This window comes from Dendronephthya gigantea, unplaced genomic scaffold (assembly GCF_004324835.1).
Source record: "Dendronephthya gigantea isolate DGI-Jeju-01 unplaced genomic scaffold, DenGig_1.0 000171F, whole genome shotgun sequence".
NCBI lineage: Eukaryota > Metazoa > Cnidaria > Anthozoa > Malacalcyonacea > Nephtheidae > Dendronephthya > Dendronephthya gigantea.
In genome coordinates this window covers 193,797-265,885 of record NW_021163181.1, presented here as the reverse complement: position 1 = coordinate 265,885, position 72,089 = coordinate 193,797, and the positions used below count along the sequence as shown (strand labels likewise).

Below are 72,089 nucleotides of genomic sequence, written 5' to 3'. Positions count from 1 at the left end.
ACATACTTAGCATATTATTCATGATAAATGATGGTTGCAATTGCAACCATGATTATCATTATGATGATCTTGATCATATTTAGCATATTATTCACGATAAATGATGGTTACCATGGCAACCATAATTTTCATTAAGATGATCTTGATCATATTTAGCATATTATTCATGATAAATGATAGTTTCCATGGCAACCATAATTTTCATCATGATGATCTTGATCATATTTAGCATATTATTCATGTTAAATGAAGGTTGCAATTGCAACCATGATGATCATTATGATGATCTTGATCATATTTAGCATATTATTCATGATAAATGATGGTTACGATGGCAACCATAATTTTCAATACGATGATCTTGATCATATTTTGCATATTATTCATGATAAACGATGATTGCCATCGCAACCATTATTATCATTTTGATGATAATGATCAAAATTTACATATCAATCATAATAAATTATGGTTGCAATTGCAACAATGATGATCATTATGATGATCCTGAACATACTTAGCATATTATTCATGATAAATGATGGTTGCAATTGCAACCATGATTATCATTATGATGATCTTGATCATATTTAGCATATTATTCACGATAAATGATGGTTACCATGGCAACCATAATTTTCATTAAGATGATCTTGATCATATTTAGCATATTATTCATGATAAATGATAGTTTCCATGGCAACCATAATTTTCATCATGATGATCTTGATCATATTTAGCATATTATTCATGTTAAATGAAGGTTGCAATTGCAACCATGATGATCATTATGATGATCTTGATCATATTTAGCATATTATTCATGATAAATGATGGTTACGATGGCAACCATAATTTCAATACGATGATCTTGATCATATTTGCATATTATTCATGATAAACGATGATTGCCATCGCAACCATTATTATCATTTTGATGATAATGATCAAAATTTACATATCAATCATAATAAATTATGGTTAAAATTGCAACAATGATGATCATTATGATGATCCTGAACATACTTAGCATATTATTCATGATAAATGATGGTTGCAATTGCAACCATGATTATCATTATGATGATCTTGATCATATTTAGCATATTATTCACGATAAATGATGGTTACCATGGCAACCATAATTTTCATTAAGATGATCTTGATCATATTTAGCATATTATTCATGATAAATGATAGTTGCCATGGCCACCATAAATTTCATCATGATGATCTTGATCATATTTAGCATATTATTCATGTTAAATGAAGGTTGCAATTGCAACCATGATGATCATTATGATGATCTTGATCATATTTAGCATATTATTCATGATAAATGATGGTTACGATGGCAACCATAATTTTCATTAAGATGATCTTGATCATATTTTGCATATTATTCATGATAAACGATGATTGCCATCGCAACCATTATTATCATTTTGATGATAATGATCAAAATTTACATATCAATCTTAATAAATTATGGTTGCACGTGCAACAATGATGATCATTATGATGATCCTGAACATACTTAGCATATTATTCAGGATAAATGATGGTTGCAATTGCAACCATGATTATCATTATGATGATCTTGATCATATTTAGCATATTATTCACGATAAATGATGGTTACCATGGCAACCATAATTTTCATTAAGATGATCTTGATCATATTTAGCATATTATTCATGATAAATGATGGTTACCATGGCAACCATTATTTTCATTATGATGATTTTGATCATATTTTGCATATTATTCATGATAAATTATGGTTACCATAGCAACCATAATTTTCATTATGATGATCTTGATCATAATTTGCAAATTATTCTTGATAAATGATGGTTGCTATGGCAACCATGATGATCATTATGGTCATAATGATCAAAATTAACATATCAATCATAATAAATAATGGTTGCAATTGCCACCATGATGATCGTTATGATGATCTTGATCATATTTAGCATATTATTCATGATAAATGATGGTTACCATGGCAACTATAATTTTCATTAAGATGATCTTGATCATAATTGGCATATTATTCATGATAAATTATGGTTACCATAGCAACCATAATTTTCATTATGATGATCTTGATCATAATTTGCAAATTATTCTTGATAAATGATGGTTGCTATGGCAACCATAATTTTAATTATGATGATCTTGATCATATTTAGCATATTATTCAGGATAAGTGATGGTTGCAATTGCAACTTTGATGATCATTATGATGATAATGATCAAAATTAACCTATCAATCATAACAAATTATGGTTAAAATTGCTACCATGATGATCATTATGATTATCTTGATCATATTTAGCATATTATTCATGATAAATGATGGTTGCTATGGCAACCATGATGATTATAATGATCATAATGATCAAAATTAACATATCAATCATAATAAATAATGGTTGCAATTGCCACCATGATGATCATTATGATGATATTGATCATATTTAGCATATTATTCATGAAAAATGATAGTTGCCTTGGCAACCATAATTTTCATCATGATGATCTTGATCATATTTAGCATATTATTCATGATAAATGAAGGTTGCAATTGCAACCATGATGATCATTATGATGATCTTGATCTTACTTAGCATATTATTACTGATAAATGATGGTTACGATTGCAACCGTAAATTTTATTATGATGATCTTGATCATATTTAGCATATTATTCATGATAAAATGGTTGCCATGGCAACCATGATGATCATAATGATCATAATGATCAAAATTAACATGTCAATCATAATAAATAATGGTTGCAATTGCAACTATGATGATCATTATGATGATCTTGATCATATGTAGCATATTATTCATGATAAATGAAGGTTGCAATTGCAACCATGATGATCATTATGATGATCTTGATCATATTTAGCATATTATTCATGATAAATGATGGTTACAATGGCAACCATAATTTTCGTTATGATGATCTTGATCATATTTAGCATACTATTCATGATAAATGATGGTTGCCTTTGCAACCATTATTATCATTTTGAGGATAATGATCAAAATTTACATATCAATAGTAATAAATTATGGTTGCAGTTGCAACAATGATGATCATTATGATGTTCTTGATCATATTTAGCATATTATTAATGACAAAATAATGGTTGCCATGGCAACCATGATGATCATAATGATCATAATGATCAAAATTAACATATCAATCATAATAAATATTGGTTGCAATTGCAACTATGATGATTGTTATGATGATCTTGATCATATTTAGCATTTTATTCATGATAAATGATGGTTACCCTGGCAACCATAATTTTAATTAAGATGATCTTGATCATATTTAGCATACTATTCATGATAAATTATGGTTGCAATTGCAACCATGATGATCATTATGATGAACTTGATCATATTTTTTTCATATTATTCATGATAAATGATGGTTCCCATGCAACAATAATTTTCATTATGATGATCTTGATCATATTTAGCATACTATTCATGATAAATTATGGTTGCAATTGCAACCATGATGATCATTATGATGAACTTGATCATATTTAGCATATTATTCATCATAAATGATGGTTGCCATAACAACCATAATTTTTATTATGATGATCTTGATCATATTTAACATATTATTTATGATAAATGATGGTTGCAATGGCAACTATGATGATCATTATGATGATAATGATCAAAATTAACATATCAATCATAATAAATTATGGTTGCAATTGCAACCATGATGATCATTATGATGATCTTGATCATATTTAGCATATTATTCATGAGAAATGATGGTTGCAATGGCAACCATGATGATCATAATGATCATAATGATCAAAATTAACATATCAATCATAATAAATAATGGTTGCAATTGCAACCATGATGATCATTATGATGATCTTGATCATATTTAGCATACTATTCATGATAAATGATAGTTGCCATGGCAACAATAATTTTCATCATGATGATCTTGATCATATTTAGCATATATTCAAGATAAATGAAGGTTGCAATTGCAACCATGATGATCATTATGATGTTCTTGATCATATTTAGCATATTATTCATGATAAATGATGGTTACGATTGCAACCATAATTTTCATTATGAGGTTCTTGATCATATTTAGCATATTATTTATGATAAATGATGGTTGCCATTGCAACTATTTTTATCATTTTCATGATAATGATCAAAATTTACATATCAATCATAATAAATTATGGTTGCAATTGCAACAATGATGATCATTATGATGATCTTGATCATATTTAGCATATTATTAATGATAAACGATGGTTACCATGGCAACCATGATGATCATAATGATCATAATGATCAAAATTAACAGATCAATCATAATAAATAATGGTTGCAATTGCAACTATGATGATCCTTATGATGATCTTGATCATATTTAGCATATTATTCATGATAAATGATGGTTACGATGGCAACCATAATTTTCATTATGATGATCTTGATCATATTTAGCATATTATTCATGATAAATGAAGGTTGCAATTGCAACCATGATGATCATTATGATGATCTTGATCATATTTAGCATATTATTCATGATAAATGATGGTTACGATGGCAACTATAATTTTCATTATGATGATCTTGATCATATTTAGCATGTTATTCATGATAAATGATGGTTGCAATGGCAACTATGATGATCATAATGATCTTAATGATCAAAATTAACATATCAATCATAAAAAATAATGGTTGCAATTGCAACTATGATGATCGTTATGATGATCTTGATCATATTTAGCATATTATTGATGATAAATTATGGTTACCATGGCAACCATAATTTTCATTAAGATGACCTTGATCATATTTAGCATATTATTCATGATAAATGATGGTTACCATGGAAACCATAATTTTCATTATGATGATCTTGATCATAATTTTCATATTATTCATGATAAATGATGGTTGCCATGACAACCATAATTTTCATTATGATGATCTTGATCATATTTAGGATACTATTCATGATAAGTTATGGTTGCAATTGAAACCATGATGATCATAATGATGAACTTGATCATATTTAGCACATTATTCATCATAAATGATAATTGCCATAACAACCATAATTTTTATTGTGATGATCTTGATCATATTTAGCATATTATTCATGATAAATTATGGTTGCAATGGCAACCATGATGATCATTATGATGATAATGATCAAAATTAACATATCAATCATAATAAATTATGGTTGCAATTGCAACCATGATGATCATTATGATGATCTTGATCATATTTAGCATAATATTCATGAGAAATGATGGTTGCAATAGCAACCATGATGATCATAATGATCATAATGATCAAAATTACCATATCAATCATAATAAATAATGGTTGCAATTGCAACCATGATGATCATTATGATGATCTTGATCTTATTTAGCATACTATTTATGATAAATGATAGTTGCCATTGCAACAATAATTTTCATCATGATGATCTTGATCATATTTAGCATATATTCATGATAAATGAAGGTTGCAATTGCAACCATGATGATCATTATGATGATCTTGATCATATTTAGAATATTATTCATGATAAATGATGGTTACGATGGCAACCATAATTTTCATTATGATGATCTTGATCATATTTAGCATATTTTTTATGATAAATGATGGTTGCCATTGCAACTATTTTTATCATTTTGATGATAAATATCAAAATTTACATATCAATCATAATAAATTATGGTTGCAATTGCAACAATGATGATCATTATGATGATCTTGATCATATTTAGCATATTATTCATGATAAATTATGGTTGCCATGGCAACCATGATGATCATAATGATCATAATGATCAATATTAACATATCAATCATAATAAATAATGGTTGCAATTGCAACTATGGTGATCGTTATGATGATCTTGATCATATTTAGCATATTATTCATGATAAATGATGGTGAAGATGGCAACCATAATTTTCATTATGATGATCTTGATCATATTTAGCATATTATTCATGATAAATGAAGGTTGCAATTGCAACTAGATGATCATAATGATCATAATGATCAAAATTAACATATCAATCATAAAAAATAATGGTTGCAATTGCAACTATGATGATCGTTATGATGATCTTGATCATATTTAGCATATTATTCATGATAAATTATGGTTACCATGGCAACCATAATTTTCATTAAGATGATCTTGATCATATTTAGCATATTATTCATGATAAATGATGGTTACCATGGAAACCATAATTTTCATTATGATGATCTTGATCATAATTTTCATATTATTCATGATAAATGATGGTTGCCATAACAACCATAATTTTTATTGTGATGATCTTGATCATATTTAGCATATTATTCATGATAAATTATAGTTGCCATGGCAACCATGATGATCATTATGATGATAATGATCAAAATTAACAAATCAATCATAATAAATTATGGTTGCAATTGCAACCATGATGATCATTATGATGATCTTGATCATTTTTATCATAATATTCATAAGAAATGATGGTTGCAATAGCAACCATGATGATCATAATGATCATAATGATCAAAATTACCATATCAATCATAATAAAAAATGGTTGCAATTGCAACCATGATGATCATTATGATGATCTTGATCTTATTTAGCATACTATTTATGATAAATGATAGTTGCCATTGCAACAATAATTTTCATCATGATCATCTTGATCATATTTAGCATATATTCATGATAAATGAAGGTTGCAATTGCAACCATGATGATCATTATGATGATCTTGATCATATTTAGAATATTATTCATGATAAATGATGGTTACGATGGCAACCATAATTTTCATTGTGATGATCTTGATCATATTTAGCATATTTTTTATGATAAATGATGGTTGCCATTGCAACTATTTTTATCATTTTGATGATAAATATCAAAATTTACATATCAATCATAATAAATTATGGTTGCAATTGCAACAATGATGATCATTATGATGATCTTGATCATATTTAGCATATTTTTCATGATAAATTATGGTTGCCATGGCAACCATGATGATCATAATGATCATAATGATCAATATTAACATATCAATCATAATAAATAATGGTTGCAATTGCAACTATGGTGATCGTTATGATGATCTTGATCATATTTAGCATATTATTCATGATAAATGATGGTGAAGATGGCAACCATAATTTTCATTATGATGATCTTGATCATATTTAGCATATTATTCATGATAAATGAAGGTTGCAATTGCAACTAGATGATCATAATGATCATAATGATCAAAATTAACATATCAATCTTAAAAAATAATGGTTGCAATTGCAACTATGATGATCGTTATGATGATCTTGATCATATTTAGCATAATATTCATGATAAATTATGGTTACCATGGCAACCATAATTTTCATTAAGATGATCTTGATCATATTTAGCATATTATTCATGATAAATGATGGTTACCATGGAAACCATAATTTTCATTATGATGATCTTGATCATAATTTTCATATTATTCATGATAAATGATGGTTGCCATGACAACCATAATTTTCATTATGATGATCTTGATCATATTTAGCATACTATTCATGATAAATTATGGTTGCAATTGCAACCATGATGATCATAATGATGAACTTGATCATATTTAACACATTATTTATCATAAATGATAATTGCCATAACAACCATAATTTTTATTGTGATGATCTTGATCATATTTACCATATTATTCATGATAAATGATGGTTGCCATGGCAACCATGATGATCATTATGATGATAATGATCAAAATTTACATATCAATCATAATAATTTATGGTTCCAATTGCAAACAATGATGATCATTATGATGATCTTGTTCATATTTAGCATATTATTCATGATAAATGATGGTTGCCATGGCAACCATAATTTTCATTATGCAGATCTTGATCATATTTAGCATATTAATCATGATAAATGATGGTTGCCATGGCAACCATAATTTTCATTATGATGATCTTGATCATATTTGGCATATTATTGATGATAAATAATAGTTACCATGTCACCCATAATTTTCATTATTATGATTTTGATCATATTAAACTTATTATTCATAATAAATGATTGTTACAATGGCAACCATAATTTTCATTATGATCATCTTGATTATATTTAGCATTTTATTCATGATAAATGATGGTTGTCATGGCAACCATAATTTTAATTGTGATGATATTGATCATATTTAGCATATTATTCATGATAAATAATTGTTGCCATGGCAACCATAATTTTCATTATGATGATCTTGATTGTATTTAGCATATCATTCATGATAAATGATGGTTGCCATAGCAACCATAATTTTTATTATGATAATCTTGATCATATTTAGCATATTATTCATGATAAATGATGGTTGCTATATCCACCATAATTATTATTATGATGATCTTGTTCATATTTAGCATATTATTCATGATAAATCATGGTTGCAATGGCAACCATGATGATCATTATGATGATCTTCATCATATTTAGCATATTATTTATAATAAATGATTGTAACAATGGCAACCATAATTTTCATTAGGATTATCTTGATCATATTTGGCATATTATTCATGATAAATGATGGTTACCATGTCAACCATAATTTTCATTATTTTGATTTAATCATATTTAGCATATTATTCATGATAAATGATTGTTACAATGGCAACTATAATTTTCATTATGATGATCTTGATCATATTTAGCAAATTTATTCATGATAAATGATAGTTGTCATGGCAACCATAATTTTCATTGTGATGATCTTGATCATATTTAGCGTATTATTCATGAGAAATGATGGTTACCATGGTAACCATAATTTTTATTATGAAGATCTTGATCAGATTTAGCATATTATTTATGATAAATGATGGTTACCATGGCAACCACAATTTTCATTATGATGATCTTGCTCATTTTTAGCATATTATTCATGATAAATGATGGATGCAATTGCAATTATGATGATCATTATGATGATCTTGATCATATTTAGCTTATTATTCCAGATAAATGATTGTTACAATGGCAACCATAATTTTCATTATCATGATCTTGATCATATTTAGCATTTTATTCATGATAAATGATGGTTGTTATGGCAACCATAATTTTAATTGTGATGATCTTGATCACATTTAGCATATTATTAATGATAAATGATGGTTGCCATTGCAACCATAATTTTCATTACGATGATCTTGATCGTAATTAGCATATTATTCATGATAAATAATGTTTGCCATTGCAACCATAATTTTTATTAGGATGATCTTGATCATATTTAAAATATTCTTCAAGATAAATGATGGTTGCCATGGCAACTATTATCATCATTTTAATGATAATGATCAAAATTAACATATCAATCATAATAAATTATGGTTGCAATTGCAACCATGATGATCATTATGATGATCTTGATCATATGTAGCATATTAGTCATGATAAATGATGGTTGTCAATATGTTGCAATTGCAACCATGATTATCTTTATGATGATCTTGATCATATTTAACATATTATTCCTTATAAATGATTGTTACAATAGCAACCATAATTTTCATTATGATGATCTTGGTCATATTTAGCATATTATTCATAATAAATGATGGTTGCCATGGCAACCATAATTTTAATTATGATGATCTTGATCATAATTAGCATATTATTCATGATAAATTATGGTTGCTATGGCAACCATGATTTTTATTATGATGATCTTGATCTTATTTAGCATATTATTCATGATAAATGATGGTTGCTATGGCAACCATAATTTTCATTATGATGATCTTGATCATATTTAGCATATTATTCATGATAAATGATAGTTGCTATCGCAACCATAATTTTCATTATTACGATCTTGATCATATTTAGCATATTATTCATGATAAATGATGGTTGTTATGGCAACCATAATTTTTATTATGATGATCTTGCTCATATTTAGCATATTCTTCAAAATAAATGATAATTGCCATGACAACTATTATCATCATTTTGTTGATAATGATCAAAATTAACAAATCAATCATAATAAATTATGGTTGCAATTGCAACTATGATTATCATTATGATGATCTTGATCATATTTAGCATATTATTCAGGATAAATGATGGTTGTCAATATGTTGCAATTGCAACTATGATGAGCATTATGATGATCTTGATCATATTTAGCATATTATTCATGATAAATGATGGTTTTTATAGAAACCATCATCAACATTTTGATGATAATGATCAAAATGATGATCATTATGATGATCTTGATTATAATTAACAAAATATTTATAATAAATGATGGTTACCATGGCAACTATGATGATCATTATGATGATCTTGATCATAATTATCCTAAAAATCATAATAAATAATGGCTGCTATAGCAACCATGATGATCATTATGATAATTTTGATTATAATTAGCATAATACTCATAATAAATAATGGTTATTATAGCAACTATGATGATCATTATGATGATCTTGATCATAATTAGCATATTAATCTTAATAAAGCATGGTTGTTATGGCAACCATTTTAAACATTATGATGATCATGATCATAATTAGCATAAAAATCATAATAAATGATGGTTGCTATAGCAACCATGATAATCATTATGATGATCACGATCATCATAAGCATAATGATTACATTAAATCATGGTTACCATGGCAACCATGATGATCATTATAATTATCTTGATCATAATTAGCATAATAATCATGTTAAATGATGGTTTCCATGGCAACCATGAAGATCATTAGTATGATCTTGATCATACTTAGTATATTATTCGTAATGATGATAGTTACCATGGCAAGTATGATGATCAATATGATGATTATGATCATAATTTGCATATTTATCATAATAAATGATAGTAACTATGGCAAATATGAAGATCGTTATTACGTTCATGATCATCATTAGCATCTTAATCATAATAAATGATGGTTACCATGGCAACCATGATCATCATTATGATGATATCGATCATAATTAGCATAATATTCATAATAAATGATCGTTATAATGGCAACCATGATTATCATTATGATGATCTTGATCATAATTAGCATAATAATCATTATTAATGATGGTTACCATAGAAACCATTATCAACATCATAATGATCATGATCAAAATTAGCATATTTATCATAATAATTAAAGTTGCCATTGGAAGCATGATGATCATTATGATGATCTTGATCATAATTAGCAAATTAATCTAAAAAATGATAGTTGCCATAGCAACCATGATGATCATTATTTTTATAAATTTGCCATGTTAAAAAGTTAGAATGAACTACACATAAACTACAAATGAACTACACACATGCAATGGCTGGATCACCACACAGAGATATGTCTCCAATAACGGGGTTCCATAACTGACTTACAAATAGACAGACACAAACATACACATATAAGCAAGTTAACAAATTTATTAGAATTTCTCGATACATGAAGAAACGATAACAACAAATATCAAGTGAAATGATTTAATCGTAACTGAAGTCAAGATTCGTAAATGTTAATTCAATTAAATTTGGTTAGAGAAGATCTAGAAAACCACGGATCAGTCATGTATTGAGAAAGTGCCATAAACTGCAATGTTAGCAGCATGGTCTTGTTGAAATGATCCGTAATGGCCGAGTTGTGTGACATTTCACACAAACAGACTTGAAAGTTTTAGGATCATCTTGATTGTAAACTCTTTCCGTCAGATCTGCATAGTATTTCAATAAAAGTGCTTTGAATGACCCAAGGGATATAGAGATATCTCTTACAGAACATGGAAGAGTGTTCCAAACGTTGGCAGCTCTGATGTAGAAGCCGTTTTTAAAACTGACAGTTCGACTCTTGGCTACATTTAACAAAATGCCATTTGACGTACTTGACATCCTTGTTTCTCGTAAAGATGACTTTTTACAAACATTTTTGTCCGAGATGTTTTTGACGCTTTTCAATACGTAAACCATGTCTAAATACTCATGCCAGTAGCAGAGAGGGATGATTCCAATAGTCATCATTCTCTTCCTGTACAAGACATTGGTTTTATATGGAAATGATAGAATGAATTTAGTGGCTCGTCGTTGCACTCGTTCAATTCTTATGATAATTAGCTTAATTAATAATCAAAATAAATTATGGTTGCTATAACAGCTGTGATGATCATTATGAGTATCTTGATGATAATTAGCATATTAATCATAATAAATTATGGTTACCATAGCAACCATGATGATCATTCTGATGGTCCTTATCATCATTAGCATAATATTCACAAAAAATAATGGTTACCATGGAAACCATGATTATCATTATGATGATCTTGATCATAATTAGCATATTATTCTAATAAATGGTGGTTACCATGGCAACCTTGGTGAAAAATATGATGACTTTGATCATGATTATTATATTAATCGTAATAAATTATAGTTGCTATGGCAACCATTATCATCATTATGATGACCATGATCAAAATTAGCATATTAATCATAATAAATTATGGTTGCCACTAGAACCATTTTGATCATTATGATGATCTTGATCATAATTAATATATTAATCATAATAAGTGATGATTTCAATAGAAACCAAGATGATCATTACGATGATCTTGATCATAATTAGCAAATTGTTAAATAAATGTTGTCTGCCATTACAGATATGATGATCATTATGATTATCAAGATCATAATTAGCAAAATAATAATAATAAATGATTATTACCATGGCAGCAATGATGATTATTATGATGTTCTTGATCAAAATTAGCATAATCTTCATAAAAAGTGATGGTTACTATGGCAACCATGATGATCATTATTATGATCTTGATGATACTTAGCATATTAATCATAATAAATTATGGTTGCCATTGCATCCATTATCATCATTATGATGATCATTGTCAAAATTAGCATATTAATCACAATAAATGATGGTTCCTGTGGAAACCATTATGCTCATTATGATGATCTTGATCTCAATTAGCATGTTAATCCTAATAAATTAAGGTTGCAATTGCAACCATGATGATCCTTATGATTATATTGATCATCATTAAATAATAATAATAATAAATGATGGTTACCATGGCAACCATGATGATAATTATCATGATCATCATCATAATTAGCTTAAAATTCATACTAAATTATAGTTGCTATAACAACCGTCATGATCATTATACTAATCATAATCATCAATAGAATAATAATATTAATAAATGATGGTTACCATGGCAAAAATACCGATCATTATGATGATCATGATCATAATTAGCATTATATTTATAATAAATGATGGTTGGCATGGCAACTATGATGATCATTATGAAGATCTTGACCATAAATAACATACTAATCATAATAAACGATGGTTACCATGGCAACAATGATGATCATTATGATGATCTTGATCTTAATTAGCATAATAATCATAAAAACTTATAGTTACCAGGGCAACTATTATGATCATTTTGATGATCTTGATCATAATTAGCATATTAATCATAAAAATAATGGTTGTTATTACAGCAATGATGATCATTATGATCATCGTGATCACAATTCGCATATTAATCATAATAAATGATGGTTACCATTGAAACCATGATGATCATTATGATGATCATTGTCATAATTAGCTTAATAATCATAATAAATGATGGTTGCCATGGCAACTGTGATGATCATTTTAATGATCTTGATCATAATTAGCATATTCATCATAATACATGATGGTTCGCATAAGAACCATGATGATCATTATTTTGAACTTGATGATAATTAGCATAATAAATTATAGTTGCTATTAAAACCATGATGATCATTATGATGATCTTGATTATATTTCGCATACTAATCATGATAAGTTATGGATGCTTTGGCAACCATGATGATCATTATGATTATCTTGATCATAGTTAGCATAATATTCATAATAATTCATAGTGGCTATTGCAACCATCATGATCAATATGATGATTATAATCATAATTAGCATATTAATCATAATACATGATGGTTGGCATAGCAACCATGATGATCATTATGATGATCTTGATCATACTTAGCATAGGAATTGATGGTTGCCATAGCAACCATGATGATCATTATGATATTCTTGGTAATAAAGAGCATATTTTTCATAATTAATATTGGTTGCTATGGCAATTATGATGATCATTATGATGATCACAATCATAATTAGCAAAATAATCATAATTAATTATGGTTGCTATAGCAGCCGTGATGATCCTTTTAAAGATCTTGATCATAAATAGCATATTAATAATAATAAATGATGGTTGCTATAACAAGCATGATGATCATTATGACGATCTTGATCATAGTTAGCATAATATTCATAATAAATCATGGTTGCTATAGAAACCATGATGATCATTATGATGATCATGATCATAATTAGCATATTAATCTTAATAAATTATGGATCACATGGCAACCGTGATGATCATTATGTTGATCTTGATAATAATTAGCCTAGTAATAATAATACATTATGGTTGCCATGGATACCATGATGATCATTATGATGATCTTGATCGTATTTAGCATATTAATAACATAAACGATTGTTGCCACGGAAACCATGATGATAATGAGGATAATCTTGGTCATAATTAGCATAATAATCTTAGTAAATGATGGTTGCCATAGCAACCATAATAATCATCATGATGATCTTGATCATAATTAGCACAATAAATTATGGTTGCGATCTTAACAATGTTGATCATCTTGATGATCTTGATCATAATTACCATGATAATCATAAAAAATCATAGTTTTTAGGTAACCATGCAGATCATTATAATGATCTTGATCATATTTAGCATATTAATAACATAAATGATGGTTGCCATGGAAACCATTATGATAATGAGGATGATCTTTGTCATAATTAGCATAAAAATCATAGTAAATGATGGTTGCCATAGCAACCCTAATAATCATCAGGATGATCTTGATCATAATTAACATAATAAATGATAGTTCCATCATAACCATGTGGATCATTATGATGATCTTGATCATAATTAGCATATTCATCATAATAAATTATGGTTACTATGGCAACGATGATGATCATTATGATGATCATGATCATAATTAGCATAAAAATTGTAATAAATGATGACATAGCAACCATGATGATCATTATGATGATCTTGATTATAAATGGCATATTATTCGTTATAAATGATAATTTTGATAGCAACCATAATGAGCATTATGACGATCTTGATCATAGTTAGCATAATAATCATAATAGGTCATGGTTGCTTTGGCAACCATGATGATCATTGTTATGATCATTATCATAATTAGCATATTAATCATAATAAATTATAGTTACCATATCAACCATGATGATCGTTATGATGTTCTTGATCATCATTGGCATAATATGTCATACTAAATGATAGTTGCTATGGCAAATGATGATCATTATGATGATCTTAATCATAATTAGCATAATGATCATAATAAATGATGGTTACCATGGCAACTATGATGATCATTATGATGATCTTGATTATAAACGGCATATTAATCACAATAAATGATGGTTAAAATGGCAGTAATGATGATCATTATGATGATCTTGTTCATAATTAGCATATTAATCTTAATAAATGATCGTTGCTATGGCAACCATGATGATCAATATTAGGAACCTGATTATAATTAGCATATTAATCCTAAAAAATTATCGTTTTTATGGCAACCATGATGATCATTATGATGAACTTGATCATAATTATCATATTATTCATAATAAATTATGGTTGCTATGGCAACCATGATGATCATTGTTATGATCATTATCATAATTAGCATATTAATCATAATAAATTATAGTTACCATATCAACCATGATGATCGTTATGATGTTCTTGATCATCATTGGCATAATATGTCATACTAAATGATAGTTGCTATGGCAATTGATGATCATTATGATGATCTTAATCATAATTAGCATAATGATCATAATAAATGATGGTTACCATGGCAACCATGATGATCATTATTATGATCTTGATCATAAATAGCATATTAATCACAAAAAAAATTGATTGCGTAGCAACCATTTATCATCATTATGATGATCATTATCAAAATTAGCGTATTAATCATAATAAATTATGGTTCAAATTGGAACTATGATGTCCATTATGATGATCTTGATCATAATTAGCATATTATCATAATAAATTATGATTGCTATGGAAACCATGATGATCATTATGATGATTTTGATCATAATTAGCATATTAATCCTAATAAATTAGGGTTGCAATTGCAACCATGATGATCGTTATAATGATATTGATCATAATTATTATAATAATCATAATAAATGATGGTTACCATGGCAACTATGATGATCATTATGATGATCATTATGATAATTAGTTTATTATTCCTAATGAATGATAATTTTAATGATCTTGATAATAATTATAATATTATTCATAATAAATTATGGTTTCCATAACAACTATGATGATCATTATGATGATCATTTTCATCATTGGCATAAAAAAAAATAAAAAATGGTTCCTATGGTAACTAATGTGATCAATATGATAATCTTGATCCTATTTAGCTTATTATTTATAATAAATGATAGTTGCTTTGGCAAACATTATCATTATACTGACGATAATGATCAAAATTAGCATATTAATCATAATAAATTATAGTTGCTATTAGAACCTTGATGATCATTATGATGATCTTGATCATAATTAGCATATCATAATAAATGATAGTTGCCATGGAAACCATGATGATTATGATGATGATCATGATCAGAATTAGGAAATTATTAATAATAAATTATGGTTACCTTGAAAACCAGAATGATCATTATGATGATCATGATCTTATTTAGCATAATATTCGTAATATATAATGGTTGCTATGGTAACTTTGATGATCATTATGATGATCTTGGTCATAATTAGCATATTAATCATAATAAATGATAGTTACCATAGCAATTATGCTGATCATTATGATGAACATGATCATAATTAGTTTAAAATTCCTAATAAATTATGCTTGATATGACAACCGTAATGATCATAATTTGATCTTTATCATAATTCGCATAATTATCCTAAAAAATTATCGTTGCCGTAATAAGCAAGATAATTATCATGATGATCTAGATCACAATTAGCATATTAATCATGCTAAATGACGGTTACCAAGGCAACCGTGATAATCATTATGATCATCTTGATCATAATTAGCATAATAGTCTCAATAAATTATGGTTGTAATGGCAACCTTGATGATGACTATGATGATCTTGATCATAATTAGGATATTCATCATAATAAATGATGGCTGCCATTACCATCATGATGATCATTATGATGACCATGATCATAATTAGCATAATAATATTAGTAAATTATGGTTACCATGGCAACCATGATTATCATTATGATTACATGGCAACATGGCAACCATGATGATCATTATGATGATGATGATCATAATTAGCATGATAATTATAACAAATTATATTTGCAAGGAAAACCATGATGATCATTATCATGATCTTTATTATAATTAGCATATTCATCCTAATAAATTAAGGTTACCATAGAAACTATGTTGATCAATATGATGATCATGATCATAAATGACATAATAATCATAATAAATTATGATTCCAATGGCACCCATGATGATCATTATGATGGTCTTGATCATAATTAGCATAATAAACATAATAAATCTCAGTTGCCAATGCAACCATGATGATCATTATGATGATCTTGATCTTAATAAGTGTATTAAACAAAATAAATTATGGTTGTCATTACAGATATGATGATCATTGTGATGATTTTGATCATAAATAATAGAATAAATTATGGTTGCCATAGCAACCATGATGACCATTTTGATCATATTGATCATAATCAGCTTATTAATCATAATAAATGATGGTTGTCATAGCAACCTTGGTGATCATTATGATGATCTTTATCATATAGAGCATAATAATGATGATAGTTATGGTTGCTATAGATACCATGATGATCATTATGATGATCTTGATCATGATTAGCTTATTAATCATAATATATGATGGTTACCGTGGCAACGACGATGATCGCTACAATGATCATGATCATATTTAGCATAATAATAATAATAAATGATGATTGCAATAGCTACCATGATCATCATTATGATGATCATGATCATAATTAGCATATTAATCATAATAAATGATCGTTAACATAGCAACTATGATGATCATTATGATGATCTTCATTATAATGGGCATATTAATAAAAAAAAATTATGGGTTCCAATAGCAAATATGAAGATAATTATGATGATCTTTATCATAAATAGCATATAAATCATATTACATGATGGTTAGCATAGCAACCATGATGTTCATTATGATGAATTTATCATAATTAGCATAATAAATGATAATTGATATAGCAACCATGATGATCATTATGATGATATTGATTAAAACTGGCATATTAATAATAAAAAATAATGGTATCTATGGCAACCATGATGATTATTATGATGATCTTTATTATAATTAGCAAAATATTCATAATAAATCATATTTGTTATGGCAACCACTGTGATCATTATGATGATCATGATCATAATTACCATGAAAATCATAATAAATGATGGTTGCTATATCAACCATGATGATTATTAGGATGATCATAATCATAATTGGCAAAATATTCATAAAAAATTATGGTTGCTATGGCAACTATCAAGATCATTATGATGATGACGATCATCATTAGCATAATAATTATAATAAATCATGGTTACCTCGGCAACCATGATGATCATTATAATGATCTTGATCATAATTAGCATAATAATCATGTTAAATGATGGTTTCCATGGCAACGATGATGATCATTATTATGACCTTGATCATAATTAGGAAATTAATCATAATAAATGATAGTTACCATGGCAACCATGATGATCATTATGATGATCATGATCATAATTAGCATAATAATCATATTAAATGAAGGTTGTTATAGAAACTATGATCGTCATTATGGTGTAACGGGCCGAGCTGTCTGAGACACACACACGTTCGATCCAGTTTCTAAGTGTCTTTTATTTCATCCTCGTGCTCCCTATATACATGTGCTCAAGACTCTCATATTTCTAATTACAATAGTGCACTGTTACTTTATCTAATTACAATAGTGCACTGTCACATTATCTAATCACAATAGGTGCACTGTTACATTTTCCCCTCACTTAAGTTTTCGTCCCCGAAAAGAACATATTTTTACATAGTCGACGATTTAGCTAATCGTAAGCATAACGTTCGGGAGGACGTATGTTTTGCCGAAGTTGATAACGTTGGGGGTCACCTCTAGGCCTACGGGGAGGTGGTTGTAACACGGGGTGCTCGGGCAATGCGTGAACCACTGCGAAATCGCCCGACTCACGACCAGGAGCAACGATTCGGCCGCTTTCCAGTGGTATATAGCCTGTCTTAAGGTTGTCGTGGTGAACTACCATAACTTTTCCATCATTAGAACTAACTCGATAGGTCGTCCCCATTCTCTTCACTACCTTATACGGCCCTATCCACTTCCTACCGAACTTACCTTTCTTTGGGCGTTTCACCCAAACGGTCTGACCTACTGCATGCGGCTTCCAGTTCTTATTGTCGTGATTTGAACACCTGGTTGACCTTACCTTATCTAAGTGCTCCCTAGCTAGCTGCCTAACATTCTTAAGGTTATTGCGGACTTTCTGTGCGTACTCTGGTTGAGTGCTTGGATTCCCAGTCGTTACACCGAATTCTAATTCCAGAGGCATGCGAGGTGTTTTTCCGAATACGAGTTCGTACGGGGAGAGCCCAGTAGATTCATGTTTGCTCGTGTTATAAGCAAAGAGAACGGGATCTAGCCAAACATCCCAATCGTCAGCATTGTTAGACACATAATGCGCAAGCATATCTTGTAGCGTGCGATTCTGTCGCTCCACTTGGCCATCCCCGGAAGGGTGGTATGCTGTGGTTCGTGTTTTCGTTATCCCCATAATGTTACAAATTTCGTGCATTAAAATACTTTCAAAGTTTGACCCTTGGTCTGAGTGCAGCACGAGCGGCGGTCCAAAACGCGAGAATACTTTGGATATTAAACAGTCGGCCACGGTTGAGGCCTTTTGATCTTTCGTAGGGAACGCCTCGCACCATTTGGTAAAATGGTCCATGATAACGAGTATATATTTATTCCCCCTCGCGGTCTCCGATATGGGGCCCATGTAATCTAATGCCCAAAATGTAAAAGGCTCACTAACACTGATCGTTTTCATAGGCGCTTTATCTGGATTCGAAGGTGATTTGCGGCGCTGGCAAGATACGCAATGTTAGATATGGGCTTGCACAGAGGCACGCAGATTTGCCCAATAAAATCTTTCGCGAATACGCTGTTCGGTTCGTGCTGAGCCGAGATGACCGCACGACGGACTATCATGCATACCGTCGAGTATCTTAGGCACTATGGATTGTGGAATCACAATGGCGTGATCAGGATATGTGTACTGGTTGTGGCGAGATCGTACTAGTAAACCATTATGTATAAATAAGCGATCGTAATTATGCCAAAAATTTTTCAGAACTGGGTCAATGCTCCACTCCTTGAAATCTGGGCGTGGTTTCTTGTGCATCTTAAATTCCAAAACTTTCGAGATATTGCTGTCCTGCCGTTGTGCTTCATGTAGGTTTATAGTTGGGCTTACAGTAATTGAGTTAATTTTTTCATGCCTAAAGACAGGTGTATTCTCAGTTGCTTGTGTTTGCGGTTGGAAAGCGCGCGCGTGTGGGTTGAGTAATTTGTTTGTAGTGCATTTTTGCGGCAATGTGATAAAATCGATAGCGCGTGCACAACTAGCCCAAAGCATGAAAAGGAGCCCAAGCACATAGATAACAGGCGCTGTTATGAGACGCTTTGCCGTCGCTTTCCATTCAGTTAGCATTGAAGGAATCGTGTGGATAGCGGAAGTTTGACATGTTTCCTCGCATTTCTTAGCTACTAGGCGTGATAAGACATCTGCATTCAAATGCGATTTACCCGGTCGATGTTGAACCACAAATTCGAACTCTTGCAAATCCATTAGCCATCTGGCTAAACGCCCTTTCGGCTCGATGGAATTTAGCCAACGAAGTTGCATTATGATCAGTAATTATTCTGAATTTGCGCCCTAAGAGGTATAGACGAAAGTGTTGGGTGCCGTAATGAATTGCCAACGCTTCTTTTTCAGTGGTCGCATAATTGCGTTCCCGTTGCGTCAGACTGCGAGAGCCGTATGCGATGACTCTTTCTATACCATTGTCATCGTGCTGGGCAAGTACAATACCTAAACCAACATCTGATGCGTCCGTGTAAAGAGTAAACTCGCGATCGAATTTTGGGTAAGCTAATAAGGGTGCGGAACAGAGCTGACGTTTAATTTCCTTAAAAGATATTTCGCACTCGTTCGACCAATCAAAAGGTGTTCTGGCGGCTTCTTTTGTTGTAAGTTTAGTTAGAGGCGCGGCGACTGTTGCAAAATTCGCAATAAAGCGGCGATAGTAACTGGCGAGTCCTAAAAAACTACGCAACTCTGTTATACATGTTGGCGCACTGATGTTCTGTACTGCCTCGACTTTCTGTGGGTCAGGGCTGATGCCGTCTTTAGAAATGACATGACCTAAGAATGCAACCCTAGTTTCCGCAAACCGACATTTTTCCAACTTAACGCGCAAGTTGTGCTGCCGAAACCTGTCAAGGACTGCTCTCAATCTGTCATTGTGTTCGCCAAGGTTGCGCCCAAAGCAAATAACATCATCAAGATAACATAAACATATTTCGAACGTGAGACCTGCTAAGACTATTTCCATAGCACGCTGAAAAGTTGCCGGAGCCGTTTTTAAGCCAAAACTCATGCGGTTAAACTCAAACAGACCGAAGCTTGTCACGAAAGCCGTTTTTGGCCGATCACGGGGGTCAACGTTAATTTGCCAGTACCCGCTGCGTAGATCTAATGTTGAAAAATATGTTGCGTCGCCCAAAGAATCTAGTATGTCCGCAATGTTTGGAATTGGATGCGAGTCGTTGAGTGTTACTTCGTTTAATTTCCGATAATCTACACAAAAACGTAGTTCCCCTGACCGCTTTTTAACTAACACAATAGGGCTTGCCCATGGGCTGGTACTAGGACTTATAATACCTTGTGCTAACATATCTTTGATTTGTCTGTCAGCCTCTTCTCGATACGCGTACGGCAAACGGCGAGGGCGATGTTTAATGGGGTTAGAGTTACCTGTATCGATGTTATGTGTCACTACATTTGTGTGCCCTAATGTAGCCTCAAACACATCTTCGAACTCGGATAGGACTTCAAGAACACAGCTTTTATCGGCCTGATTTAAATTAGAATTTACAACACCTTCAAATTTGTTTGTTTCGCCCTTTCCGTTATTTGCCTTAATACCACAGCTTGCGCTACTTATTTTGCTGTGAGATTGGACTAGAGGGCTAAATGCTGCGATTTTGGTACCGAATTTTAGCTCGCTAGGTTCGCTATGTGCGTTCATGACTCGTAAAACAATGTTTCTACCTTGCGGGCAGACTACTGTATGTGCCACATGAATGTCGTTACCTGACTCGCTCTTTAGAGGCGCTATCATGCCTATTTCTGTCTGTGCTGATTTTACTAATCTACCCTCTACAATCATCTCAGATCTCGCGGGCACGACAACATTTTGGTCTAAAACTACGGCAATTTCGGCTTTCATACGAGACTGGATAAGGAAAGTTGAATCGTTCTCCACGCATGTTTTGGGCGTTTCGCCAGAAGGGTCACCACTTGCCTCAGTCACTCCAGATATCAGTCCACCATTGGAAAGGGGTGATAAAAGAACTTCAGTCCGCCCGTGAGACCCCGTTAAGTAATAGGGGCTAGACCCACTGCGAATATCCCCCTGTAGACTCAACCTATTTGCTTCGAGGAAGTCCCACCCCAACACACAGTCGTAACTGATGTTGTCGCTAACAAGAAGACGTCCTTTGTACGCTCGCTTACTTTTGGGGAACGTTATGTTTGTGTCGAGGCACCCAAGGATATTTAAACTACCGCCGGTGATGGATACGCAACGTTCTGCGACAGTAGTGTTAATTAATTTACTATCAAAGTCAATAATCCTGTGTAAAGTATGGCTTATAAATGTTCTCATGGAACCAGTGTCAATAAGTGCATGAACTTCAACATTATTTACAAAACATTTAACATATGGTTGTGTGGATAATGAAACATTGAAGGTATTAAAACTTACCCCAGGGCGATCTTTGATCCCACTTATCGTATCGCCCGCTGGGAGTTTAAACGATTCGCACAGTCTTTGGCAAAATGTCCGTATCCCTGGCATTCATAACATCTGTTTTTGGAATCAAACGTCTGGCTTTGCTGTTGTGGATTGTGCCAACAGTCCCTGGCGATGTGGCCCATTTTCTTGCAGACAAAACATTTTCTGTTGCTTCGATCTTTCGTTTGCGCCGATAGATCATCTCGTTTATTCCGCGATAACTTCTCCTCCAGATTCTTTTGTCGTACGGCGATGTCGGACACCAGCGCCACCAATTTGGTCATTTCTTCACCACTCTTTTCGCTTGCCACACCAGCACTCTGCGTCACATTCCCTTGGTCGTTAAATTCCTGAATTGCCCTGTACCGTTGAACAAATGACACCATTTTTTTCAGATCTGGCGTAGGGTCACTCTCTAGCAACTTCATTCGAATGTTTTTGGGTAAACCTTTCATGAACTGCCTCGTTAATAACGCGGTTTTCGCTCCGGCATCAATATCTGGTTGAGCTTTCGATAAAATTTGCTCCAACTCCCACTTGTACACCGTCGGGTCCTCGCCTGGCTTTAAAAGTCTCGCTTCGAACTCGGCGAAGTACACTTCTTTACACGCCGAAGGACACATGGTCTCTTTTAGGGCTTTCGTAACAGCGTCATATGTTTCACGAGCTCCCTCGTCCAGTGCGTAAAAATGGCTCGCTGCTTCGCCCCGGAGAAAAGCTGGGAATTTCTTGATTTTCGCATCTGCGTTCCACCCATTTGCCTCAGCGCAAGCATCAAATTCGCGCAGCCAAATTGTTAAATCTCCCCGCTCAAACTTCGAGGGAAGAATTGCTGTAGACATATCTATAAACCGTTCTTTAAATGCCACTGCTGCTCACCAAATTGTAACGGGCCGAGCTGTCTGAGACACACACACGTTCGATCCAGTTTCTAAGTGTCTTTTATTTCATCCTCGTGCTCCCTATATACATGTGCTCAAGACTCTCATATTTCTAATTACAATAGTGCACTGTTACTTTATCTAATTACAATAGTGCACTGTCACATTATCTAATCACAATAGGTGCACTGTTACAATGGTGATCTTGATCATAATTAGCATATTATTTAGTAAAAAAAATGGTTGCTATGGCAACGATTATCATCATCATGGTGATCATTATCAAAATTAGCATATTAATCATAATAAATGTTGGTTGCTATGGAAACCATGTTGATCATTATGATGATCTTGATCATAATTAGCATATTATTCCTAATAAATTATTGTTGCAATTTGAACCATGATGATGGTTATGATAATATTGATCATAATTTGCATAATAATCATAATAAATTTTGGTTGCAATGGCAAACGTGATGTTCATTATGATAATCTTGATCACAATTAGCATATTAATCCTAATAAATGATGGTTACCATGGCAACCATGATGTTCATTATGATCATCATTATCATAATTAGTTTAAAAATAATAAATGATTGTTGCCATGGCAAACTGTGATGATCATTTTAATGATCTTGATCATAAATAGCATATTCATGATAGTAGATGATGGTTGCCATTACATCTATGATAACCATTATAATGATCATGATTATAATTAGCATAATAATAATAATAAAGGATAGTAACTATGGCAACCATGATGATAATCAATTGCATAATAATCATATTAAATGATGGTTACCATGGCAACCATGATGATAATTATGATGCGCATCATCATAATTAGCCTAAAATTCATAATAAGTTATAGTTGCCATGGAAACCATGTTGATCATTATGATGATCATTATCATAATTATCTTAATATTCATAATAAAAAATGGTTGCTATGCCAACCATTATCATCAGCATCATGATCATTATCAAAATTACCATTTTAATCATCAAAAATTAAGGTTGCAATCGCAACAATGATGATCATTATGATGATCTTGATCATAAATAGCATATCATAATAAATTATGGTTGCCATGAAAACCGTGATGATCATTATGATGATCTTGATCATATTTAGCGTATTAATCATAATAAATGTTGGTTGCCATTACAGATATGATGATCATTGTAATGATCATGATCATAATTAGCCTAAAATTCATAATAAATTATAGTTGCCATGGAAACCATGATGATCATTATGATGATCATGATTATCATTAGCACAAAAGTCATAATAAATGATGGTTGACATGGCAACCGTAATGATCATTATGATGTTCATTAAAAAAATAAGCAGAATAATAATAATAAAAGATTGTTGGCATGTAACCCATGATGATAATTATGATGATCATGATCATAATTAGCATAATTATCGTAATAAAATATGGTTTCCATAACAACTGTGATGATAATTATGATGATCATGATCTTAATTAGCATAATAATCATAAAAATATTGATTGCTATTGCAACCATGAAGATCATTATGATGCTTTTAATCATATATAGCATATTAATCATAATACATGACGGTTGGTATAGCAACCATGATGATCATTATGATTATCTTGATCATAATTAGCATAATAATCCTAATAAATCATGGTTGCAATGGCAACCATGATGATCATTATGATGATCATGATCATCATTAGCATAATAATCATATTAAATGATAGTTACCATTGCAACAATGATTATCGTTATGATGATCTTGATCATAATTAGCATGATAAGAATAATAAAATTATGCTAGCTATGGATACCATGATGATCATTATGATGATCTTGATCATAAGGTCTATTATGGGCTCTCCTCGAGTGGTCGGAAAACCTTTGGGCAAACTTCGTTTTTACTTCGGAACTGCTTCGGGATGATTTCGGGTTGACGTCGGAACCTTTTTGAATTGACTTCGGGATAACTTCAAAACGATTTAGGAATGCCTTCGAGTTCACTTCGGAATGTCGTTGCACAGTCATTACATTCTCCTCGTTCACTGACATTAGTTTGAATTTCTCGATGGTTTGAAACCCCAACAACGGTTTATAATTTACCACCAAGAATTCAGCCATATGCTTCATCTTGTTCTTGGGGTTGACGGTAGTCATCTTTATCTTTCCCAGGACTCTTATTTTTTATTTATTTAACATCACCAATGTCGTTTCTGTCTTCTTCAAGTGCTCAAGCTCAGGATCCTTAAAGATTTCTCGATACAACTGCAACGGTAGAACATTCGCCGTCGCCCCACTGTCTAATTGGAACTTCACAATCGTTTCATTTAGCAACATATGAGCAAATATTCTCTTGGGAAACTTGGTTTCGCCGACAGACATGACTGATTCTTCTTTAACTGTCAGGACGTAATCTTCGTCCTCACTTTCAGACTGCTTTTCAACTCCATGAATATTCTTTTCCTCAGTTCTGGGTTTAGTACAACATTGCGACGCAAAATGATTTGCCTTATTACATTTCAAACACTTCTTTCCCAATGCCGGGCACTCTTCTTTAATTCGGCGATGAGTTTTGTCGCAAAATTTACATTTTACTATGCCTCGCTTGTTCTTTATGAGTTGTTTACGCTCTTGGACTAATCCCTTTGTTTCACTTCGTTGGCTCTCTATTTATCTCTCCACCTAATTTTGTGCGAAGGGCGTGAACCTCATCGGTTTGAGACATACTTTTTAACTGCTGGTCTGTAGTTTCACTCGCTCGGCAGATATCTATGCACTTCCTCAACGTCAAATGCCTCGTTTGAAGTAATTTCTTTCGTAAACTATTCTCTCGAACTCCTACGACTATTCTATCGCGTATAAAATCGTCAGCTAAATGTCCGTAATTACATGACTTAGCAAGGGCTCTTAACGCTACGACATACGCTTCAAAGGACTCACTTGGCTCTTGTACTCGTCGGTTAAAATTGTATCGCTCGTAGATAACATTTGTAGCTCCAACATAAAAAGTTTTAAGCTTTTCCAGGACTATATCTATGTCTGTTTTCTCATCGTCGTTTGCCCACTCTAGCCCTTCATATGTTTCAAACCCTTCGATTCCAATGCAAGAGAGCAACGCTGCTGTTCTTAATTCCTTCGATTCGTTTCGCAATCGGGAAGCTATCTCGTAGTTATCCCATATTCTCTTGAACCTCTTCCAATTCGAAGCCAAATTCCCTCGTAAATCCAATTTCGCCGGCAATGGAATATTGACATGAAACCGTTGAGCAACTCTTGCCTGCTGTGGTGCTCCGGACGACATCACTTCTTCACCAGACATGCTAGCAACGGTCTTGTTCTTTCTTTACGAACAACGTGAGTTTCACTCACAACACCTGACACCATGTAACGTCTCTTATCATAACCCAACACTTCATTATACTAAGACAACTTTGTATATTTTGACTTACTAACTACAATGCATTCCCTTTTTATATACAACAAACCGGATGTGCAATTATTCATAAACATAAGTACGTATCATTAAAGCACCCGTAATGATCATTATGATGATCTTGATCATAATTAGCATATTAATAATAACAAATGATGGTTGCTATGGCAACCTTGATGATCACTATGATGATCTTGATCATCATTACAAAAATAAATTATTATTGCCATTGCAACCATGATGATCATTATGATGATCTTGATCATAACTAGCATAATAATAATTATAAGTCATTGTTACCATGGCAACCAAGATGATCATTATGATGATCTTGATCATATTTAGCATAATAATCATAATAAATCTAGGTTGCTATTGCAACTATGAAGATCATTATGATGACTATGATCATAATTAGCAATATAATCATAATAAATGATTGTTGCTATGGCAACCACGATGATCATTGTGACGATCTTGATGATTATTATCATATTAATCATAATAAATGAAGGTTGCTATGGTAACCATGATGATCATTATGATGATCTTGATCATAATAAGCATAATAATCATAATAAATCATGGTTGCTATGCCAACCATGAAGATCATTATGATGATCTTAATCATATTTAACATATTATTCATAATACATGATAGTTGGCATGGCAACCATGATAATCATTACGATGATCTTGATCATAATTAGCATAATAAATGATGGTTGCCATAGCAACCATGAAGATCATTATGATGATCTTAATCATATTTAACATATTAATCATAATACCTGATGGTTACCATAGCAACGACGATGATCATTATGATTATCACGATCATCATTAGCATAATAATTATAATAAATCATGGTTATCATAAAAACCATGATCATCATTACAATGATCTTGATCATAATTAGCACAATAATCATGTTAAATGATGGTTTCCATGGCAACTATGATGATCATTATGATAATCTTGATTATAATTGGCATATTAATCATAATAAATAATGGTTGCCATAGCAACTATGAAGATAATTATGATGATCTTTATCATAATTAGCATATTATTCTTCATACATGATGGTTAGCATAGCAACTATGATGATTATTATGATTATCTTCATCATAATTAACATACTAAATGATGGTTTCCATAGCAACCATGATGATCATAATGATGATCTTGATTATAACTGGCATATTAATCATAAAAAATAATGGTTGCTATGGTAACCATGATGATCATTATGATGATCTTAACCATAATTAGCAAAAAAATCATAATATTTCATGGTTGCCATGGCAACCATGATGATCATTATGATGATCACGATCATCATTATTATAATAATTATAATAAATCATGGTTAATATGGCAACCATGATGATCATTATATTGATCTTGATCATTAATAGCATATTATTCAGAATAAAAAATGGTTGCTATGGCAACCATTATCATCATCATGATGATCATGATCAAAATTAACATATTAATCATAATAAATTATGGTTGCCATTGCAACAATGATGATTAATATGATGATATTGATCATAATTAGTATATCCTAATAAATTATAATTGCTATGGAAAATATGCTGATCATTATGATGATCTTGATCATAATTAGCATATTAATCATAATAAATAATAGTTGCATTTACAGCTATGATGATCATTGTGATGATCATGATCATAATTAGCATAATATTCATTGTAAACGATGGTTGATATGGCAACAATGATGATAATTATGATGACTTTTATCATAATTACCATAATAAATGATGGTTGCCATAGCAACTTTAATGATCATTATGATGATCTTGATTATAAATGGTATATTAATCATAATAAGTGATGGTTTCCATGGCAAATATGGTGATCATTATGACGATCATGATCATATTTAGCATATTATTCATAATAAAAGTGGTTGCTATGGAAGCCATTATCATCATGATGATCATTATAAAAATCACCATATTAATCATATTAAATTATGGTTACATTGGCAACCATGATTATCGTTATGATGATCTTGATTATATTTAGCATAATAATAATAAATTATGCTTACTATGGATACCATGATGATCATTATGATGACCTTGATCATAATTAGCATATTAATAATAATAAATTATGGTTACTAAGGAAATAATGATGATCCTTATGATGACCTTGATCATAATTAGCATAATAATCATAGTAAAATATGGTTGCAATAGCAACCGTGATGATCATGATGATGATCTTGATCATAAATAGTATATTTTTAATAATACATGATGTTTACCATAGCTACGATGATGATCAATATGATGATCTTTGTTATAATTGGCATATTATTCATGATAAATGATCATTGATATGGCAACCATGACGATCATTATGATAATCTTGATCATAATTAGCATATTAATTATATTTAATGATGGTTGCAATTACAGCTATGATGATCATTATGATGATCATGTTCATAATTAGCATGATAATAATAAATAATGGTTACCATGGCAACCATGATGATCATTATGGTGATCATGATCATAATTAGCATAATATTCACAATAAATGATGGTTGATATGGTAACCATGATGATCATTATGATGTTCATGACATAATAATCATGATAAATGATGGTTGCTATGGCAACCGTGAATATCATTATGATGATCTTGATCATAATTAGCATATTCATCATAATAATTGATGGTTGCCATTAAATCTATGATAATTATTATAATGATCATGATTATAATTAGCACAATAATAATAATGAATGATGGTTACCATGGTAACCATGATCATTAATATGATGATCTTGATCATAATTAGCATATTAATCATAATAAATGAAGGTCCCATTGCAACCATTATGATCATTATGATGATCTTGATCATAATTAGCATATCATAATAAATTGGAATGGTCAGCTGCGCGCACGCGTGCGGTCACTGAAATAAGTTCTCCGCGTATTTCTTAAATGATCGAACATTTACTTCTAATTTGGAGATATATCATTGTGGAATCTATTATATAAAGAGCTCGTTTTTAATATTGTTAAGAGAGTTCGAAGAAACTAACTGAATAGATCGGGATTTTTTCGTCAAATTATTTTGGGTGAGTGGAGATTTATTAATTTTCAAACTGAAAATTACAAACGCGTGGACGAGACGGGAAATTACAAACGCGTGGACGAGAATATATATTTAGAATATATATATACACCCATTTGCAAAAACGTTGGCCGCAGATAGATAGATAGATACTCGAAGTCTAATTAGAATTGCATATGATTACATTTGCATGGGATTTCAATCATATTACACAACATATGCAATTCTAATTAGATTTCGAGTATTTATCTATATATCTATCTGCGGCCAACGTTTTTGCAAATGGGTGTATATATATATATATATATATATATATATATATATATATATATATATATATATATAACAAAGTAGCACACCTTGTGTGTTTCATAACACATGAAAAGGTGTGTTGTTAGCTTGTCCTTATTTTAACACACCTTAAGATGTGTTCTACCATTTGGTGTGTTAGTTAGCACATCAAGGCGTGTTATTTAGCACACCCATGTGTGTTGTCTAGCACACCTTGCTGTGCTAAAATCACAACTTAAGGTGTGTTATTTAGCACACCAAAGTGTGCTATTAAACACATTGGGTGTGTTAAATGTGCACACATTCCAGGCTACAAAATAAGCACACTATTAAAAAGGACAACATGAAACTATAACACAATAACACCTGTCAAGTTTATAAAATGCTTTTTATTAAAATGCTAAGGCAAATACATATACTATAAATAAACCACATGCAAGGGAAATGTATTTCTATGAAACTATACAAAGATACAATTAATATTATGTTAGCGGGAATATGTGAATTAGACAACCCGCGTTTAATAGTTCTGATGCTAAAGTAGAGTACTTTATGGACCTTTTGGCATTGTCCTTTGCCCTAAGACCAAAATCTTGAAATTAAAAAAAGAATGCCTGAGAGATTATCAGGGTAACTCACATCAAAAACATAATAAGTACAAATAAGGTCCACTAAGGCCTCCAGAAGATTATTTGAGGTTTCCATGAAGCATTGATTCTCACCAGCAATGAAGGCTTGCAGTATATCATCTGGAGACCCAACCAACACAAGCTTGAAATCCACCATTTTGTCTTTAAAAAGCTGGTCAGGCTTACATGACCGCTGAAAGAAACAGCAAAAAATTAATATCACTTGTATACAGGTAAAAAATTATGCTAAGAATCAACCAGATTACACACACAATTAAGCTGTAGTTAAATACTTACATCTTTCAACTTTATGGCTGATTGGCCTTTTCGCATTGTTTTCTTCTCAATCGCTACAACAGCGTTGTATACTTCCCCATTATCAAGTTTTGTCATCTTGTTGTCATCTCCTATAACTTGCTTTAATGCAGCTTCGAAATTCTTTAGAGTTTCAGGGTAGGAGAATCCCTGCATGACCCGTTTCATCTCCTTTCTAACCTAAAAACATCAAATGTACAGGGTATATCAATAAGATATTTGCTACTAATGTATGAAATTATATTTTTCCCTTTATAATGGTGGGTAGTATGATAACCATGAGGTAATTTCACTTACATTCTCTGCTTTTCCAAGATAAGGGCATTTCTCCAGAATCTCTGCACTGGAAGAGGCCTATGAAGTTATAAACTTCCTTCGTGCCTGATACGTGTCTTCCACCAGTGTGACAAATGTCTTTCCCGATATCGACCCAACTTGGTAGTCTTTAAGCAGCTCTAAATTTCTTTGTTGTGTGACTGCATCATCAACTTTCGAGTCACTAATCTTTGCCAATTTTGAAGCCGGGCATCCATTCTTACTATCAGTGGACAGTCTCACTTTTGAATACCTTCGCTGATTTCTAAAGTACTGGCTCAACTGTCTCTGAACAGATGCCTGAAAATGATATGATCACCTAATTAACAATAATCATCATTCTAATAATTTATTTTTATGGCTAACTTATTTACTTTTAAAATGTTTATCGCATTGCAGTATTGTTCACTTTATATTTATGCCTCATTTCATCAACTTTGAAGCACAAATAAGTTGACACTACTGGAACATGTTATTAAGATTAGGTACATTAATATTTGGCAAGTTCATAAATGGTAGGCTTGTGACATTACTTTTCAGGCCATTTTGAAATTTTTGTCCTTCCCCAATAGCACTTAACTAAAAAGACTTGCCAGCATAAAAAGTAACATATAAAATGGCTTTGAACATACCCAAAAATTTGTTCCAGTTGAATCTTTTAGCTGGGGAAACTTCTCACAGGTCTTCAATGCAATTCTTTTGCAGTCTCCTTGTTGGGGAGAATTTGACAATCCTTGGTAAAATTGAGCTATATCAGCAATCAGTTGTCTCCTCACAGGCAATATATTCCCTTCTTCAATTGCCCTTTCCACTTTCATCGAAAAGCGCTCAGGAAAACCCATATCAGTCGGCAGCCCGGCTGCCTTCGACTTTTCCATCTTTGGTGTTTTTTTCATCTTGGGTGATGGAGTGCTAACTTGGGATGAACTTAGAGCATCTTTGCAAACAGGATTTGTTGTTGGCGTGGACTGCATACATGGCGACGGCATGCTCAGGATATCAACACCATTGGAAAATGCACCACAATTCTCAATATTGGCCAAATGAGACATGATGCTACTTAACTAAAAGAAAGTGAATTTATCCTTAAGTTGTAACACAACACATTTCAGTCTACCTAAAGTGTGTAACTTGAAAAGTCCCAAAGAAGGTGTATGTATAAGTTTATCACATATAACCCAACTATCTAAGCATTGAGTGAATAATACAGGGTGTCCCCCCAAAAGTCCCCCTATTAACTATGGGGAATCTATTTTTATGGCAGCTAAAGTGTAAAGATGACATAAATTGTTTCAAAATCTATTTATAAATCGATTTATGCGATCTGGGTTAAAAATGAGAAATAAAAAATAATAAACACATACCGACTGTTCATCTATTGTCGATGTTTAGTTCTCTAGACTTGGGCTTGAAACATTTACATCACAGAAACCACTTTCAGGATTCGAAGTCAACGTGTGACATTCCGCAGCTAGACTTTTTACGACCCGCTTCATGTGTAAACGATGTCCAGATTTCGGGAACATTGATTGAAACTCAGCTTGATCGTCAATCAGATCACTCAGTATCATGCCATCAATGTCGTTTGCTATACGAAATTGTGAAAATGATAAACGAAACCGAATTTTTAAACAATTTGCGTAGATGTTTTTTACTTCCATAGCATTCAGAGCAATACAAAGGTATTTACCTAGAAGTGAATCGCATATATCCGCTGGGATCGATCTGCTCCTCATCAAGTCTTGCAATTGTATACAGGTTAGACTCCTCAGATCCATCACGTTGAAATTATTATTCAGAATAGTTTAAATTAAACAGCAGTGATAACGCAAAGAAAGCAAACAACAAGTGTGTCAACAACAGTAAAATGATACCCCAAGACCCAAGTTGCTTAGTTGCATCAAACATAATTGCTTCTCATTAACCAATGAGAAGCAATAATAATCATAACAGGCCGTCAATTACCTATTAATTTCCTCCCTTGGGCGTGCTTCCATATTATTTCCATCGATCACGAATTTCGTTACACATCATGAAAATCAATCTCGTCCCGAGGTGTTAGAAGAGGATACCCGACGTATGGCCAGTCAGGCAGAGGAATTTAGTAACTTATTTTGCTGTGATTATTGTAATTTTTCATGCTGAAAATCTGAGCGCGCGCTATTTTTTAAGCACCTGAGACATGTACATTCGAATGATCCTAATTTTAAAGTGTTTTGTGGCTCGTGTCCGCGTTCATTTACCAGAGTTGAAAGTCTTCGAAAACACTATCACCGAGATCACCGAGCCATCGATGAGCATTGTGGAGGTGACGATATGGCCGTGACCAATTATGACTTGTCAAGACGATGGTGAACGACCAGAAAACGATGAAAAGTGTGCTGAAAACCTTAAGTATCATGCTGCAAAGTTTTTGCTCCGGGCTAAAAAAAGAGGGAATATCACACAAACTCCTCTCGACACTGTCAAGATTTCTACCAAGGATCTTTTGAATGAGTACTTTGACATAGTCAAAGCTAGTTTGATTCGAAAGCTACGTGACGAGGTTGGTGAACAATTCCAGTTTTCGCAAGATATGGAAAAGCTTTTTGATGCAGATAGTGTATTTGAGGGATTAAACACGGAGTACCAGCAGCAATCTTTCTTTAAGAGTCAGTTCAATTTAGTGGTAAGTTGCTATTCTGTGTTCCGTGTTGACGTCACATACCTATATTTCGGTGTATAAACTTCAAAGTAACCCATTTTTTACAGAGCAAATAATGTTTGGATTTCCTTTGTTTGATAATGTTTTCAACTTGGCCAATGATATATAGTCCTAGAGAAGTCTCAAACTTTGTGTGATTAACCCTTTTTTTCTAGGAACCAAGGAAAGAAAAGTTAGGAGTTCAATGGAAGCATGTCACCTGTGGAGGGAGGAAGATTTTGAAGCGGATCACTGCTTATGATTACCTAGTTCCATTGCTTCAGAATTTAGAGGTAGAATCAATCATGAATAGGCATTAAAAAAAGGCTTGTAAACACGCTTGTTAATTTTTTGAAGCTTTATTCAAAAATATAAACCACCCTATGGCAACTATGGGCATATCATCTATGAGGGATGCTTCTTAATCCGCACTGTTGTGCCTGTTAAGTGGATTGTCCTTTTTTATTCAGAGCTTATCAAAGTGGCTGTTCAATAATTCAATTGCTCAATATCAAATTATTGTCATGCACTGAATAACATAATGATTAAACCCAAAATTGGATTCTTCAGGCACTTTTGAACAATCCAGATGTTATGAATGAAGTTGACAATCCTCATTCTTCTGATGATGGTATAATGAGAGATATCATGGATGGAGAATTTTTCAGAAACCATCCAATATTTTCCAGAAATAATAAAGCCCTACAGCTTCTTAGTTATTATAATGACTTAGAATTAGCAAATCCATTGGGATCCAAGGCAAAGATTCACAAAATTGGTAAGTGTGAATATATTATTCATGTTATAAGTATATATTTTTTTTTTAAATTTTAACATTTTTTATTAATAGGTGTTTTCTATTACCCTAACCCTAACCCTTGGGAATATACAACCATTATATCGGTCCTCGACAAGAACAATTCAGTTGCTTAATTTCTATTGCGAAGACCTCTGACTTGAAATTGTATAGCATAAATGCACTACTTGCGCCAACTGTTGAAGAAGTTAACAAATTAACTAAGGTACAGTAGTCCCTCGCTAACTCGAACTCCCAAGGGGAAAGAAAAATTGTTCGAGTTACCGGGGGTTCGAGTTAACTGGAGTTGGTGTCAGATTACGTTTATTATACAGGGTGTATCAAAAAAAACGCAACCACTTAATATTCATGAATATCCTCTTTGTTCTACAACACAAAAGACGTTTGGCCCCTGGAATGCGAGAAAGCTTGTTATCATATACTAGCGGCACAATCGTCGGTAAACAAAGTCGAATGCGTAAACCAACGAGCTGAATTGAAAGTATTTAACGAGTAAAATTTACAATTTACAATTTATTTTAGAAGGTCGACAGTTAGCATTCAAGTTATCATGCACGACAATAAAGACTCGTTGTTCGGTTGTTAGCTGCACCAATATTAGTTTAGCTGATTTGACTATTAGCAGTTGAACTGTACGATTAGAAGCCATTTTAAAATCCCAGGGGCGTAAAATCTATTGAGCTTATGAACAATATGAATTTTAGAATATTAAGTGGTTGCGTTTTTTTTTTATACACCCTGTATAAGTAATACAATAAGATATAAAATCCAATCGAATCATTCTTCAAGGGATACCAGGCCTCCCAATATGAATGGTCAGCGAGAGTGGACGACGTTTTAAAATTAAAAAGATCGAAAGAATACAAAAGGAACCAAAAAGACCTTTTCAGATTCTTTCCAATAATCGTGGGGGATCTGATTGACAAGAATTTAAAGGAGTGGCACTGTTTTTTACAATTATGGAATATTGTTCAAGTTTGCACATCCCCTGCTATAAAGGAAGAAGAGGTACCTTATTTAAAGGTTTTAATTGAGGAACACCACAGGAATTTTAAAGAGATTTACCCAAATACATCTATTATACCTAAGATGCATTATTTGATTCATATACCTGATGATATGTCTAGGTAGGATTCTATGAAGCACAGATTAACACTGATGTGAAACATGATTACACCTGAATGACAATGATTGATATAAATATGTAGTTTGTTTTCTATTTAGGTTTGGCCTCCGAGAAATTTTTGGTCCATGAGATTTGAAGCCAAGCATTCATTTATGAAGCAATGTGTGACAAAATGTTTTAAAAATGTTTCCAAGACGCTGGCAAATCGTCACCAACGGTATGTATTCAGTAATTAACAAGTAAATTAGATCAGTCAGTAAATAAAATCAGATACTCTGTTTTCTGTTTAGGTATATGTGTTGGAATTTGTTAAAAATGCCAGGGCAGATATTTACAAATTTTCTATATGATGGTGATATAGTTCCTCCCGGTAAGTGTGGTTAGCATGATCATGCATATTTTGAGTGAAAATTTGGTTGATTATATAAAATATAATTACATAAAATATAATAACAGTCATAAAATATTTTACTTGTTTAGGTAATCACAATGTTAATCTGAAGGAACATCTCCAAATCAACATGATTCGAGAGTCTGCTAAGATACCTGAAACTGATGGTCCAATAGTAGGAAGCAGGTAATCTATTGTTGTAGTAGTTATATTGTACGCATTTTATTTTCAAGGTTCACTGAGGGGACAGGACAAAGGAAACTAGCACCACCAGTTGGGTCGAAAAAACTGAAGAAATCTGGAAAACATGCGGTGAAATAAGTATAATATTAAATATATTTTTTTGAGTTTATTACAGCTTGGGGTCTGTGACAATTCATGGAGTGGAATTCAGGATTGGTTGCGCCTTGCGGCTTCTTGACATAGATGAAGATTGTGGAAGAGATTACCCCCTGTATGCTCTATTGGATGAACTAATCATGATATGAAGTTGGTAAAAGCTATGAGAAAAGAGTTGTGTCTCCCAACCAACTTCCATGGCATAGGGTTTTAAATTTAATAAAAAAGGAAGGGAAATTATTTATTGTAGAAAGGAACTCTAGAATGATTGAGGAATTACTGGTGTCACACTAAAGAACAGTGCTAAAAACATGATTTGCCACTTATTATAATGAATATAAGAATATTATTTAATAGTATTATTTATTGCGTTAATAGTTTTCCTACATGAAAATCATTGTTCAGAAATATTAATCTAACCCGACGTACGGGATAACCACCTGACACATCTGGTTGTATTTTAATCCACGCGTAATAAGCCTATACTCAGGCGTTCGCCCGGCTGAGGGTTGCAGAAAATTGGTAGAGGCATAATACAAAGACCTGCAAAAATCAGTGGGAAGTGCCATAATTGGAGAATTTTAACGAAATGTTTTAATTTTTAATTAAAAATATCCGCCATTCTCAACTGAGTCTGCGATTGCTTGATAGAAAGTCGCGTTCTCTAGTCGCGTTCTCTGGTCTGAGACACCTTAAAAAACTCAGCGACCATTTTATAGTCCGCGCTAGAAAAATAGCTAATACACTACAATAATTTACTAGTCTTGCTTTCGCGTATCATGACTAATTGTGGCTTATGTTGGTCGTCACCTAAATGGTAAAATGCTGATGTCGGATTATAACCTGGTGCGCTAATCCTTAACGAGTAAATGTGTGTTTGTGCACAAATCCGGAAGTGTGCTATTATAGAAACGTTTTAAAAAAGGTGTGCTATTAGGAATAAAGTTTGCAAAGGTGTGCTATTCCCTTAATTACAAAAAGGTGTGTTTTGCAGAAGTGTGTTTTATAGAAAGGTGTGTTCTTAAAAGGTGTGCTAAAGGTCCATTTTCAAAAGGTGTGTTAGTGAGAGGGTGTGTTATTAAAAAATTGGTGTGTGTTTTTAACAGGTGTGTTGGCTCTAAGGTGTGTTGAATTTGAAAGGTTAAATTAGCACACCTTAATGAAAAAAGGTGTGTTGAAATTTAAGGACAAAGATGTGCTTATGAAAAGGTGTGTTATATAACACAGTAACATGTGCTGTACAGCACACCTTGGTGTGTTCAACAGCACGCTAAGGCGTGTTAAAATTAATTTCTCATTATTTATAGCACACCTTGCGTGCGAAATAACACAGCAGTTGTGCTTTTTAGCACACCTTGGTGTGTTATTCAGCACAACTATTTTTTAGAGTGCATTTTAACACGGACGAAACCAGACGATTTTGGGAATCCTTTGATCCTAGACCATGATACTGGTTTTTAAATCAGACAACGGTAAAATATGTCAACTGTCTGTTGCATGGGCGTGTTTGATATACCTGGAGGGGGAAAATGATTAACAGGTAAACGCAAGTAGCGGTGCAACATTATACGTTGTTTATGTTCAGCTATGAGGGAGCAGAGCTTCGATCGCTATCCGCACACTGCATGCTCTTTATTGCTTCGTATCCCAGTACAGCATGGATAATATTAAAATCATAAAATGGAGTAAAATTGTAAAAACAATAGCAAAATATACCTGAAGACATGGCCACAGTCATGCCACTGCACTGACTGCAGACATATGTTATGTTAGTATGATACATGCCGTCCAACAGCTTTAGGGCTAATTACGCTGCGTTGACAGCTACACATAAATACTCGATCAATGTCATATGTACCTAGTCAACGAAGTTAATTATAGGTAGTAAAGCAAGCAGACCAGTAACAGTCATACAGTTGTGATTTGCCACTCGTGCGAAGCAATTTACTTTGTTGTTTATGTGTGGCCTTCCACGGGAATAACAACGTTAACGCTATTTGGTTCCTTGAAAAATATGTTCATTATCATTCGTTTCCCGTTCAAACACTTCAAGCGTTCTTGCGTTCGTTGAAACGATTTTCGAGATGGTTCATTGTTCGAAATTGCCCGTTTGAACGCCTCGAGAAAAAAAGTTCGAAAATGGTTCCAAAAGCGTTCAACCGTTTTGATTTACCGTTCGTTGGAACGTTTGCGGAATTTTGTTCAATCGCATTGGATTGGTAGAACATTAGATTAAACATTTGCAATGTTACAACTAAACTTTATAGAAGAAGCGACGAATGTGTAACACATAATATTCCTGGAAACGTATTCAGTTCCTTAACAGAAGGCTTGTAAAGGGGTTATATCATTTTAGCCGATCGAATGCTATTTCGTGCGCTTCAAGATTTTCTTAGCGTTCAGTGCATGCAATTATGTCATTAAGGTCAAATTTCAAGTAAACTGAAAAAGCTTTCTTTCAAAAATTGATTGTTTTTTAATGCCGCGGATAATGGAATGGTTAGAATCTATGCTTTAATACTTTTGTTGTTTCCATAAAGCCAAAGTTCAATGCGCGCACAAACATGCAACGTCTCTAGCCATATATACGTTAAAACAGCATTACGTAGAATTGCATAGTTGTTGTGTGGTTGTTGAAAGTCGTTTAAATAGTCATTGGGATAGATACGAAGCAACCTGATAATAGGAGCAAAATTGAATAACTGCATATCTATAGTATGCAATGATTAAAACCCTTATATAGTTGTGTTAACAATGAATAAATGTAAATAACTATTAAACTACATCGCAATAATTGTATCAACAATAGACATAGATCTTTTGAAGCGCTTGATCGTGGACGCCGACGTTCACCGGCCGAGGGCGATCCCAATAAAACACTTCGCAACTTTCGGCAAAGTCAGATGCACCAAGCACTGAAGCACATTTATAATCAGGCATCTTATGTTTGGTTATAATTTGATTTCCCTCGACTAGCTCTCGAATCGGAAACGTGGAACGCGGAAAAGCTCAAATTGTACAAATGATAGATTGTATGATGCAAGTAATGAAAAAAATAGAACCACAAGGAAGTCGCCCAATGAACATCATAATATTGCTCACTGAAATTTAGCGTAGCTAAACTTTGATAGGCACAAAACACAAGCCATACTATTGTTCAAAATAATCAGGATGATATAACAAACCAGAAATTATAATGATATTATACCATATTAAGCTAACTATATATATAAGCTTTCTGGATATTAAACTATAGCATAAGCAATGAAAGACACGGTCTACAAATTGCGTGTTTTACGAGGTAAAGTTTTAGCGCTATGTTTTTACCAAGTTTGTGCAGTCCTTGCGAACACTGGCACAAGCCCAATTGGTAAAATTGGCAGCTGACATGCTGCAGCGTAAGCCTAATACAATATTGGCGATAAGTTATATCTAAAAGAAACTCAATTCGTTCTATTATCATTGGTCTTACAAACATTTAAGTTTGACCTCACAGAAAATGAACATTAGAATTCATATTTAACAGCTGCTTGGACAATAGGAAAATATTCACTAATTTTGATTTGGGTTCTCTTTATAAGGAAATTGCATTCCGGATATTAATTGTTATAATGCATTTGGCATGTACCGTAAATGATCCAATAAACGCCCCCTATCAAATAAACGCCTCGTATCTAATAAACGCCCCCCTTGAAGTGTAAGTTTGTATTAGACGCCTCTCTCTAATAAACGCCCCGAGTCTAATAGACGCCCCCCCCCCAAATCGCCTTAAGGCTTAAGGCAATTATAAAGGAAACGCTACACACAGTAAAATTAAAGAATTTATTTATTTAGTGACATGTGCGGTTGTCGTGTTTAAGAGTGGTTTGCTTATAATCTCTTGTTCGATTTCAAGCTCAAAGTACGGATATCGCTCCTTAATTCTTTTGATTTCTGTATTCATTACGTCGGCAACTTTCTTTCGGTTTGTTCTAGCTTGAAAACATCCAGGAACAACAAGACCCACTTCACGTTTTCGGCTCAGAAACTATATAAAGTCTTATTACGCGAGCAAACTGCGCGTCTTAGTTTTGTTTTGTTTTGTTTCAGTAAAGTGATAGAAATGAAATAAACGCCTCTCTCTATTAAACGCCTCGTATCTATTAAACGCCTCCCTTAGAACTGGTAAAAATTATTAAACGCCCCGGGCGTTTATTAGATCATTTACGGTATGGTCATTGCACATTTGCACTTTGAAGGCTGTTGCCAGCTATAGAGCGGCGAATTGAACAAATATGAAATGGCGCCAATCAAGTTCATAAGCACGCGGGTAAAGATCTTTACCAATAATTTCGCGAGGCCCTATCCCAAATATTTGCTGGATATTCATATCTATGGATACGTCGAGGTGTTTTAACACGTGCATATAAAGGTATGAACACATATTGATTAATTTCCAGACTGTAGTGTTTGATATAAGGCATGTTTGATTAAAAATACTTTATGCATGAGTCGCGCTTGGAAATAATTCCCGTCAAGCATTGAAATCAGGCCCTATCGATGAAATCATGAATCATCAGATTTCGTATTACTGTTGGCTCGATCAAACTTTATTTTCTTTCCTTGTGTGCATATATATTTATTTGTTAAGTGCGCACTAAGGCTTATATGAAATTTTTGTAGACTAAATGACAAAAGAAAGTTGCTGATTGGTCAAGATCGCTTTGGTTCAGTCGAACATCGTAAGATCGAACATCGTTTGCCAGAGGTTCAAAGAGGTTTGAGTACTTTAATTGGGTGGTCACAAAACTGAGATAACATAAATAGGTGCATCTGCACTCAAACATCAAAAAATTTTTTTGACCAAAAATTGTATGCAAATTCCTAAGTAATTTGTGTGTAGATGCAACCTTATTAATTCCTAAGCTGAGACAGGCAGGACAGGCAAATAAGATTTTTCCAGACACGAGAGTCAGTAGATACATTTTATGCATCAACACATAATGTTTCTGGAGAAGTCTTGCTTGCCGGGTTATCGTAGGCAGGGGGCACAAATTATGTCACAATTAGATGTCTCGAAGATGATGTGGATTGATTTTTTGTTATAATGGTGAGTATAAACTCCCCTGTGCGTGCAATTGGGATTGTCGTGTCTATATGGGCGACTGCACTGCTATATGCTTTGCATTGCAGAAAAAATTGTGCGCATTTTTGACAGTTTCGATCCGCTGTTTCTATAAGGGCAGTATATGTAATTGCTATATGTTTTGGCTAAAAAATTGTGCACCTTTGCGCCGGGATGGAGTGTTAAGTTGCTTTTCAGGGCGGAAATCTTGACGTTTGGATTATGGAACGCAGGCCTTTGACCCCATATTCAACTAACAAAAACTTTTTTTCATGCAGTGTAGTGCAGATTCTACTGTTAAAGTTTTGGCAGTTGCTCTAAAATGTTTATATATCAGAGGCAAGCAAAATGGGTCGAACACCAAAGTGAGATATCCCTATATATCACTGATTACAACAAATCTAGTTCATGTTTATAATGCTTACTAAAGAAGTATGATTGATTATGTGTCTATCTTTAAATAAAGTATTATCACAGAAGCGAAGACACAGCCGCCCTTGATGATTTGCCAACTTGCACTGCCAGAAACCCATCACCTGGGTCAACAGGCCCCAAAATGCTTTTTCGCAATTATAAATGTTCCTATTTCTATAGTGCGTGTGAGAAGACATATAGTTTAAAATTTATTACAGCAATTAAATTCTATACACATAGTAAGCAACATATCTGAGATGGAAATATAATTCAACTAATTATAACGAGAGATATCTGGTATTTGTTATGCAAATACTTATATAGATATAATAAATACGCACATTCTCGTATATACATTACATTAAGTAATTTGGCATGACCAAACTACTTTCGCGTTTATATACCCATGCATTTCACGATCCATTTTGGCAAAAACAACTAATTAATGCGTTATAGGATCGTGTGCGAGTTTCCTGTTATATTATATCAACTTTTATATACGCTATATTACACATTTTCACAATATTTTTAACAAAGTGCATTTGACCAATTTTCGCCAGTGCGTGTCGAAGTTTGAAAATGGGTTGGTAGAAAATCACCATCGGTATGATATATATAAACTCGCCGTTTTTGTGCCATATCGATCGCTTTTTAGACTATAGTTATATATGCTTTCATTTTGAGAACACACGACTACATACAGTCACATAATTAATAGCCTTAATAATAATCAGATTATTCTAATCCGTACTTAAAATTGACGCAATATTTATGTATGTTATTGAAAGGATTTGACCTCTGTAGGAAAAATATGAGCTCTACGTCAAATCTTATTTAACTAAAAATTCTTGGTGGTCACAAAATATCTCTAAATATTTCATAATGAAATATTTGATATAATATAACAGGAAACTCGCACACGATCCTATAACGCATTAATTAGTTGTTTTTGCCAAAATGGATCGTGAAATGCATGGGTATATAAACGCGAAAGTAGTTTGGTCATGCCAAATTACTTAATGTAATGTATATACGAGAATGTGCGTATTTATTATATCTATATAAGTATTTGCATAACAAATACCAGATATCTCTCGTTATAATTAGTTGAATTATATTTCCATCTCAGATATGTTGCTTACTATGTGTTGCTATTTAATTGCTGTAATAAATTTTAAACTATATGTCTTCTCACACGCACTATAGAAATAGGAACATTTATAATTGCGAAAAAGCATTTTGGGGCCTGTTGACCCAGGTGATGGGTTTCTGGCAGTGCAAGTTGGCAAATCATCAAGGGCGGCTGTGTCTTCGCTTCTGTGATAATACTTTATTTAAAGATAGACACATAATCAATCATACTTCTTTAGTAAGCATTATAAACATGAACTAGATTTGTTGTAATCAGTGATATATAGGGATATCTCACTTTGGTGTTCGACCCCATTTGCTTGCCTCTGATATATAAACATTTTATTTACATTTTATAGTTTATACGATTAACTTTACAAGGTCGTCCCGACTGTTTGATGGAAATATTTAATTGCACGCTAGCGGAAACGTTATACTGGTTATATAGGTGAAAGCTGAAACCTGTATGTTTACGTCTGTAATAAAACATTTTCACGGTTTTATCTAAACGTTTTCACGGCTCTACCAAAACGTTTTCACGGTTTTACCAAAACGTTTTTACGGTTAAAGCAAAACGTTTTTACAGCTCTACCAAAATGTTTTCACGGATTGGTCAAAACGTTTTCACGGATCGATGAAAACGTTTTCACGTTTTGAACAAACCGTTTATAAACGCTAAGCAATAAAATTTAAACGGGCGTTTAAAATTTTTAAACGGCAACCGTTTTTGATTTTCACGGATAGAAAACGGAGAGCCTGAAATGCAATGCATAGCAATTCACAATAATAATAATAATAAAATCTTTTGACAGCATGGTCGAAGTGCTCCGGGATATATATTTGTAGTGCGCTCATTATGTACATGATCTAACAGTATATGCAGCTAAAAGATGCGCGTTTATGCTAGCCTCATGTTAACCGCAGACTGTGTTTGAGTATAACGCGCTAAGCCACCACTTGCAAACTTTATCATGCACAATCGAATTTGAGCACTGCGATAAGCCTATATTTTTCATTATACTTAAGTGTTGCAGTGTTTCTAAGGCATTAATAGCCCCAGCAAATTTTGGCACATGCAACTAATCTCTTTATAAGTAGTTGAAATTGGATTATGTAATTGATCTTGACAGAATGCAATAAAACATGTGCGAATGAATGTTATTGCGACGTTGCGTGTGATAGCCTTATATTCTTGACTGAACCCTTACGAAAAAAACACATGTGAAACACATATGTTTCACATGTGAACACATGTGTTTCACATGTGAACACATGTGTTTCACATGTAATACACATGTGTTTAGACACAACCACATGTGTTTCACATGTAATACACATGTGTTTCACATGTAATACACATGTGTTCAGACACAACCACGTGCGTTTCACATGTAATACACATGTGTTTAAACCCAACCACATGTGTTTCACATGTGAACACATGGCGTTCATATGTGATTCACATGTGTACGCAAGGGTCGAATTATACAAGCACATGTGTTGCACATGTCAACACTCATGAAGTTCGATCTAGCTGAGCAGGGGTTTCACTTTCACGTACGCGCACAAATATGCATACTATGTGGCTACTATAGTAGTTGGCATCGATCAGCTATGATGTAGCATGTTTTATGATTTTCTTGTGATGAGAATGTAATATTTGCAGCATTGTTTTTTGACACAATTCAAATCATTATTGTTAAAATAGGTATGAATAATCAGTTCACCTCATAGTTCGGTCCTCTCTTTCTTGTAACAGCGCATTCTGCTGATTGACTAGATGATTGACTATCGGTAAAATTACCGTCGACAAATTCAGAATTACAAGACGAAGTATCCATGTTTATGCATTGCCACTGTCCACATTGAGAAGCTTTGAAGGTTCAAGGAAGTAGAAACCGAGACGGCGTTATGTGGTGATCAGAGGTAGAATGCCGACCGGGGATAAGTACCCAGCGTACCCAGCTTGCATTGCACCAGAACTCATTGCGCGCGCATATTCAAAGTTCACACGAATTCGAACGTCCATTTAATTCTACCAATATTTCTACCGGCTGGCGATTGAGGAGGCAATCTAGTTCGAAGTGACACAATATTTTCCTTTTTAAAATGAAGTACGTACTCGTTCACTGGGTTCAGTCCAACGAGACAAGTATCCTAACAGAAGATTGTGTTAAGGACGAAAGCATGCTTACTGATCCGACCAAGAAAGGCATGGTTATGTTTGCTGACAAGAAATGGAAGGCTCCAAAGTCAGGCTGGATGTCGTATTTGGCGAAAGTTTTGGCTTCAAGTGGTATGTATTTAAGCAAATAATATGTGCAATGACATATAAACACAGGCTTGATGTCGCTGTTATAGACATTAATACTGATACTTACAAAATAGCGGATAGTACGTTTTATAATTTATCGCACGCTTTGTTGTTGACTCAGACAATCTCAGATTTTGTGATTGATCATTGTGTTTATAGAGATCTAATTCAAATGCTATTGTGTTTTAATTATCCACATAAACGTTTAGTGTTTTGTTTTAAAGACATCAGAACTAGCTGTGTTGTTTTAAAGAGGAAATAGCGAAGGATTATTGGCATTTGATAGATATTTTGTATATAATATATTGTGTTTGCATGTCATTTTTCCTCGTGGTCACCCCAGTCTTATTGCTCGGATTTTCTAATGAATGTCATTCACAAGAATGTCTGTTAGCTGTGCATTGATCAGTTGTACCTAAAAGCACCAGTCACAAATAGAATACTTTCTTCTGTAAGTTTGTGAAATGGTTGTCTTGTATGTTGCAGATAGCAAAAAGGAATTAATGAAACAAGAACTGGACTTTTTTACCAACCAAAAGCTATCAGATGTTGAAGATAACAATAAAGACAGGAAAAGGCTGCGCTTGGGCGCTGAGGAAAACCCTACAAAGATGAAGAGCATACAGGATAGTAAGGTTTGTAACTTCTTTCGGTACTAATAATTGCTAAAAGAACACATTGCTCCCATCATATCTATTTAATTTTTAATTAGGTAGAAACTTTTCTTTTTATTTGTCGAGTACCTTAATACCAATTTACATGGTACAATTGTCATATTGTTTTAACAGGAAAGCAAGACTGCTAAGACGAAAGCAGCAAAGGCCGCTCAGAAGAAAATTTTTTGAGAGAATTGCTCTGGAAAGTGATACAGAGAGTGAGGAAAATGATTGGGAAGAAGATGATGAGCCAGATAGGCCAATAAGTCCGCCACCAACATGCTCGACTGATAGTTTGGAGGAGCAAATACAAAAATTGCAAAGCCAAGGATCAAGACTGCATGAGAGTGAGTTTTGTAATCTATCATAGTTAGTTTAATCTTTTAATTTATGTGCTTTCTCCTTTCCCTTTAAACCTTTTAATTTCTGCTTAATATGAGCTATCTAGAAGAAGCTGGTAGAAACTCATTAGTTAATACCAGAAATGCTGTTCTTTTAGGATTGCCTAAGTTGGTCAAAGAAGCTGTCCTGGCAGCACTAAATGACAACAACAAATTAAGCAGGCAACCAAGGTCACCTGCTTTACCAACGCTTGTGCCTCCAGCACCAAAGATTCGACCTGGCTCACCGGCATCCAGCTGTTCATCTGAAGACACAGTCACTACCATGACACCTGTAGCAGCTTCATCAAAACTATCAGTAAGTATATCACTAATTATTATATATACCAGTGATAGATATAAACTTTCTTGCAATGTGATTGCCTCGTTACTGAATGGATATCGGCCCATAACCTGCTAGTAGAGAAATTTTCAAGATGGCCGAGCATGTTGATGATTTAAGTAAGGCAGAAATAGGAGTTCTGTGTTTGTGTATAGAATAAAACATCTGATCACACTGATAGCTATGTGTCTTGTTGGCTGTCAATGCATATTCAACTCATGTTTGCAGAATTATTGTTAATTATTGAGAAAATGGAAACCCCATGATCATATAGCAAGGTCAACATCTGATATTTTAAACTTGTCACCTCATTTCCTTTTATATATGTTTTAGGATCACTTGGACTCATTTCAAATGAGTGAAGTGATGCGATCACCCAATTTTAAAAAGATGACCGTTAATTTGATGATGGCTCTGTTTGAAAGAGAAAGGTCCTGGCGGAATCCTCTGTAACCGGGAAAAGTAAAGAGGGGCGTCCCGCATTGGACTACTGCAAGGTGGAACTGATTATAGGTTAGTATGTTTGTTTTCTTCAAAAGTTTACTTGTAACTTGTTTGTATTAAGGCCAAGGTCTCTATTTCTCTTTAGATTTTGTTACTTAAAGATTCCCACAAGTTGGTGGAGCAGTCATAAAGTCAACCATGGCCCAAAAATGCAAAGATCTAAGGGTGTCGATGGAAAACAAAAGGAAAAAACATGAGGGAGCATAGATGCATGAGTTAATTTGAGCCAGTACATGTTTAGTGTATGCCAGTGTGGCATATGTAAATAGTTCCCCCAAGCACCATTTTTATCACTTATAGTATGGATGTATATTGTATAAAGTAAATATATGAAATATATTTACTTTATATAATATAATTATACAATAAAATTATATTATATAAAGTAAATATATGAAATATATTTACTTTATATAATATAATTTTGGATATTTTACCTCTTGATTTGTTTGCTTTACAATCAACTTAATACTGTGTGGAATGTATATTATGTACTATTTAAAACACGAGTAGGAGTGTTTTATGCGGTATATGGTATTTTGCTATCGGTACAATGATGATCATTATTATGATAATGATCAAAATTAGCATAATAAATTAGGGCTGCTATAGCAATCATGATCAATATTATGATCATCATGATTGTAATTAACATAATAATATTAATAAATTATGGTTATATATATGGTCATAATCATTATGATGATAATGATCAAAATTAGCAAAATAAATTTTGGTTGTCATGGCAATCATAATTATTATTATTATCATCATGATCGTAATTAGCACAATAATAATAATAAATAAAATTAATATTTATTTATTTATTTATTTATTTAGCTTCGCCTGTGATTACACAATCAACAACACATACACACAACCATTTCTGTCCTGCCCCCAAAACGTGTAAACGTTAGACATTCGTCGATGTTTCAGTGGAAAACCAAAAAATATGCACTCTTGACCGCTTTCCTCGGACGGTTTAATTACAATTGATATTAATAACGTGAATTTTATGAGTAGAGAAATACGAAAAATTGCTCAGAACTTGGCGTAAACCTTGTCAGACTTGTGGAATGCAGCAGTATGACTAGCCTCCACGTTTTAAGGTTGGATAGAAAGGTGACAGCAACAACAACAACAACAAGGTGACAGCAACAAAAGGCGGGGACACCACCACAGCTTAAAACCAATTACTGTGGGCCCTTGTATACAGACAACACATAACATATCTGTATAATTAATACTGTACATCTTTTAATAGCAACACTTTAATGGTTGCACAAGTTTGCGTGGTGTGTTGCATTTCAAGCAAACTGTTCTCCACGTTCTGGCGTCGTCAACATCATAGCATGTCTCAGCAGCGTTTTGATAATAGTCAAGCAACAATGTTTTAAATCGTATCAGCGAGAGATCTTTTTGTCTGAGATCCTCAGGCAGAGAGTTTTAAGTTCTTATTGTTCTGATGAAGTAAGAGCGTTGGAATGTTAACGTCTTACATTTACGAGGACGGAACAAGAGCACGTTGGTGTCAACCGAGGTTCTAGTGAGACTTGATGGGATAACTCGCTGTGGAAGGACTTTGTTCGAGACAGTTATAATGTTGTTTACAGCTTTGAAGAAAAACATAATGTCAAGGTACTCATGCCAGTAGGTGATTGGTAATAAGTCTAACGAGATCAATCTGTCTTTGTACGTTTCTTCGCACATGAATGGTAATTTCACAAACTTTGTGGCTCGTCGTTGAATGCGTTCTGTCCTCATAATTAAGTCGATCGATTGTGGTGACCAGACTTGAGTGGCGTAGCCTAACGTTGAGCGAACAATTGATAGGTATAGTGTGCGGCGTATCTTAATATCTGTAATTTCGGCTGCGGCCCTATGAAGGAAACCGAGCATCTTGTTTGCCTTCGCACAGCAATCTTGGGTATGGCAGGACCAGTTTAGCGAGTCCGTGATCCATATACCTAAATCTTTCTCTTTTTCTGTGACCATCAGGGACATGTTATTGATCTTGTACTCGTGTTTAATAGGATCCCTTTTCCTTGTTACACGCTGACATTTGCATTTGTCTTGGTTGAAGACAAGGCCTGAAGATGTTGACCAGTTCTCCAAACTATTCAAGTCGTTTTGTAATGATATGGCATCAGAAGTGGATTCGATTTTCTTAAATAGTTTTGTGTCATCGGCGAAGGAGGCGATTTTGGAGTGCTGTACTGCATCCGGCAGGTCATTTACGTATAACAGAAACAGTATAGGACCTAATATTGAACCCTGTGGGACTCCTGACAGAACAGGTCATGCGGAGGATGTAGCGCCTAGAACAGTCACACGTTGCTTGCGATTTATCAGGTATGACTCGAACCAGCGAAGCAATTTACCAGAGATGCCATAGACGTTCCTTAATTTGTTTATCAGATATTTATGGTGGACTTTGTCGAATGCCTTGGACATGTCCATATAGACTACATCAGTTTGTTTGCCACCGTCCAAGAGTGAACCTATATAGTCCAGAACCTCTAATAGCTGAGTTGTACACGACTTTCCTGGAATAAAACCATGTTGACTATCATTGATGAATTGCAGCAGATGATCACGTAAATTTCTCAGGACGCAACGTTCCAGTACTTTCGATATTATGGAAAGAAGGGAGATAGGTCTATAGTTCTCTACTTGGCTTTTTTTGCCTTTCTTGTGTACCGGAACAATGTTTGCTAATTTCCATTCATTAGGTATTTCGCCACAGCTTAACGACATGTTTAAAATTTGGGTGAGAGAAGGTGCAATCTGCCATGCTGTTTCTTTTAGAAGCCGAGATGGAATTCCGTCAGGCCCAGTAGCCTTGGTGGTGTCTAGCGCTAAGAGTGTTCTTGCGACTTCCTCTATTGTTAGTTGAAGATCCGACTGTCCTGACGTTGGGGGTGGAGATGGCGGTGGAGGGGAACGTTCGTCCGGGTTATCATGATCACTGTTGAAAACTGATGCGAAATAGCAATTGAATAGATTTGCAATAGCATTAGGAGTAGATACATAGTTTTGTGATGATTCAGCTTCAGCGGCTTTTCCCATTGACATAATATCTGGAACACTTGATCGTTTATTGTTCAGCTTAAATATGGACCAAAATCGCTTTGGGTTTTTATGAAAGATGGCATCAAGAGAGTTGTAAAATCCTTCACGACTTTCGCGTACCATTCTTTTAACTTTGTTTCGTAGGTCTTTAAATTTAGTAAGAAGGGCGTCATTTGGAGATGATCTTAACTTCCGTCGCACTGCTTCTTTCTTCCTTAACTCATGAACAATACTTCCATTGATCCAAGGGGGAGAATTTCGACCTTTGATCTTCTTGGTTGGGATGTAATTTCTAACCACACTTAGGAATTTGGTTTTCCATTGTTCCCAACAGTGATTAGTATCTTCTCCAGTACCGATTAGATTCGAAAAATCAGTCATCGCTAAGGCTGAACGTAGTTCATCCATATTTCCTCTGTGGTAATCAAAAACGGTTCTGTTCAACTTAGGGGCTGCTTTTACAGACGTTTTCAAATTGAAAAGGATTGTGTCGTGATCGGTAAACAGACTACTGTCCATTGGCTTAAGTTTTGAGTTGTTCTCAATCTGATCTGGTAGGCTAGTGATAATTAGGTCTAAGATGTGGTTTCCTCTTGTAGGTAAGGTGTTGACCTGGGTAAGAAAGAAATCATTCAATTGTTCTGTAAACACGTTGTCATCGCCGGATGAAGTGGTAGATGGATATTGCCAATGGAGTTTGAAAAAATTGAAGTCTCCACAAATAATGATATTGGTGTAGCGTGAAGAAACTTCTGTCAGGAACAAGTTAAATTTCTCCAACCATGATTGATCCGCGTTGGGTGGCCTTTAGCAACAACAGATTACGTATTTCAGTTTTGAGCTTGTGACAAGTTCTGTTGATACAACTTCAATATCGGTTTCAATGTTTACATCGCGCGAGGAAATGAAAGAACTCGATTTAATTGCCACCATTACGCCCCCACCAGTGCGCGATTCGCGATCTTTTCTGTAGATAGCGTATTCATCATGGAGTATTTCGGTGTTTGCGACATCTTTTGTGACCCAGGTTTCCGTTACGCAGACAAGATCTGCGGCCTCAGAGTGAACAAGCTCTTGAAAACGGGAGAAGTGACAAAGTTTTTTCCCTCGACAACGTGCTGGCTTTTAAGCTGCAGGCATTCAGAAGAAGACATAGTCCAAAGTCCAAAGTAAACAAATTTTATTAGGTATCATTGTAAGTTCAAACGCGATGCCGATGTTAATGTTTTTTGATGTTGGTTTTTCTTCTAAGCGCTCAAGTTCAGGTTTTGAACTTCTAGCCAGCGAGACGATTACGAATAACATGAGAAGCCACATGGCATATGAGCAGCGATCAAGTTTACGATTAAGAACTACCATTTTGTCGTTAAATTGTCGTAACATGATTTGCCCGCGTCATGGCCGAAAACGCGCGAATTTGCGCGAATAGCTTAATAAAAAGATCGTTAGGTAATCAAAATAACGTCACCAAACAATGCGACGTTGATGATCATGCGTGCGTAATTTCAACGGTATTTTCTCCAATACCTTTAAAAACACCAAAACCACGCTGTTTCGATACGTTTTTTGTTCAGTAATAATACAGAATCCTCACGCAAACTTCAGAACAATATAGCCTGTGTTCTTATATACGATTTTCCAGTAAATTTTACTTCAATCCCGAGCTTTAAGCTGTCAGAATCCAAGAATTTTACGGAGCTCCGAGCGCGCGTGTATCGCGCGCTCGTAATCAATTCAAAAGTATAATATAATATTAGAACTATGATGATCATTATCGGATGATTATGATCAAAATTAGCATAATAAATAAAATAAATTATGTTACCTATAGCAAAAATGATGATCATTATGATGATCATGATCAAAATTAGCATAAAAATCATTATAAATTATGTTACCTATTCCAAAAGTGATTATCATTATGATAACAATTACCACAATTAGCATAATTGTCATAATAAATGATGGTTGCTGTAGCAACCATCGACGATCATTGTGATGATAATGATAAAAAAATATAATAATCATGATAAATTATGTTCATCATCATAATTAGCATAATTACCAAAATAATCATAATAAATTATGGTTGCTATGAAAACTATAATGACCATTATGATCATAATTACAATAATTGGACTAATAATCATAATAAATTATATTGCTATAGCAACCATGATGATCATTGTGATGATAATGATCAAATCATCATTAATAATCATTATGATCAAAATAAGGATAATAAATTATGGTTCCCATGGCAATCATGATCATTATAATGATCATCATGATCGTAATTAGCATAATAATAATAATAAATGATGGTTGCCATGGAAACTATGATGATCATTATGATCATAATTAGCATAAATGATATATTTATCATAATAAATTATAGTTGTTATAGCAACCATGTTGATCATTGTGATGATAATGATCAAAATTAGCATCATAATTTATAATTGCTATGGCAATCATGATCATTATTATGATCATCATGATCGTAATTAGCATAAAAATCATAATATATGATGGTTGCTATGGTAACCAATGTGATCATTATGATGATCATGCTCAAAATTAGCAAGATAATCAAAATAAATTATGTTAGCTATGGCAAAAATGATCATCATTATGTTAACAATTAACATGATTAGTATAATTTTCATAATACATGATGGTTGCTATAGCAACCATCAATGATCATTGTGATGACAATGATCAAAATTAATATAATAACTTTTTATATTAGCAAGATAATCAAAATAAATTATGTTAGCTATGGCAAAAATGATCATCATTATGTTAACAATTAACATGATTAGTATAATTTTCATAATACATGATGGTTGCTATAGCAACCATCAATGATCATTGTGATGACAATGATCAAAATTAATATAATAAACATAATATATTTAATATTGATGTTCATTACTATCATAATTAGCATAATTAGCAAAATATTCGTAATAAAGTATCGTTGATATAGCAATTATGGTGATCATTATGATCAAAATTAGCATAATAACTATAATAAATTATGTTAGCAATGGCAACAATAATGATCATTATGATTATAATTAGCATTATTACCATAGTAATATTAATAAATGATGGTTGCCATGGCAACTATGATGATAACAACTAGCATAATAACCATAATAAATTATGTTAGCTTTGGCAAAACTGATGATCATTATGATTATAAATAGCATTATTAGCATAATATTTATAGTAAATGATGCTTGCTATGGCAACCATGATGATCATTTTGATGGTCATGATCAAAATTAGCATAATAATGATGATAATTTATGTGAGCTATATCAAAAATGATGATCATTATCATCATATTTAGCATGATTAGCATAATTATCATAAAAAGTTATGGCATCAATGATGATTAATATTTATCATAATTAGCATAATTAGCAAATTAATCATAATAAATTATGGTTCTTATAGCAACTATTATGAATATTAGGATCATAATTAGCATAATAAGCATAATGATCAACCATGATGATCATTATGATCATCATGGTCAAAATTGTCATAATAATAATAATAAATTATGTTAGCTATGGCAAAAATGATGATCATTATAATTATAATTTCCATTATTTGCATAATAATAATGATAATAAATAATGGTTGCGCTGGCAACCATGATGATCATTATGATGATCATGAATTCATTATCAAAATTAGCATATAAATAATCAAAAATTATGTTAGCTATGGCAACAATGATGATCATTATCATTATAATTAGCATGATTTGCATAATAATCATCATAAATGATGGTTGAAATGGTAACCATGATGATCATAATGATAAACATGATCAAAATTAGCATAATAACTAATGGTTAAAATAGCAATTTTAATCATTATTATGATCATCATGATCGTAATTAGCATTATATTATAAATAAATGATGGTTGTTATAGCAACCATGCTGATTATTATTATGATAATTAGCATAATTAGCATAATAATCATATAAAATGATAGTTGCTATTGCAACCATGATGATCATTATTATGATCATGACCATAATTAGCATATAATTAATAATAAATTATGGTTGCAATTGCAACCACGATGATCATTATGATGATCATCATTAAAGTTAGCATGATAATCTTAATAAATTATGTTAGCTTTACCAACAATGATGATCATTATGACTCTAATTTGCATAATTAGCATAATATTCGTAATAAATTATGGTTGCTATGGCAGATATGATGATCATTATGATGATCATGAACAAAAGCAGCATAATATTCATAATAAATTATTTTAGCTATACAAACAATGATGATCATTATGATCATAATTAGCATAATTAGCATATTATTCATATTAAATTATGGTAGCTCTGGCAACAATGACAATCATTATGATAATAATTAGCATAATAAGAAATAAGAATTTATGGTTGTCTTAGCAACCATGATGATCATTATGATGATCATGATCAAAATTGGCATAATAATCATAATTAATTATGTTAGCTATAGAAACAATGAGGATCATTATGATTATAATTAGCATAATTAGCATAATAATCATAATAAAATATAGATGTTATGGCAACTATGATGATCATTATGATGATAATGATCAAAATTAAATAATCAAAATAAATTATTTTTGCTATGGTCACAATGATGATCCTTATGATCATAATTAGCATAATTAGCATAATATTCAGAATAACATATGATAGTTATAACAACAATGATGATCATTATGATCAAAATTAGCATAATAAATTATGGGTCAAATAGCATTCATGATCATTTTACTGATCATCACGATGGTATATAGCATATTATTAATGATAAATGATGGTTGCCATGGAAACTATTATGATCATTATGATCATAATTAGCATAATTAATATAATTATCATAATAAATTGTAGTTGTTATGGCAACCATGATGGTCATTGTGATGATGATGATCATAATTAGCATAATCATTAATGGTTGCCATGACAATCATGATCATTATTTTGTTGGTTATGATTGTAATTAGCATACTAATGATAATGATATATTATGGTTGATATGGCAACCATGATGACCATTATGATGATCATGACCAAACTTACAATGATAATCATGATAAACTATGTTAGCTGTGGCAACAATGATGATCATTATGATCATAATTAGAATAATTACCATATTAATCATAATAAATCATGGTAGCTATGGCGACAATGATAATCATTATGATCATAATTAGCATGTACAGCATAATAATCATAATAAATTATGGTTGCTGTGCCAACTATGATAATAATTATGATCATAATTAAAATAACTAGCATAATTATTTTAATAAATAATGGTTGCTATGGCAACTATGATGATGATTATATTGATAATAGTCAAAATTAGCATAATAAATTATGGTTACAATGGCAATCATGATCATTATTATGATCATCATGATCGTAATTAGCATAATAATCATAATATATGATGGTTTCTATGGCAACTATGATGACTATTATGATGATAATTAGCATAATTAGCATAATATTCATGATATATTATGGTTGCTATAACAATTATAATGATCATTATGATCATATTTAGCATAATTAGCATAATTATCATATAATGATGGATGCTATAGCAACCATGATGATCATTATGATGATCATCATCAAAATTAGCACAATCAGTTATAGTTGTGATTGCAATCATGAGCATAATTATGATCATCATGATCCTAATTAGCATATTAATAATAATAAGTGATGGTTAAATGGCAACCATCATGATCATTATTATGATCATCATCAAAATTAGCATAATATTCATAATAAGTTATGTTAGCTTTAGCAACAATGATGAACATTATGATTCTAATTAGCATAATTAGCATAATATTCATAAGAAATTATCGTTGCAATGGCAACCATGATGACCATTATGATGATCACGGTCAAAATCAGCATAATATTCATAAAAAAAATAAGTTAGCTAAGGAAACCATGATGATCATTATATAGATCAAACTAAAAATTAGCATATTAATCGTAATAAATTGTGTTAGCTATGGCAACAATGATGATCATTATGATAATTACCATTATTTGCATAATAATAATGATAATAAATTGCGCTGGCAACCATGATGATCATTATGATGATCATGATCAAAATTACCATAATAATCATAAAAAATTATGTTAGCTATAACAACAATGATGATCATTAGGAATATAATTAGCATATATAGCATAATAAGCATAATAAATTATGGTTTTCATGGCAACCATGAAGATCATTATGATAATCATTATCAAAAAAAGCAGAATAAGTGATGGTTTAAATGGCAATCATCAGCATTATTATGATCATCAGGATCGTAATTAGCATAATAAAAATAATAATTTATGGTTGTTATGGCTATCGTGATGATCATTATGATGATCATGATCAAAAATAGCATAATATTCATAATAAATTATGTTAGCTATGGCAACAATGATGATCATTATGAATATAATTAACATATATAACATAACAATGATTATAAATGATGATCATTATGATGACTATGACCAAAATTAGCATAATAATTATAATAAATCAAGTTAGCTATGGCAACAATGATCATCATTGTGATCATACTAAGCATAATTAACATATTAATCATAATAAATTATAGTTGCGATAGCAACTATGATTATCATTAGGATCATAATGAGCATAAATATCATAATAAATGATGGTTGCTATGGCAACCATGATGATCATTGTATTGATAATGATCAAAAACAACATAATAATCATTAAAAATTATGTTAGCTTTTGCAACAATGATAATCATTATTATATAATTATTATGATTAGCACAATATTCCTAATAAATCATGGTAGCTATGGCAACACATTATGATCATAATTAGCATACTTAGCATATTAATCATAATAAATTATGGTTGCTATGAAAACCATGATGATCATGATGATGATCATGATCAAAAAAGCATAATAATTATCATAAATTATGTTAGCTATGGCAACAATAATGATCATTATGATCACAATTAGCATAATCTGCATAATAATCATAATAAATTATGGTAGTTATGGCAACAATGATGACCATTATGATCAGAACTAGCATAATAAAATATGTTTGCTATGGCAATCATGATCATTATATTTACCATCATGATCTTAAATAGCATAATAATAATAATAAATGATGGTTGTTATGGCAACCATGATGATCATTATGATGATCATTATCAAAATTAGCTTAATAATCATAATAAATTATGTTAGCTTTAGCAAAAATGATGATCATTATCACTATAATTAGCACAATTAGCATAATGAAAAATATAAATGATGGTTGCCATGGCAACCATGATGATCATTATCATGAACATGATTAAAATTAGCATAATAATCATAATAAAATATGTTAGCTATGGCAACAATGATGATTATTGTGCTAATTACGCTAATTATGATCATAATGATCATCATTGCTGCCATAACGACCAAAATTTATCATTATTATTATGGTTTTTACGATCCATATGCAACCATAATTTATTATTCTAATTTTTATCATTATCATCACAATGATTATCATAGCAACCATCATTTATTATGATAGTTATGCTAATTAGGCTAATTATGATCATAATAATCATCATAGTTTACATAGCAACCATAATTCATCATGCTAATTATAATAATCAGGATCATAATGATCATCATTGTTGCCATAGCTACCATCATTTCTAATGATTATTATGCTATTTATGCTAATTATAATCATAATGATCATCATTGTTGCTATAGCTAACATAATTTATAATGATTATTATGCTAATTTTAGTCATGATCATCATAATGATCATCATGATTGCCATAGCAACCATCATATATTATGCTGATTCTTATCATTATCATCATAACGATCATCATGGTTACTACAGCAACCATCATTTATTATGATTATTATGCTAATTATGATAGTTATGATCATAATGATCATCATAGTTGCCATTGCAACCATAATTTATTATGATTACTATGCTAATTATGCCAATTATGAGAACAATGTTCATGATTGTTGTCATAGCTACCATAACATATCATGATTATTATGGTAAATATGCTAATTATGATCATAATGATCATCATTTTTGCCATTTCTATCATAATTTATTATGATTATCATGCTAATTTTCATCATGATCTTCATAATGCTCATCTTAGTTACCATGGCAACCATAATTTTTTATGATACTTATGCTATTTATGCTAATTAGAATCAAATTGATCATCAGTGTTGCCATAGATAACATAATTTTTTATAATAAATATGATAATTTTGATCATGCTCATCATATTGATCATCATGGTTGCCCTATCAACCACTTTTTTATGATTATTATGCTAATTATGCTATTAATTATCATTATCATTATTGCCATAACTAACATAATTTATTATGATTATTATGCTTTTTTTTATCATGATCAACATAATCATCATCATAATTGTGATCGTAATTAGCATAGTAATAATAAAAATTAGGGCTTTCATGCCAACTATGGTTATCATTATGATGATAATGATCAAAATTAGCTTAATATTCATAATAAATTATGTTAGCTATGGCAACAATTATGATCATTATGTATATAACTAGCATTATTAGCATGTTACTCATAACAAATGATAGTTGCCATGGCAACAATTATCATCATCATCCTGATCATCATGATCGTATTTAGCATAATAATAATAAAAAATCATGGTTGCCATTACATGATGATCATGGCCAAAATTATTTATGTAATTATGGCAACAATGATGATAATTATTATCATATTTAGCATAATTAGCATAATAGTCAAATTAAATTATGGTTGTCATAGCAACTATGAAGATCTTTAAGATCATATTTCGCATAATTAGCATAATCATCATAATAAATAATGGTTGCTATGACAACTATGATGATCATTTTGATGATAATGATCAAAATTAGCATAATAAATTATGGCTGCTATGGCAATCATGATGATTATTTTGATCATCATGATCGTAATTAGCATAATAATAATAATAAATCATAGTTGATATGGCAACCATGATGATCATTATGATGATCATAATCAAATTTAGCATAATATTCATAATAAATTATGATAGGTATGGCAACAATGATGATCATTATGAATATAATTAGCATAATTACCATAATATTGAATAAATGATGGTTGCAATGGCAACCATGATGATCATTATAATGATCATGATCAAAATTAGCATAATAATCATAATAAATTATGTTAGCTATAGCAACAATGACGATCATTATGATTATATATAGCATTATCAAAATAATAATCATAATAAATTATGGTTGCTATGGCAACCATGATGATCATCATTATGATCATGATCAAAATTAGCATAATAATCATTATAAATTATGGTTGCTATGGCAACCATGATGATCATTATGATGATAATGATCAAAATTAGCATGATAAGTTATTGTTGCCATAGCAATCATGATCATTATTGTGATTGTCATGATCGTAATTAGCATAATAATAATAATAAACGATTGTCGCCATGGCAACCACGATGATCATTATGATGATCATGATCAAAATTAGCATAATTGCTGCCGCAGCGAGGTCGCCTGAGCGACCGAGCAAGGCAGCAGTCCCTAAGCATAATAATAAAATAATGGTTGACAACCATGATGATCATTATGATGATCATGATAAAAATTAGCATAATAATTATAATCAATTATTAAAATATAGAACGTTCTCTGGTTGAAATATTAAAATTTATTACAAGCTTTTGGCTATCAGTCGATAGCCTTCAACGGGTAGAAAATATAAATTCAATGAAGGGCGCTAACAGTGAAACATGAAACTACATGTGAGTCTAACTACAGTATGAAAGGTTACATGTTATATACAAGGAATAGCATGAAATATGTAAATTTTAGTGTTTTTTAGTGAGCATAGTATATTGTCCTGGAAGTGGCTTAGAGATATTGTCAGCTTGATCGGATAAAACTGTATGCCATGACTCTAAAGTTTTCCGTCTGCGGAACTCTCCTTTGTCAATCACCTTCGCTTTCTCAAAATCAATTACGTGATCTAATGACCATTCATGTTTAGCAACGTTTGAATTTTTCTTATCATGCTTTACATTTCAGATATGTTCAGCTTTTCTCGTTTTTAAACATCTACCAGTCTCTCCAATATAGATCCAAGGGCAATCTTTGCAGGGAATTCTGTAGACGACATTATTCTGTTCTTCGAGAGGCGGTCTATGCTTAACAGAGGGGAATTCGCGTTGTAACGTTTTCAGAGGTCTGCTACAAACCTTGATGTCATGCTTTCTTTAAACACTGTTGTGATGGGTTCCGTAAGGCCTTTAATGTAGGGTAAAACTGCAAAACCAAGTTGTTGCGTCGAAGGTTCCAAAGATTCTAAAAATTTTACATTGTCAGCAACACTGTTCGCATGGTGCAGCACAACATTGTTCACTCCTGTTTTTAACAACTTGCATAAACATGATGATTTTTACGCGTGTACCTCGTCTGCCGAAAACATTGCCGCCATATTTGAAAAAAATGGGCGAGTACCGCGGGCCAAAATCACCTCCTAACAAATTTTTGTTCGAATTACCACGGGACAGTATGAATGGCGATTTTTATGAACTGGACGTTTCTGGAGAAAAATGCCAATCGTGTGGTGATCATTGTAGTTGCCATGGCAACTAGCATTATTATGCTAATTATGATCATGATGATCATCGTGATCATCATAGTTGGAATGGCAACCATCATTTACTATGATTAGTATGCTAATTACGATCATGATGATCATGGTGATCATCATGGTTGCCATAGCAACCGTCATTTACTAGGAATATTATGCTAATTATGATCATGATCTTCATAATGATCATCATGGTTGCCATGGCAACCGTCATTTACTATGATTATTATCCTAATTATGATCATGCTGATCATAGTGATAATCATGGTTTTCATAGCAACCATAATTTATTATGATTATTATGCTAATTATTATCATGATGATCATGGTGATCGTCATGGTTGCCATGGCAACCATAATTTCTTATGATTATTATGCTAATTATGATCATGATGACCATGGTGATCATCCTGGTTGCCGTGGCAAACGTTATTTACTATGATTATTATGCTAATTAAGATCATGACGATCATGGTGATCATCACGGTTGCCATGGCAATCGTCATTTAATATGATTATTATGCTAATGATGATCAGTATGATCATGGTGTTCATCATGGTTGGAATGACAACCGTCATTTACTATAATTATTCTCAAATCATCGATGTTTCAAAATGAAATGTAATGCGCAAAAATAATGAAGGTTCAAATATGTCTGAAATAACTTGATATAGAGGAAGTGGACAAAGTAGATGAGCTGTCAGTTTATCGATCGCTGCCTCCAAATTGCTCGTCGACGAGAGAGGAGGAGAGAACGACGAACTGTTTGGATAAAGAGTTGGATAGCCACTAGGAAAGCACTTAGAGCATTTCACTGTTTATTAAAGTATCTTAAGAGTGAACCTGAACATTTCCTGAGTAGTAGAGAAGTTACATACTCTTTTGAAGAAAAAGGATACTTGCATGAGAGATGCTATATCACCAAGTGAATAACTTGCAGTAACACTTCGGATTTTTGCAACAGGGGAGTTCTACACCAGTTAACAGTACCAGTTTCGAATTAACAAAGGAACATTGTCCCTTATCATTGGAAAAGTTTGCAAAGCCCTTTCTATTGTTCTTTGTGAGGTTGTGTCATGCCCAAGAACAGCTAATAAATCATTGAAAATAAGCAGACTTTTTCAGTGGAGATGGCTGTTACCAAATTGTTTCGGGGAAATAGATGGAAAACCAGTGGCGTAGCCAGCCTGACGATTTTGTCCCGCTATGTAAATTTCATGTTATTATAATTATTCACGTCTTTAAAAATTTATTGTTTTCACAATCAATGAACACCAAAATATTAGCAAAGCGGGAAAATCATCAGGCTGGCTACGCTACTGTGGAAAACATGTTAGAATCCTACATCCTCCAAGTAGTGGCTCAAACTACTTTAACAATTAGGGCTACTATAGCCTTGTGCTAATACCAATGGTCGGTCGAAATTCCGAGTTCATTTTTGCTGATGTTGGGTGCCAAGGTCGTATTATTAGTGATGGAGGTGTTCTGCGATACACCATCTTCTACAAAGCACTGCAGTCTGATAAGCTCAACATTCCGAAATCGAAGCCCCTTCCTGCAACTGAGTCAATGATTGTAGATGGCTGGTGCCCAGTTTTACCACACTATTTTGTTGGTGATAATGCCTTTAGTTTAACACCAAATGTTTTGAAGCCATACCCAAAGAGAGGATTGAGTGAAGAACAGAGAATCTTTAACTACAGATTATATCATGCCAGAAGAGTAAGTGAGATTGCATTTGGCATTCTCTCTTCAAAATTTCGAGTATTCCATACCACGCTTTCTGTTAAACGCGAAAATGCGATTGCCATTTTCCATGCATGCATGCATTGCATTGCATTGCATTGCATTGCATTGCATTGCATTGCATTGCATTGCATTGCATTGCATTGCATTGCATTGCATTGCATTGCATTGCATTGCATTGCATTGCATTGCATTGCATTGCATTGCATTGCATTGCATTGCATTGCATTGCATTGAGGTCCAAGTGAACTGCACGACTCGACGCACAAGTGTAGAGCACAATATAAGCCTTGTACATTTTACTGTCATTGAAGAAGATATTGTATACGAACAACGGTCCGGCGTAATCAATGCTTACTCTTGTGAACGCACCGCCGTCGTCTAGACGATACTCTGGTAATGGGGGTGCTGGGGGCACTCCATACGATTTACTTTCTAATCGCTTGCAAATCAGACACGGTGACACTTGCAAATCAGACACGCTATGATCTTCTTTACCTCTTACCTTCCTTTTATGATCCAATATTTTGATCTCAACTGGGTCAAGGTTTCACGAAGTCCATTATGCATGACCTCCGCGTGAGATCTCAAAACTACGAGGTCGGTAAAATAATGGTTGCGGGGTAGTAGGACGGGAAACTTTGTTTCAACAGGTAGATCAGATTTCTCGATCCGACCAGGATCGTTTGATTTTCTTATACTTTGGCAGCTTAACTAAGACCTTTTGCACGTCAATAATTCATGCCTTCTCAGCTATATTCAATTCTTCAGCCCTTAGGGGGCCTTTCAAGGTTTCATTTCTCTTCAAACTACGTTGTACATTCGCAACGAATCTTTGCACATATGCCGTTACACGATGCAAGCTTTCCAACTTGCTGAGCCTGGAAAAGTTTGTACATCTGTTTCAGCAACCGCAGTCATTACGATCTGTTTCGGCGTCTTTATTCCACGCACCCTTTCCTGGTTTTCTTCTTGACCTGTTGACTGAACAGGCCACGAAATCCTAGGCTCGAGCAAAAATGGAGTTCTGTGCCACCACTTCTCATCTGCTGCAAGCTTGGCTGCCGATTCACCTCTTGAGGCAATGTCTGCGGGGTTTTCTTTCGTAGGGCAGTATCTCCAATCTTTTGTATCCGACAATTTCCGAATTTCTTGAACGCGATTCTCTACAAATTGTTTGTATTCTTTGCGAACATTTCGTATCCAGCTGAGGGCAACCATTTAATCTGACCAAAGAAAGCACAGATCAATTCTCAAAACATTTTGCTGTGCTTCTAGAATGTTATTTACTAATCCTGTTGCGACTAGACATCCGAGTAATTGCAGACGTGGCATTGATTGTTTACTCTACGGCGCTACTCTAGCTTGTCTTCGATGCAACCAAACTGCAATCGATTCCCGTATCGTGCTCATATGGAATATACACACAAGCTCCGTACGATGATTTGCTCGCATCGGAAAAGGTATGTATCTCAATCAGCCCTGTCCGCATCTTTAGAAAGTAGCGACGAGGCACAGTAATGATACCAGCATTCTTCAGATTAGAAACAATTGTTTTCCATGTTTTGACAAAACTGTTCACTTAGTTTTTCGTCCCAGTCCAGGTCACTTGGTTTACTTGGTTTACACAATTCTTGAAACAAAGCTTTAGTTGAAGGATAACAGGTGAAATAAGGCCCAACGGGTCGTAAATTTTTGCCGAAACGCTCAACACAATTTTCAAATGTTTGGTTCTTGATCAGCAACAACCTTTGCTAAATCAATTTCGAAAGTATCCTTAACGACATCCAACGGTAAACCAAGAACCTTATTGATCATGTCGTTCTCATTTCCCAGAGTTAGTTTCATATAACCACGATCTTCTTCATTTACAGTTCGCACGGGTTCTACATTAGAGCTACTTGGCTTTTCTGCAAATTCAGGGTCTACTTGAAATGTTTGCTGAAGTTCTGGTGAGTTAGTTTGCCATTTTCGCATGTTGAACCCGCCTACCTATAGTCGGAGCTAAAAGGGGACATTGGCAACGAAAATTTTTATTCGCCAAATCTGTTAAAATCATCTAGGAAATACTTAATTTAATGGTTTTTTGTGTCTATCGTATTTAGTTCTTGAGAAAATTTCCAAAAATGTTCATCGGTGGTCCGCCATTTTGAAAATAGAAACTTATGCTAACTTATGCTAGCATACATTTGTGACGTCATTTGATGGGTTCGGGAAATATGATCACATAAACTATTGTTGTATTCTCATATGGCAACTTGAAAAATTTGGTAAAATAGAGTATAGAGGCAGCCTCGTACCCAGGCGCTTTATTGGAAAACATAAAGGTTGCATTCAGCGTAATATAGAGATCTGTGGCTGAGATGTGCGAGCGCGCAGGGGTGCTTGGGGAGGACGCGACAAATGAAGCGCCTGGCAGAATATGCAACAAATATGGCGCCGGCGGACGAGTTATTCATATATTTCATAGATGCAAATGAGCAAATTGCCGTACACCCTATCACCGGGCGGTACATTTGGGAAAGATTTTGTGCAAAAATTATCACTGCGTTGTATTATTCATCATTTTCGAATATTAAGGCGCAAACCGTTATTTACGAGCGCTGAAAGAAGAGTATCTACTATCTACTCGAATATGCAATGATTTACATCAGATTTAGGTTGCACCTGGGTTGCACATTTCTTCCATCTGTTTGACTTCTTTATTAATTTGGTTTTCTTGGGAATCTGTTATTTTAACACCTCCAGAAACACTAAGAATTTTGACTTTGACCTGGTACGTTTTTATCAATGCTGAGTTTAATTTGAATCTGTTTGTTAAGCTCATTAGCCAGTTCAATGTTTCCATCATCTAATGCAGTAATAGCAGCAGTTGATTCTGTTCATCTAAGCCATTTTCCATTACATTAAGTTCATTCTGCATTACAGAAATATTATCATTCTGCATTACAGAAATATTATGATACCATATAGTAGTAAACCATAAGAAATATGGTTTACTACCATGTGGTTTCATTAACAAATTAGTATAAATAACTGTATTAAATGTTAAGAAAAATTAACTATTGAAACCTATGTAGAGAGTAATTCATTAATATTCCTTTATAACACCAACACTCTTTGGTATACTGTACTGTACATGAAATTCAACTGGTGTACCACAAAGCAAACAATAGACTTAATTCATCCCTACAGCAATATACTTATATACATCACACAATGTAGATGAAGGTTGTGTACAGTATTCCAAGAAATTACTATAATACATGTATAAATTATATTGTTCCATAGTCCTATTTACTACATTATACTCTCAAAAGGAGATACATATTTTCACATCCAACAACTATTTTCTTTTTTGTAGAATGTGGGAAAATTTCTTTAATTCCCCGTGTCAAAGTATTCTTTTATTATCAGAATGCCATGTAAACTCATTAATAATGTCTGTTTTTCATGGACATTGGAGTCTTCACAATAGTCCAACAACCTTTCTAATTCAGAGCATAAATTTGGTGATTTATATCTTCCACTACCTATGAAAAGCACAAATATGTATAATTTATGAATAACAGCCCCAATTTCTGACAATCGAGTCTTGATATATAATATGTACTTATGTTTATTCTTAAATTCACACAAACTCCAAGCATTGGGGTTAAAGCATGTTTCCCTGCTGAAATGATTCTTTTCCTTCTCTTTCTGTGGGGCTGGTAACAATCTGACCTGGAGTTTGTTATTGTATATTACTAGTAACACATATAAATTGCAACTTGATAGCATATTTGATATAGAATGAAAATAAAAATGTATTATTGTTTAATTAATATCAATAGAGGAAATATTTAAATCCCAAGGCAACTAAGCACTCACCTCTAACACTCAATTCTTCGATACCAAACGTATACCTTTCCTCCTCCAAGCTTGATGATACTTTTGTAAGGAAATTAAGATGAATTTAAATAGTGTTAAATACTGCGCGACTGTGTTTACGAAACGAGATTTGTCAAAATAGTCGTATTAAAATAAAAAAAATCAGTATAAAGCTACCTTCAAATGATAGTTCTTGAAACGATCGTTCCAAATCATCCATAATTTTGATCGCAGGTTCAATTCTTCTTCAAAATATATCTACATATTGTAGCCTTCACGCATTTATCACTTTTTGCAAAAGTGGGAGCCGGAAATCTGCATATTCTGCCAGGCGCTTCGTTCTCCCGTCGCGTCCTCCCCAAGCACCCCTGCGCGCTCGCACATCTCAGCCACAGATCTCTATATTACGCTGAATGCAGCCTTTATGTTTTCCAATAAAGCGCCTGGGTACGAGGCTGGTATAGAGGGGGAACAGAATCAAATACCTATGCAAAATTAATGCATCAACATTACAGGGACATGTTTTTCAAAATATTTGGAAGAGAACATTGAATATGAACTATGTACATACATATTTACACATGCAGTGCACGTCGATACACAACACGACGTTACGGTGACAACACAACACAATTATAACCAATCTCCCAAGGTTTAGAATTCTACTTATATTTAGATTTATACTAATTAAAAATATAAAGCTAAGGGATATTATGCGATTTTAAATCGATTTCCTTCGCGCAATTTATGCACGTCCGAGGATGTTTTTCCCCGCAACGCGATTAACTTTCTAACCGCACTGCCCCCATTCTTCCATCTGTTTGCGTTAGCGTGTGAGACAGGCGGTTTCCTTTCAACTTTCGTGTGTACGTTTGCGCGCAAATTTCCCCTGTTAACAATTTTACTATATTTCAACATAAACAAGACGCCTTTTCTGGCGTTTAATCCAGCGTGCCGCGCACGTGCTAGTCTTCAATATAAAGGCTCTGAACATAAACAATACAGTTCATATTCATTTAGATGCCATGCAAAACTAAATGTTGTTCGATCGCGAAATTCAGAAGCTCATTGTACTTTAAAAAGTATAGAAGTTCAATTGTTCAAAAATGTAAATAAACGCATAATACGTTCACTAGTACTTTGTCTCACACTTTGGAATTCGTGGTTTATATATTAAATCTTCAATCCTGTGCAAATTAACTGCGACGTGTCAACGCGCCCGTAAATGATCATATATTGTTAAGGCGAAACGGCAGCGATTATATTAAAATAGGACCAGAATCTACATGTATTAAATATATTCTTTCCCCAATTAAATCTAAACTTAATCGAACAGCATCAAACGAACGGTTTATTTGTTCCTTTTCGAGGAATTGCCGTATAATGTGAGGGAAATCATATGACACGACAAAATATTATTTGAGTTTACCACACGACGAAGCGCGAGTTTGTGAAATGTTCGTATTCGTCGTACTCTAGTGCTTTTTCATAGCAGCAATAACATTCTACAACCCTTGTTAATAATGCGCAATGTCCACATTTACACCAAGTAAGCTCTTCAAGGCGCCGGGCATTTGTTCTTTCGAACTCGCGATCGAAATCCTCGTCAGAGGAAGATAGATCACTACCGTTTTCGGCATCGCTACCGTCGCCTGTGCCTTTGTATGAGGGGTGATGAATGTCAAAAATAGCTATCGATCGTATGGAGATGCGTTCGGGCAAAATCGTAATTGACCGCAATTTAAAATTGTTCATAACGGTACATTACTTTGTCAGTATCGTGATGCTTTGGGCCGTAATTATTGTGATGCTTCGGGCCGTAATTATGGTAATGCTTTGGGCCGTAATTATCGTGATGCTTTGGGCCGTAATTATGGTAATGCTTTGGGCCGTAATTATCGTGATGCTTTGGGCCGTAATTATCGTAATGCTTTGGGCCGTAATTATCGTGATGCTTTGGGCCGTAATAATCGTGATGCTTTGGGTCGCAAATCCCATGTTGCTTCGCGACTCCGTTCAGGAGCAATTACATCATTTACATGTGCTTTTATGCATGGCCGGTGCGGATGAGAGAGTGTATACACAGTCAGTGCTATAAATAAAAAAAATGTCTGAAAATTCTAATACTTTCGAAAAAGCATCAAGGTTTTCGAGAATAATTAAAAATGCCGTAGATCAGCTTGAACGTGAATTAGCTTCGCCTTCCTCCATCGGTAATAACCAGCCCGGTGCCAGTACGAGTGCTGGCACTGCAAATAATTCAAGAATGAATCCACCTCGACCACCTGCAGTGAACCAAGCTCAAGTGCAACAAGATTTCAGGTAAGGTGTCGTTAAAGACTAAACTAAACCTAGTGAGTGAGTTTGGCTAGATTGGTAAAATAGGTATGACAAAATTTTTAATAGCGCATTTAATTTGTGTTGTGATATGATATATTTTGGAAACTATATTTGTCTTTATTTAAACGGCAATTTGTCTAAACCAGGAAACGTGTTTTATTGTGTGAAAAATTTAATTTGTCCATCGATTGAACGATTTACTGAATCTTTTACGACTTTTACATTTAAGATATAAAAGTTCGCCTTTGATCTGCACAAGGGCCGCGGCAAGGCGGCAATTAACAAATATTCAACCTTTTTGTGTCAATTAAGGTCGGCAAAGCTTTGTACAATACTGCAATACATTACTTTTAATTATGCTGTTTTCTATAGGTTGAGTCGTTTACTTTTCTATTCCATGTTCCAACCAGGGCCGATACACAGGGACAGGGTGTCCCAAAAAAAAAGCAACACTTAAATATGCAGAACATTAATACAGCTCTAAAGCGCAATAGATAAGCACCTCTGGGAATTGAAAATGGCTCTTAATCCTTCATTTACAATGCTAAAAGTCATTTTAGCTGAACTATGGTGCAAACCCGAACAATATAAATATTGTTGCGTTTTTTTTTGGGACACCCTGTAGTATGAACACAGTAACGGCTTTCAAGCAGCATTCATCTATACATATACTGCACCTTGCCATTCAGGATAAAAAAATTTTCGATAATTCGCCAAGCGCGAATGCGCGTTATAAGTTCTACTACAAAGTGCGGTCTCTAAAGGCGGATTTCCACTTACAGCGAAATCGTTCGCTAGCGAAATATTGGCATATTTTCTTTTGAATTTAAACAGCATAAATAAATTAGTGCGACTTGAGTGTTCTCAATTCAAAAGAAAATATGCAAATATTTCGCCAACGAACAATTTCGCTGGAAATCCGTCTTAAGGGATTAAGGGCCCATCCACGCCACCTGCTTTGGTAATGTCGAGAAAGCCAAAAAAATTCGCGGGAAAAAGAAAAATCGCGGCGCAAAGGGTAAAGAGGTAAAAATGTTGCGGAAAGGGTGGTACCTTCCTCACCAGCCTACATGCAGGTACAAATAGGTATAACACTGTAAAAAGCCCGTTCATGATTATCCGTGTGCCGAAATTCAAAGACTTGTAACTGCTTGACGGCTTTAGCCCATGTTACACGGTGCAATTTTTCTTGCAACATGCAATGCAATTTTACTTTTAAATTAGTGAAGATGTAAATTAGTGAAGAGTCTTCAAAATGTAAGTGAGAGAAACGGCATGGAGTGCACAATAAAGACAAAATTTTGGTAGTTGCCAAATTTACATCTCTTAAAAGAAGAATTGCATTGTTGCAACCTCGTATCTAGGGTCTTTGAAAAAACTGCACCGCGTAACAGGGCTTTTAATTCTTTAAACGCCAAAAAACTCAATATCTGGATAAATCTCA

At 33.1% G+C, this 72,089-nt stretch overlaps 3 protein-coding genes and 2 long non-coding RNA genes across 6 annotated transcripts in view; 3 read left to right on the top strand and 2 right to left on the bottom strand.

Annotated features, from left to right (window-relative positions):
- Positions 1-32,030: 32,030 nt before the first annotated feature.
- On the bottom strand, positions 32,031-34,185 carry LOC114537975. Its single transcript, XR_003688661.1, has 5 exons — positions 33,965-34,185; positions 33,233-33,664; positions 32,583-32,900; positions 32,268-32,465; positions 32,031-32,163 (listed from the first exon to the last, which is right to left on the bottom strand). It is a non-coding gene; the product is annotated as an uncharacterized LOC114537975 (long non-coding RNA).
- Positions 34,186-34,787: 602 nt separating this feature from the next.
- LOC114537984 lies at positions 34,788-36,216 on the top strand. The gene is made up of 4 exons (XM_028559097.1): positions 34,788-35,268; positions 35,460-35,576; positions 35,854-36,061; positions 36,134-36,216. Exons 1-4 carry the CDS (start codon positions 34,933-34,935, stop codon positions 36,214-36,216), a joined length of 744 nt encoding a protein of 247 aa, XP_028414898.1. The 5' UTR covers positions 34,788-34,932.
- Positions 36,217-37,340: 1,124 nt separating this feature from the next.
- Positions 37,341-38,070, top strand: LOC114537970. Its single transcript, XM_028559084.1, has 4 exons — positions 37,341-37,443; positions 37,517-37,596; positions 37,707-37,803; positions 37,851-38,070. Exons 1-4 carry the CDS (start codon positions 37,352-37,354, stop codon positions 37,936-37,938), a joined length of 357 nt encoding a protein of 118 aa, XP_028414885.1. The 5' UTR covers positions 37,341-37,351; the 3' UTR covers positions 37,939-38,070.
- A 29,781-nt stretch (positions 38,071-67,851) lies between these two features.
- Positions 67,852-68,675, bottom strand: LOC114537974. Its single transcript, XR_003688660.1, has 3 exons — positions 68,483-68,675; positions 68,306-68,365; positions 67,852-67,968 (listed from the first exon to the last, which is right to left on the bottom strand). It is a non-coding gene; the product is annotated as an uncharacterized LOC114537974 (long non-coding RNA).
- Positions 68,676-70,010: 1,335 nt separating this feature from the next.
- The window catches only part of LOC114537981, a 6,802-nt gene continuing 4,723 nt past the window's right edge, over positions 70,011-72,089 (top strand). For both annotated transcript variants that reach the window (XM_028559094.1, XM_028559093.1), the window contains exon 1: positions 70,011-70,627. In XM_028559094.1, the coding sequence (XP_028414895.1) occupies positions 70,413-70,627 (215 nt within the window). In that variant the 5' untranslated portion in view covers positions 70,011-70,412. The remainder of the gene's footprint in view (positions 70,628-72,089) is intronic.

Bases quoted from the DNA above. Each gene is read 5' to 3' on its own strand.
- LOC114537984 (XM_028559097.1), top strand. From the start codon at position 34,933: ATGACTTGTCAAGACGATGGTGAACGACCAGAAAACGATGAAAAGTGT. The intron at 35,577-35,853 runs GTAGAATCAATC...TGGATTCTTCAG, and splicing joins CATTGCTTCAGAATTTAGAG to GCACTTTTGAACAATCCAGA. The intron at 36,062-36,133 runs GTAAGTGTGAAT...TTTTATTAATAG, and splicing joins GGCAAAGATTCACAAAATTG to GTGTTTTCTATTACCCTAAC.
- LOC114537970 (XM_028559084.1), top strand. From the start codon at position 37,352: ATGAGATTTGAAGCCAAGCATTCATTTATGAAGCAATGTGTGACAAAA. The intron at 37,444-37,516 runs GTATGTATTCAG...TTTTCTGTTTAG, and splicing joins CTGGCAAATCGTCACCAACG to GTATATGTGTTGGAATTTGT. The intron at 37,597-37,706 runs GTAAGTGTGGTT...TTACTTGTTTAG, and splicing joins TGGTGATATAGTTCCTCCCG to GTAATCACAATGTTAATCTG.